This window comes from Drosophila bipectinata, chromosome 3R (genome assembly GCF_030179905.1).
Source record: "Drosophila bipectinata strain 14024-0381.07 chromosome 3R, DbipHiC1v2, whole genome shotgun sequence".
Lineage (NCBI taxonomy): Eukaryota > Metazoa > Arthropoda > Insecta > Diptera > Drosophilidae > Drosophila > Drosophila bipectinata.
Genome location: NC_091739.1, coordinates 11,080,776 through 11,148,683, shown reverse-complemented (window position 1 = coordinate 11,148,683; position 67,908 = coordinate 11,080,776). Strand labels below are relative to the sequence as shown.

The 67,908-nt window shown below is 42.7% G+C and overlaps 10 protein-coding genes across 15 annotated transcripts in view; 4 read left to right on the top strand and 6 right to left on the bottom strand.

The window, feature by feature from the left end:
- Window positions 1-970, top strand: part of myd (stromal cell derived factor mayday) — a 14,772-nt gene extending 13,802 nt beyond the window's left edge. The window contains exons 3-4 of the mRNA XM_017248424.3: window positions 1-545; window positions 611-970. The exon at window positions 1-545 is cut by the window's left edge and continues 140 nt beyond it. Of these exons, the coding sequence (XP_017103913.2) occupies window positions 1-545; window positions 611-685 (620 nt within the window). The 3' untranslated portion in view covers window positions 686-970. The remainder of the gene's footprint in view (window positions 546-610) is intronic.
- Window positions 971-10,572: 9,602 nt separating this feature from the next.
- On the top strand, window positions 10,573-13,665 carry cry (circadian regulator cryptochrome). The gene is made up of 4 exons (XM_017248351.3): window positions 10,573-10,836; window positions 11,486-11,829; window positions 12,324-13,243; window positions 13,303-13,665. The coding sequence occupies exons 1-4, from the start codon at window positions 10,695-10,697 to the stop codon at window positions 13,523-13,525; spliced, it is 1,629 nt and encodes a 542-aa protein (XP_017103840.2). The 5' UTR covers window positions 10,573-10,694; the 3' UTR covers window positions 13,526-13,665.
- A 1,815-nt stretch (window positions 13,666-15,480) lies between these two features.
- On the bottom strand, window positions 15,481-23,959 carry vib (phosphatidylinositol transfer protein vib). Of its 5 annotated transcripts, XR_011443277.1 has the most exons (10): window positions 23,811-23,959; window positions 23,306-23,363; window positions 17,609-17,639; window positions 17,426-17,537; window positions 17,210-17,361; window positions 16,752-16,832; window positions 16,483-16,592; window positions 16,241-16,420; window positions 15,692-16,175; window positions 15,481-15,630 (listed from the first exon to the last, which is right to left on the bottom strand). XR_011443277.1 is itself a non-coding variant. In XM_017248138.3 (9 exons), the coding sequence occupies exons 2-9, from the start codon at window positions 23,320-23,322 to the stop codon at window positions 16,037-16,039; spliced, it is 819 nt and encodes a 272-aa protein (XP_017103627.1). In that variant the 5' UTR covers window positions 23,323-23,363; window positions 23,811-23,959; the 3' UTR covers window positions 15,481-16,036. The 5 variants fall into 5 exon arrangements, 4 of the variants coding, with proteins under 4 accessions (XP_017103627.1, XP_017103624.1, XP_017103625.1 ...); XM_017248138.3 differs by lacking the exon at window positions 16,752-16,832 and adding an exon at window positions 17,013-17,090 and having other exon boundaries at window positions 15,481-16,175; XM_017248135.3 differs by having other exon boundaries at window positions 15,481-16,175.
- A 376-nt stretch (window positions 23,960-24,335) lies between these two features.
- On the bottom strand, window positions 24,336-25,391 carry LOC108129398 (sodium/potassium-transporting ATPase subunit beta-1). Its single transcript, XM_017247376.2, has one exon. The coding sequence runs from the start codon at window positions 25,389-25,391 to the stop codon at window positions 24,336-24,338; it is 1,056 nt and encodes a 351-aa protein (XP_017102865.2).
- A 174-nt stretch (window positions 25,392-25,565) lies between these two features.
- On the bottom strand, window positions 25,566-26,991 carry LOC108129243 (sodium/potassium-transporting ATPase subunit beta-1-like). The gene has a single exon (XM_017247198.3). It carries the CDS (start codon window positions 26,878-26,880, stop codon window positions 25,717-25,719), a length of 1,164 nt encoding a protein of 387 aa, XP_017102687.2. The 5' UTR covers window positions 26,881-26,991; the 3' UTR covers window positions 25,566-25,716.
- Window positions 26,992-27,132: 141 nt separating this feature from the next.
- LOC108129420 (uncharacterized) lies at window positions 27,133-28,155 on the bottom strand. The gene has a single exon (XM_017247402.3). The coding sequence runs from the start codon at window positions 28,114-28,116 to the stop codon at window positions 27,175-27,177; it is 942 nt and encodes a 313-aa protein (XP_017102891.2). The 5' UTR covers window positions 28,117-28,155; the 3' UTR covers window positions 27,133-27,174.
- A 38-nt stretch (window positions 28,156-28,193) lies between these two features.
- Polr2M (RNA polymerase II subunit M) lies at window positions 28,194-30,328 on the top strand. 2 transcript variants are annotated; one of them, XM_017247914.3, is made up of 4 exons: window positions 28,194-28,326; window positions 28,944-29,098; window positions 29,169-29,889; window positions 29,946-30,328. In XM_017247914.3, the coding sequence occupies exons 2-4, from the start codon at window positions 28,953-28,955 to the stop codon at window positions 30,192-30,194; spliced, it is 1,116 nt and encodes a 371-aa protein (XP_017103403.2). In that variant the 5' UTR covers window positions 28,194-28,326; window positions 28,944-28,952; the 3' UTR covers window positions 30,195-30,328. The 2 variants fall into 2 exon arrangements, with proteins under 2 accessions (XP_017103403.2, XP_070137683.1); XM_070281582.1 differs by lacking the exon at window positions 28,194-28,326 and adding an exon at window positions 28,534-28,873.
- unc79 (UNC-79 domain-containing protein) lies at window positions 30,235-45,430 on the bottom strand. The gene is made up of 26 exons (XM_017247907.3): window positions 45,342-45,430; window positions 45,050-45,158; window positions 44,852-44,971; window positions 44,622-44,783; window positions 44,390-44,560; window positions 44,057-44,332; window positions 43,299-43,997; window positions 42,378-43,034; window positions 42,047-42,318; window positions 41,887-41,988; window positions 41,681-41,825; window positions 40,815-40,871; window positions 39,960-40,039; window positions 39,457-39,519; window positions 37,977-38,309; window positions 37,777-37,925; window positions 36,986-37,719; window positions 36,202-36,924; window positions 34,743-35,010; window positions 34,038-34,683; window positions 33,905-33,979; window positions 32,609-33,838; window positions 32,373-32,551; window positions 32,158-32,312; window positions 31,211-32,099; window positions 30,235-31,151 (listed from the first exon to the last, which is right to left on the bottom strand). Exons 2-26 carry the CDS (start codon window positions 45,102-45,104, stop codon window positions 30,326-30,328), a joined length of 9,066 nt encoding a protein of 3,021 aa, XP_017103396.2. The 5' UTR covers window positions 45,105-45,158; window positions 45,342-45,430; the 3' UTR covers window positions 30,235-30,325.
- Window positions 45,431-46,225: 795 nt separating this feature from the next.
- On the bottom strand, window positions 46,226-47,546 carry LOC108129244 (uncharacterized). Its single transcript, XM_017247199.3, has 2 exons — window positions 47,198-47,546; window positions 46,226-47,140 (listed from the first exon to the last, which is right to left on the bottom strand). The coding sequence occupies exons 1-2, from the start codon at window positions 47,436-47,438 to the stop codon at window positions 46,734-46,736; spliced, it is 648 nt and encodes a 215-aa protein (XP_017102688.2). The 5' UTR covers window positions 47,439-47,546; the 3' UTR covers window positions 46,226-46,733.
- Window positions 47,547-56,722: 9,176 nt separating this feature from the next.
- On the top strand, window positions 56,723-58,704 carry LOC108129245 (uncharacterized). The gene is made up of 6 exons (XM_017247200.2): window positions 56,723-57,542; window positions 57,609-57,763; window positions 57,811-57,919; window positions 57,980-58,203; window positions 58,264-58,381; window positions 58,454-58,704. The coding sequence occupies exons 1-6, from the start codon at window positions 56,723-56,725 to the stop codon at window positions 58,702-58,704; spliced, it is 1,677 nt and encodes a 558-aa protein (XP_017102689.2).
- The last annotated feature ends 9,204 nt before the right edge of the window (window positions 58,705-67,908 follow it).

Below are 67,908 nucleotides of genomic sequence, written 5' to 3'. Positions count from 1 at the left end.
GTCTAATTACATGGGACGAGTACCATCATTTCTTCCTGCGGGATCACGGCATGACGGAGGCGGACATCGACGAGCACGACGAGATCAAGCACACGACCCTCAACAGGCGAGCCCGGGAGGACATGATGCGGGACAAGGCTCGGTGGTCGGAGGCGGCAAGAACCGATCTCTTTACTCTGACCATTGACGAATACTTGAGTTTCCGTCATCCAGAGTCCAGTGTCTCCAACCTGCTGGAGCTGGTGGACGACCTGTTGCGGCAGTTCGACCAGGATGGGGATGATCAGCTTACGCTGGAGGAGTTCTCGGATTTAAATGTGGATGACGATGACGATTTGCTGCGCAAATCCCTGATTTCCAAGACGTTGGTGGAGAGGCGGGAGGAGTTCAAGCGGATCATCGACAAGAACCACGACGGCAAGGCCGATCGAGGGGAGCTCCTGAACTACGTGAATCCTAAGACGCCGCGCTACGCTCTCCAGGAGGCGGCCACATTATTCAGTCTTTGCGATGAGAACAAGGACGAACTGCTAACTCTCAAGGAGGTTGGTTTATACATCTTTATAAATTATATATCCATGATTACTATCCTTTAAATTTCCATCCACAGATGACAGACAATGCTGAGATCTTTCTGCAATCCAAAATGATCGACACGGCCAACAGTTTCCATACGGAATTTTAATTTAAATCCCAGCACTTGCCACCTTTTTTTCTCCACCCCTTTTAAGCATTTATAGTGATATTAATTTGTAAGTTGTTGCACCTTATGTATAGTTCATTCAGTAGCCTTTTATTATGGTTTTTAATAAAAATTTTGTAACATCTAGGCTGAGATGTAAGTCGTGAGAACAGAAAATCATTCCCAGTGTGATTTTTCAATAATTAACTCTTAAGAATGCAAAGCAAACAAAAAATTTGACACAAATACTCCGAATAAATATACGTAATTTTATGGAACTCGAAATAATCTATTCTGTTTGTCACTTTTTGGGATCTTGAACGTAGACAGACAGGTAACTGACATTAATTTGGGTAATCAGTGCAGTACGCCTGCCGATTCGTTAAACTCTGATTACAAATGATTGGCCCTCTTAGCAAAGTATGAAATTAAATTCCAGCCGCCTTCGAAATCCTCTTAGGGACCTCTTCCGTTTGAGCTGACAAATCACTCCACATTAAGGATAAGTCCTTGTTCAATTTGTTTGTTTGTTGCTGCCGCTGTGCCCCGATGATAAATACGGCAAAGGACGAATGATAAATAAGTGTCGCTTGCAAAAATTTCCAAGGACTTCACAGCAGACCCTCCTGCTCGACCAAAGCCTGATGAATATCCTTGGGAGGGTATTTTACAAGCAACTGACTTTCTGATGGGTGTTAATACCTCTCTAATCCTCGCTTACCTTCCAAGGGCCGACTAGGAAAATCATTTAAAATGCACGAAAAATTGTGATGGATTAGTTCTGTTGTGTGTATGGAGCTCTAGCAGGATGTATTTTGCTACGTGTCATGTGTGCTCTAGCAAAGAGTTTAGTCTGGATAACATTACGCTATGGGAATAATAATCCCACGTCCAAGTCGCATCTTATGGAAGCCAGACACGCCACCGAAATGTGAGGCGAAAGGAGGATTCTCAGCTCCCAGGGCCACAGCCACCGACAATAGAAAGAAGGGCGGTGGGTAATTGAATCTAATTGTTCGGAAGCGCAGATAATGAGCACGTAAAACGTTCCAAATAACATGGGGGAAGCCAAGGACACACATCTAAGTTAGCCCCCTGAAAGGAAAGCAACTGGATCCGGGCCAAAAACAGAAACGTACGCTCTGCGACATTAAGTAAATAAGCAAACACATCAATTCGGTTAATAAGGTACAGGCGCAGGACATGCAAACAGGACGATGCATATGAGATGAGCTAGGGACAGGCTGATGGAGATAAGATTGAATTGGGATGTTGGGTGTTGAAAGGCAGGCAATAAATGGATGTGTGTGGGTTGATATAAGAGGGTTGTGCTGCCAATTTCTATTATAAATGATCGGTGGATATTCTAGATTTGATTTTCTGTTTAATATTTACTTTCTTAAAGTTTTAAATTTAAGGCCCAATGTGTTTCAGCCATGATGTGTCAGGATCATTTATGACTTTCAAAAAAAGTATATTAAAAATGCTCTTTTATCTTAATGACCTGCTTCTGGCAGGCATATGGCTCTTGCTTAAAAACCCCCAGAAGAACGGCTGAAAATCCTCTTGATTCATGAGTGGCACTCATAAATTGAGTTAGCAGCATGAAACAAATGGCATTGGGCTAACTTAACGAGCCGCAAGAAAGATGCCGCATGCCACAGTCCCCATATGATACAAAAACCAGGGCCATGCCGGTGCCTCCGACCACCGACACGAATCCTGGCAAGAAAATGGAGCAGCCTTGTCTTGTACAAATGTTTTGCATTATTGGAGCATAGCGAAAGGATCTAGGATGGAGAAGGGGAAGGGGCGATAAGGATGAGGAAACTTGAACAGGAAGTGAAGTGGAATGAAACGGATTGGGTAGACTGGAGTCCTAGAGATAGGTTACATATAGGATACACGTAACTTACATTAGTCAGTCACTTGCCAGTGGGAAAATTGCTGAGAATGCCGAAAAATACTTGTAGGCTAGGAAATTGCTATTAGGGAAGTGAGAGGTCCTATACATGCCACGCCACGCCCCTCGACGTCCTCGGTAACGCCCCCCTGAGACGCCTTCGAAAGCGCCTGCATAAATATGCCAAACACATACCGAATATTCTATCTGGCACTGTGTTGTGTTGCCATAAATGCTTCATCTTCAACTCATACATATTAAAATCTGGTAAAATAAACTTCAACAGTTCACAAAGCACAGCACAAAACACAAACATGGTAGCAGGACCCGAAAGGATACGGGTTACACAGCAGAAGGGGTGATCAGAGCGTAGCTCATGCATTTTAAAATTCAGCCATTAGAGAAACCAAGTTATTTTGTATGCAGAATATTATTTGAGTTCTCAGTCCCTCTCGGGTTCCGGGGGTATACTATAGTTGTTTTTTTTATTTTTTTACTTTTGTATTTCCGTATTGTTTTGACATTGCATTTAACATTTTTGCATAGGAAGCATAGTAGAGCCATAAAAACCAGCATGAATGAGAGGGATAGGTGAGTGGGGTTCAAAGCAATTAAATGTTTTTTCTTCAATTTGCTACATAAATCAGATTTAAATGCTAAAGTGCAAATAAACGAGTAAGGACTCCGGAATGGAAGGCACTAGAGAGTTTTTGCCTAAATTGCTGCACAACACATCATTTAACAGGACAGGACACTGTGGGGCTGGAAGCTACAAAGACAACCTCAGGAGTGGGGTTCAAATGCGGTTTTCAGGAATTGGTTTTTCTGTAAAACATTTACTAAAAGGCACTGAAATGATTGGTAGATATAACCCCAATCTATTAAGTTTTTATTAAAATGAAACAATTAAATAAAAGTTATCGAATGATAGCCATTTATGACATTGACAGCACTTTGAATATTCATAAATATTTTCTATGGATATCGTATTGCATCCTCAGAAAACAATTTAAAAATTAATTTCATTTTTATGACAGAAACTTTGAGGACCATTGTTCTAGGTACAACCTGGGCAGGACCAAAAATTATAACAAAAGGTAATTTAGCAGTAACAACATCAAGGCAAACGCTTAACTTACTTGTGTGTGCGGGTGTTCGGGTGTCCTGGCGGTGTCCTGCCGCCGTGTATAAGGAGGAAAACTCATTCACCTACATGATGGGAAGTAAAAAGCAATTTTCGTAACATTTGCATGCCTTAAACTAACACGGACGAATGGAGCGCCAGGATAAGGATGAAGCTCCTGACGCTGGCAGGAAACGAGGATGAAGGCGTCGGGGAAAACACGGCCTACCTTTTCGCTCAACGAGTGGCGATGAGCGGGGATTAAATGAGGGAAGTAAGGGGGGCAGGAAGGTCGGGAAGGGCAGGTAGGGGGCGTCAGGACTGCGAAGGAAGAGAAACTACTGCGTGCGTGTGTCTGCTGATGTTGCTGGTGTAAGTAGAATGGAGTACGTGTTATGCTGAAAATGCAATTTGCCTTCTGTGCGAAATGTACGGAAAATTTATGCAAATTTCTCCCTTGACCCCAGTGTCGCCTGCCCCCTCATCACCCCCAATTCCCCCTCGCTTTACGCTCTTTTTCCCACTTTTTTTTCACTCCTGCCACTCCTGCAACACCGACAGGCGAAAACAGGAAGTGCGACCATTGTTTGGGTGGCAGTGTATGTGTGTGTGTGTGTATGAATGCGTGCTTGTGCATCGATGTGAGTGCTTATGTGTGTCTGTGTGAAGGCGCTAAAATGAAAATATAGTGAAATATGCGAATAGAAGCGCACAGAGGTCGCCCCCGCAGCGTAATAGCTGGAATGAAGACATTATGAAGGATGGCCTGAAAGGTACCCTGTAGAGGACAAAAAAAGGCCATTTCCATGTTAAAGGGCTTAAATATAAGGTAAGAACTTTAATACATTTTTAAATACGTATATTAATGGTAGTATGTGTAAAGATCATAATTAAAAATTAAATTTAGAAACAAAAACTTAAACAAAAAGAGTGTTTTATGTTCTATAAAGTCTTAATTCTTAGTAAGTACTCTAAACATACCTCTTTCCAGGGTGCTTTCATTGCGACGATCCACAAATAAGCCCTGTATGGATGCAACACCAACGCCATCGGGCAACTCGAACAACGACAGGGGCTGCGGCAAAAAAATGTGTTCACAACGTGGTGTAAATTCGCCATCGATAGTTTTGACATTACGTATACGCAGTGTGTGTTCGCGTGTGTGTATTACTCGCATTGTGGCGCCCCCTGAGGCGGCTTTCGGCATGGGGCAGGGCAGGGTAGAGAAAAAGGAAAAAAAATAGAGCCAAAAAAAGTGGGAAATATTGCCAACATGGCAGCGGTGAGTACTAGGAGCCGAACCTGGCAAAAGGACTCAATGTGGGTGCGGGTGTGTGAGTGTGTTGCGGCAAAAAATGAAAAGCCGCCGGTTAGTTCAACAGAGCGCTACTGTGAATGAGTGTGCAAGTGCACTGAGAAAAATACAAAGGATCTTAAATACAATTTGGAGAAATTAGGGAACTTTATAGACTTGTTTAGCAAATAATAATCCTTTTTAATAACAAGTTTGTGAAATATTATTATTTAAGTTATAACTTTCAAAAGTACTTTTTTCCTTGTGCCCTTGTGTGGCGAATTGTTTATATTGCATTGCACGTGCCTTTGACATGCCGATCCCTTGTCCCTGCCCCTATTTATGGGCCATGTGTATGCGCCTGTGTTTTGGCTTTCGGGCAAAGAAGTTGGAGCGTATTAGGCAAACACAAGCCTCCAGCACCGACACACAAACACACATGCTTCACTGCCCCGCTTTAAGGACATTCGAGAGTGTATGGGTGTGAGTCAAGTGCCAGATAAACGACAGCATTTAATGCGACTAAATCTTTTTAACGCCGTATCAAGCCATTTTTCAATCCCGATCTGAGCGCAAAGATTAAGTTGTCTTTAAGTCGGCCAGATGCGAGAGTCCTTCGAAGCGAAGGCAGGACGTTGCACCATGGGTCCTTTTCCTACTTCTGGTAGAGTTATATTTTCCCTTTTTTTATGACTATTATTCACTTTTAATAAAAGAGCTATAGCTTTAAAAACAAAACTTTAAGAGAAAATATTACCAATATCCTTTTTTGAAGCATTATGCCTATATATTGTTCTTTTAATTAAATTGTAAGCTAGAAGCAAATCCGAATTTCTGTTGTTGATTTCCATCCCATTGTCTGTTGTAACCTGGCTGGACCTGGCGCAGGACCTAACTGCTGGACTCCATGTCCGAGCCGAGAAAAGAATGGCATGGAAAATGGAAAAATGAAAAGTTTAATTTGCTGAGCGAATGAAAATTAGTTCAGTTCAGTTAAGTTCAGTTCAAAACAATTATTTGAACTTTTTGAATTGGATGGAAATTCTAGGAGAGGCTGGAAGACTTAAATGAAGCTTGATGAAAGTGGAACTTTGTTTGAAGGAGCATCGCAGCATAAAAAGGCGGAGCAGCAAAGTTTCGTTTACATAATTTACTTTTATGAATGCCCAGGGAGTCACTTTTTCCAACTTGGCGTTTTGCGCCAGGATCTGCAGTCGTATCCTTATCCCTGTCTCGACGACTGGCGGCATTTTTAATCAGAGCGCCTGCCGCTCGCTATCTGTCAGCTTTCGCAGCGGAAACTTGGATAATAATATTCATGCTTGACATCAAATTCATTAAGAGTGATTAATATTTGTTTACTCCAAGCTGGTGTTGTTTTTTCAGTTCTGTTCTGCGGCGAAAGGAACATTTATTAAATGCCTTCCCGAAGGAGAATCTCTATCCGAAAACTTTATCTCCAATGCGACCAAACCGTTGGAAGCAAATTAATTGCTAGCTGAGGATTTACAGATGAGGATTTATCAAGGATATTACCCAATTTCCCGCCAGTTATTTCCAACCAAAGGGGTCACCTTCTAAGCCAGCCGGACAAATGACTCCTGGTCGGGACAACAGACGCGATAATGCGGCTTAATTCCTGGCCGGAACGAGGTGAACGTTATGACGGCCATAAATGTGGCTAAGCCTTCATGATTGGGAGAGTTGTTAAACTTGTTTACGGCGGCATATTGGATGGCCGGTGGATCGGGAAAGTCCTGTGGGGGGTCCTGGCGTCAGGTTGTTCAAAGAACTGGCTTGTTCGCCTGCCCACGTCATTGGCAGTCCCCATTTAATTAACCCTACAAGCTGCAGTACCCGCTCGGCGGTTCAATAAAGCGTAACACCAATAAACTGAAAAAAATAAATCTTTACTTAAAAAGGATTAATATTCTTTATTAAAACTTATGTACAGTACTCTTTAGCCCATGGCCTGGACTTCATTTATAGCTTTACTATTATTTAAGACTCATTTTTCTCAGTGTCCTTGCCATAGTCCTGAACAAACCAGATCTGGTTGGGTAAGGTCCTTGTGCTGGGCCCCAGGATTTTCACAGCCGATTCGCCAGCCGGTTTGACTTCAAAGGTCCCTTCTGCTTTACATAAATATTTATGCGAGTTAATTTGTCGGCATATATGCCAAAGGCTTGGGACACCCAGGACTTCCAGGGGTAGGGAGTCCGAGGAGGCGTGGCCAGAGTCGGGGCCAGCCGGTCGCAATCAATCAGACGTGAAACAATATTTACAATTTGAAAACGACGTAAGGAATTAATACGACTCTGTGTGTACAGTTGACGTCAGTTACCAGGGTTTACTGTGCCACAGTTGGCAGGACGAAGTGGCGGGGAGGTGGTTAGGGCAGAGTCGACGGGTAGTTTTCCTCGCCTGAATGCTTCGTCTGTCCATGATACCCGCAGGTAAACAAACAAATAAGGACGAGGCCCTTCAATCTGCTATCGCTTCAGACCTATCCGCTCCAGACCCCTCACACCACGCCCCACCTCCACAAACAGGCGACTTATCACTCCTTGTTTGCCCGACAGGCGGCGCCTGTTGTTGGCAGCCAGGCTCACCCACACACGCCCCTGCAGACACGCAACCCGTCACTTACATGTCTAGGAGTGTGCGTGCCATCGTCGCTTCAACTAAAAATAAACAATAGTACAAAAAAAGGAACAAATTACAAAAATTCCATATAAAAAGTAAGGGCTACAGTCTAGCATCTGACCTTTACAGCTCTTTAGATTCCAAGGAACTGGAAAAATAAATCACAACTTTTTCTAACTTTTAGTTCCTTATAATAAGACCCTTTTTCGTAATAAATGTTGTGAATCCTTAGTCTAATTGTCCCTGTAGAGTAGTGAAGTCTAGTGCCATACAAAAGCACATAAAATTGCATTTAATATTATTGCCTTTTCACAAGGACTTTCTTTCAATGGGACGCGATGAGGGTGTGTGTGTTCTGTACTATTACTGCCACAAAGGATCCAATGGTGCGTATGATTGACATATTTGATTGTTTAACGTGTATTAGCAAAGTCAGTAAAGCCAAGATCTAACAAATGAAATATAAAGAGAAAAAAATCTGATATTATATACATACATATATAGTAATAGCATCAAACCTTTTTTAAGACTATTTAAGTCTGTAAGCAGAAAACAAAGAACTACTTAAACATTTCCTTTAATTTAGTAGATTCCTCAGTGTTGTTAGTACAATAGAGTAAACTAAATACTTGAAACTGTTTGTCAGGATTAACTTTTCCCAATAACAACAGTTTGGATTGATTACTAAAGAGGAAGCCCTCTGTTCAATGTCCTGCGTGTGCAAATATGAAAGGATTTTGGCATTTGTCAGATTTCTGTCAGGCTTAATGAAATGATTATTCGTTTAAACGTACAAGCATGTTCACCCCGAAGAGCCTTCAAAAGCCTCTCAATATGACATTGTCAGGCAGTTGAAATCACTCAACAAGAAATTCAATTTTATAAATGAAACACAAAAGTGTGATGGATTGCTTTGCAGATTCGATTGTCTGGATATGAAAGGAATGCCCCTTCTTCGTTGAACATAAATTGTTACATGTTGTCTGAATGCTCCTGCTGCTGTTCACATACACATAACTTATCTAAAAATACCCAAGTCCAAAGGAATAGTATATTGTTAGGACCGGCGAGCGTTCCTTTAGCAATCTTCACTAACAAGCTGTAATCTACAGCCCGGCACCCTGACATCCTGGCAGCCTGGCAATCATGTAATGTAGTGGAGGAATCTACACAAACAGACGGGCCCGGTGGGACAGGTGAGGAGGGGCTTCTGCTCCTGCTGCTGATTGCACAAAGGATGCGCCTCAAGTCCTTGGTGACGTGTTGAGCGAAAGAATGAAACAAGCAGCCTGCGCTCGGCATTTGGACGGGAAATCCACAGTGCATCCACTGCACCTGAGATGTCAACTTTCTGGGAGGAAGATAAATCATGTTACATGGTTTTCCCAACAATGTCTGAGCAACTTTCCGTCCGAAAAAGAAAACTCCCAATAAAGTCTTTACAATTGTTGGCGAAATCTTATTGAACGAGTGAGTCCCATCTGCTGAATTCATAATGTTAAACTACATCCTTGCAATTGACAAAAGTTGTGTTATCCTTTGGGCCTTTAACTTTGTACATTTCTGGCAGTTCTTTTAGGTCATAAATGAATGGGAAGCCATGGATACTACCTTATATAATTACTTGCCGTGCTGTAAAGTTTTATTTTCAAAGTTTTATGCATTTATTTCGTCACAAAAGTTGTTATAATAGTGAAGCCAAACATGAAGCTACCTGAAAGTGTAATAATATTTGTTGTTTCATCTTAAAAGTTACCTCATTTGAGGTCTTTTAAGCTTTCCCAATCGATAAAAATAAATGAGTTTTATAAAAGCTAACAAGGCAAACTAAATTCTTTTGTAAAGGATCCTTTATCCTGGTCCTTACCCAGTCCTTTGTTCACTCTCTACCCTTCCTTACTTTTTCCCTTTCCCTGCATCCTACATTCCTGGTCTTCCAGTTCAGAAACTACTACCACATTGCGCTCATCATCGTCGTCATTTGAATTCCTGGCCAGATTGTTGCATTTACTGGATGTTGTACTTGTTGTTTTTGCCAGGACACGTGAAATACCGGGCTTTGCAGTTGACTTTTTTGTTAGTTTCATGGTTTATTGTTGTTGTTTTTGTTACAGGTGCATTTGAAGTTGTTGTTGTGCCTGGTTACCTGGACAACAAGCCACTGGAAACTTTTTTCGATACATGAGCGTAGTATGTTCGAAATGTAGGGTTTTGATTTAAGAATTTTTATTAAAATTGTTGTCAATTAAAATATTAAATTCTTAAAAATACCTGTGGAGTGAAATGTAATATAATGTAGAATCGATCAGACTCCATGCCCCTGTAAAGGTGTCTCCCTTAAAAAGCTCACCCGGCTCTAAAAAGCAACAGTTGTGTTCTATGTGCGCCCCGAAACGCTATCTAACCCCATGTGTGCGAAAGAGAACTAGCCTGAAGCTTGCCTGAAGCTCAGGGGGTGGGCTGGGACTAGGGGGGGCAGCCTGAGTAGAACTGAGTGCAGTTGTGTGCTCAGAATGCAGCCCAGTGCCACACTTATGCGAACCCAAGCACCCGCACACACTCACAAAACTTTGTCGTGGCTCACAAATACACTCGTAGCTTTTGTGTTGACGCACTCGAACGGACAGAGTCGAGTTACCGGTTCCCCCCTTTACCGTTTAAGCACTTGCCAAAAAAATGGCGGAATTAAGTTTAAAAAAAATAAAAGAAATATTGTAAATATTTTAAAGTATTGTATAATAAAATAGATAATATTAATTTAATATATTTTATATAATTTATGCATTGGTATTAATTTTTCCAGTGCATTTCCCACAAGCTTGCTTTTCATACCTCGCTCTCCAGTCACCCCCTTGGCGTATTGTTCGAGCGTTTAGCTGCAGTCGTAGAAAAACGCTTTTCTAGCTCAAATTTCGCATTTATATTCGCATTCGTCAATTAGCAACCGGCGCGAGCGCGTCGCGTGTGTGGAAAATAAATTCCGTGTTTTGGTATTCTTTACAAGTAGAGCCGATCAGCCGGAAAACTTTTCAATAAAATTTTCAAAATGGCTACCCGGGGGGCGAATGTGATTTGGTTTCGGCACGGATTGCGACTCCACGATAATCCTGCCCTGTTGGCAGCACTCGCCGGAAAGGATCAGGGCATAGCCTTGTTACCTATATTTATTTTCGATGGAGAGAGTGCAGGTAATTAATTAATCAATTAAAAGCTGTGGAATATCTAAAAAAAAAAACAAGTTTAAAATGCTATGCAAAGCTAAAAGAGAACCACTGCTCGACTGTAATTTCACACTCGTTCTACGTATGAGCTAATATGTACTTGCGACTTGTTTGGGTTATCAAATATTTCCTCTCTCTCCGACCGCTGCTAAGTCAGCGATTTTCACTCAGTGGGAGGGGTGGGGTGGCGGAAAACCTAATGCAAACCAAACGATGCGTTTTAATGCGATTTGCGGCTGGCGGTTGTACGAATGCGCCAGAGAATTCGCAAAAAGTAGAGATATATACATGTATCTATATAGAAAAGAATCCGCGGAGAGAGTGAGCGGTAGGGAGGTTGGAAAATATAGTAGCTTTTTGTGCAAATGTTGGAAAAGCGCTCTCAGCGAGCGGGAGATAGCGCGGCAATAACTTGACCGATAAGAATCGTTTAGCGGCGAAGAGCGGAAAGCAGTTGGGTTGCAATTGAAATGCAAAACGGCTTAAACTTGCATTTGTGGTTGCAAATGACATGAATTCTTAATGAGAAAAAATAATGAATTATGTATTACTACTTTAAATATTTTTAAACTTAACAATAACTAAAACAGTAAATACCCAACACTTTCCACCCTAGGAACCAAAAACGTTGGCTTCAATAGAATGCGCTTCCTGTTGGACTCCCTCCAGGACATAGATGATCAAATCCAAACTTTAACCGAAGGACGTGGACGACTCCTTGTCTTCGAGGGAGAACCGAAGCATATTTTTCGGCGTCTTCACGAGCGAGTGCATTTGCACAAAATCTGCTTCGAGCAGGACTGTGAGCCGATCTGGAACCACCGGGATGAGACCATCCGATCCCTCTGCGAAGAATTGGGGATTCAGTGTGTGGAGAAGGTGTCCCACACCCTGTGGGACCCACGCATTGTGATTGAGACAAACGGAGGAATTCCTCCTCTCACATACCAAATGTTTTTAGTAAGTACAGAAATAATTTAAAAAAAAAAAAGTTATCATTTTGCCCTTAGCCATGATGCTGATTGATAAAAAATCTGATCACAAATCGTTTAAGGTATTCCGCTCATGAATCGAATATTCTTGGCAAAGATTTAGTCATTGCTTCAGGCCATATTGTCCCTTCCATGCATATTCCCCATTTTAAAGGGGAAAATTTTACAAAAAATCTAAAAATTATTTTGTTCCTGGATTTTGATGTAGGTTGGTGGAGAATCTGTCTACAATTCATTTAAGGTACTCTTCTCAAGAATCGGATGACTATTGGCAAAGATATGGCTTTCGGCGTAAATATTGACCTTTTACGCGTTTCCCCCATTTCTGAAGGTATTTCGCTCAAGAATCGGATGAGTTTTGAACTGAAAATTTAGTGCGTTTACTGGTACCCATTTTTTCCATGATTTCTTCTCTTTATTAAAATATCCCAGCTAATTAATTTAATTAATTAAATCTTGCAGCACACTGTCCAGATAATCGGCTTGCCACCGCGGCCCACCAGCAACGCTCGTCTGGATAATGCCACTTTTGTCCAGCTGGAACCAGAGATTCTGCGCAGTCTTGGTTTCTTGGAGCAGATACCCACTCCGGAACACTTCAATGTCTACGGGGACAACATGGGATTTCTGTCCAAGATTAGGTGGCGTGGCGGTGAGAGGGAAGCTCTGCTGCTGCTGGAGGAGCGTCTGAAGGTGGAGCAGCATGCCTTCGAAAAGGGCTTCTATCTGCCCAACCAGGCTATGCCGAATATCCAGGAAACTCCCAAGTCCATGAGCCCTCACTTGCGGTTTGGGTGCCTTTCGGTGCGTCGCTTCTACTGGAGTGTCCACGATCTCTTCCAGAATGTGCAGCTAAGAGCCTGTGTGCGTGGCGTTCAGATGACGGGCGGAGCCCACATCACTGGCCAGTTGATTTGGCGGGAGTACTTCTACACCATGTCCGTGAACAATCCCAACTACGACCGCATGGAAGGCAACGAAATCTGCCTCAGCATTCCCTGGGCGAAACCAAACGAGACTCAGTTGCAAAAATGGCGCCTGGGCCAGACCGGATTTCCGCTGATCGATGCCGCCATGCGACAGCTCCTGGCCGAGGGTTGGCTCCACCATGTGCTCCGCAACACGGTGGCAACCTTCCTGACCCGAGGCGGCTTGTGGCAGAGCTGGGAACACGGCGTACAACACTTCCTTAGATATCTCTTGGACGCCGACTGGTCGGTTTGTGCCGGAAACTGGATGTGGGTTTCCAGTTCGGCCTTCGAGCGGCTGCTGGACTCCTCGTTGGTGACCTGCCCAGTGGCCCTGGCCAAGCGACTTGACCCGGAAGGTGCCTACATCCGGCAATATGTTCCAGAGTTAAAGAATGTACCCAGGGAGCTTATGTGAGTTATAAAATTTTAATTTCAAAAATTTAATAAAATATCTTATGATTTTCCCACAGCCACGAACCCTGGCGCATGTCTCTGCAGCAGCAGGAGCAGTACGAGTGCCTCATAGGGGTCCATTATCCGGATCGTCTTATCGATCTTACCAAGGCCGTTAAAGGCAACATGCTGGCCATGAAGAGCCTCCGGGACTCCTTGATCACCCCACCGCCTCACTGCAGGCCCTCGAACGAGGAGGAAGTGCGAACCTTTTTCTGGCTGGCTGACTTGACCATTTAAGGAGTAGCCTCCAATCCAAACCTTTGATATCCAACATATTCCTAATACTGTATGCAGTAATATAGTCAGTTACCCCGTGTATATTATATATCATTAATAATGCTTTATTTTCTTCAATTAAAATAATTTCTACAATACAATTTGTATTTGTTTTTATTTGGTTTCGATTTATTTTTTAACAGCTTATAACGTGTTACTCATATATCAATTTTATTCAGCTTACTTTAAAGATAATTTATGGTGTATATGTATATAATTATTATTATCATTTGTATTACGTTATTAAATTATATGTTAATTAACAGCATTAATTAAATAGTTTTTTTTTGCTTTTAGTTGCATTAAATGTTTTTTGTTTTTTACGAGAAAAATTGAACGCGAATTTATTTCAAATATTGAAATTTAATTTAATGACGATCTTTGATACTTCGTTAATTTTTCGTTAAATGAGAATTCACTTTATATCTTATAATTTCTCTAATTGTGGTGTATATTTGGTTTTAATGCCTAGAATTTTGTATTCCGTCTAGATGTGTGCCATATAAAGGGGGATTTTTGGTTGGGGGTGGTACTGGTACTGGGACCTAAAAGGAGTTATTGTTGAAGTTTGAGTCCCTCGACAGTTTGCTACAAATAAAATAAAAGAATATTAACCTCGAAAGATCCGAAGTTTTTCTCACCGCAAGGATGTTTCGAAATTATTGGATCCTTTGATGGCTTTCATAGGCATTCCAAGATCTCGTTGAACTAGTTGAAGTACAATAAATTCGAGTAAACATTTAGAGCGTTTCTTGGCAAAAAATTGGAATGCAAATCGATTTAGTTTTGTGGCAAAAATGTAAATCTCACACATATATAGTATGCGTAGTATTACGATAGCTGAATAAATAAATAATCGAACCAACCAACGAACGAACGAGAACTCACACAGCAAATAACAATTTGACGCAATTTATACATTATATGGAATATCTCGTAACGCATTTTGCTTTTTTATCATTATTATAAATATATATATATGTTTATTTTTTTGTAAAGTACTTCTTGCTTCAAGTGTCTGCCTGCCTGTCTGTATGTACAAGTGTGTATTATGCTGATGTATTCCGAGTGCCAAGTGGATGTGTTTCGGGGCGATTGTGTGTGTTCGAACCGATTGGCTATAAAAATAAAAGCAGCTTGCTGTCCCCATTGAGTATGCCATCAATGCATTTTAAATCCCCTTGATTTCTCCCTTGCTTGCTTGCCCATTACCATCTGATGCTTTAAGCCTATGAGGTTCAATTAAATTCATGTGACTTTAATTTTAATCATTCTGACAATCGGTTATTGCGAAATCGTATGGTGTGTGTAGTATGTGTGCTATAAGACCATGTAAATAGAGCTTCACTAATGATTCAGTTAAAAGCATTTCGTATTTTTGGTTTTCTAGAGGTTATAGATTTAAAATGGACGTTTCATAGATAGATATAGTTTTACATAGATATATATCAACTGTAGGTTCTTCATTTGAGCAGAATATAGCGGCAGATAGTAAAGTTCCCTACAGCAGAGAAGAAGTACAGTGTGTGCCTAAGGTGGTTTAATTGCAGGATTTTCGGTAATTCAGGGTATTGGCAGTTTCCTAGTGTCTTGGCATGCTTCAAATCATTTCAGAATTGGGATTACAGACTTCGAAGTCCAGGCCAGCTCATAAATCATTCAAACTGGCCCTTCAAAGATAACTGTTTGCTCAGCCCAATCCTCAGGCTTGTCGTCTTGGGATCTCAGGCTGTTGCATTGACTTTTCGAAATGCAAATCAAATACAGGCCACAAACGCATAACCAATGAATGCAAATATAGACCTGCCTATGTACATGTCGTATGCCGCTTTCTCCGCAAAAATCACATATTCAAAATGCTCTGAACTCGCCTCACCTCTCGACCTCTCTATCATCGATACATACATACCGGATGCTTGCGTTTAACTTTATACATTAACTGTCATTTGGTTTATTTTCACAATTTACAAAATGCAACTTAAACAATTGGTGTTCTCGGATGCTCAGGATGCACAGATGCGGGGAAAGTGCCATCAACAGTTGTCCTTGTTTTGTTGTGTAGTGTCCTCGTGGGTTTGCAACTACATTTACATACAATGTACGGGGTAAGGAACTTAACTAACTTACTGCGGTTGCAACTGTGTGTACAGTACAGAGGTTCTTTAATTTGTCTGGTGCTATACTAGAACTAAGCTTGTTGTTGCGGTTGTCGTACACTTGGTGTTTGCATTGTTTTTTGTTGTTTGTTTGTTGATGCAGCAGCCGTTACTTCGAATTGCTTTCATTTTGTTTTTGTATTTTTTATCTTGGTGTTAGTTTTTTGTATTTTTTTTAAATTTATTTATGCAATTTTATCTCCATTTCATTAATTTGTTTCTCAGTTTCTTTTTTTTTTACCTTCTAGTTTCGGTTTTGCCTGGTTTTCTTTTTTTTTTACATACACATAGTTTTGTTTACAATTTTCTACTAGATTTAATCGCCGTCCGCACGCATGCCCCGCACCTCGCCCGTCTGCCGCGCCTTGTCCAGCTCCTCCTTCGTCTGGTCCTCGATGGCGCGGATGTCGTCCATTGTCAGACCGTACCAGCGATCAGTTGAACAGAAAACTTGCCTAAAAATGGTTAATAATAAGATAAAATTTTATTTTATATAAAAATACTAATCAATACTAATTACCGATGGAAGTTTGTAAAAAGGCGTCGTTCCGATTTTTGTATAAAGGTCTCTACTCTATTTTGCAGGCCGAACCATTTGAACTCGCACGTGACCAGCTTGTAGCAGGTCATCACAGGATCAACGTGACGTTTCCATTCAGGTCCTACCAGAGGACCACGTCCGGTTTTCTTTGACTGATAGCTGAAAAATATAATATTTGATATTAGTTTTTAAATCAGAACTAGTTATTTAATGGAACCTACGTGGTTGGATCCTCCTCGGGCTTGTAGTCCGCTGGCAAGACCGGATCGTTGGCAATGTCGATGTGTATCACCTCGCGCACTTTTAGCTTGTCTGGCGTCAGCTCGTGCACCTGCAAGACACACACAAGTTTATAAATACTTATTCTTGCCAAAAGAGACACACATTTAAAGCTTTTAACTACAAAAACATGGATCGATGGCAAAATATGGCTACAAAGCATCACAGAGCAGCGGGCGGCAAATAAAAGGACCAAATAAATGACACTTACATTCTCCGTAAAGCCAATATCATTTTCTAAATGGTTCGAATAGACGTCTACTCTAAAATTTTTATTCATATAACCAGGATTCTTGATAGATCAACAAACCAAAACCAAAGCAAGCCAAATAATAATTTTTGATGATGAATTTTGAAATGGAAATCATAGTGCAATCATAGATGGACGAAGAACGTTGGTGAGGAGATTGTGTTATGGAGAGAAAGTAGAAAACACCAGTTAGTTAAATCGTGCTTTAAATACTTCACTTACGTTTTCCGAATCGCCTGCATCACCGACGTGGAGCGTGTCGATGATTATTTTGAAAGCATCTTTCATGAATTTGGGATTCTAAAATAGCAACGTAATCAAAATAATCAGAAATTTAACACTCCATTGCGGTTTGTGGAAACTGCCTTGTCATCCCGCCCTTTTCAGCAAAATGTATTCATTTTTCGGTTCATATTTACCGTGATAATCGTCCGACAATAGGGATAGGCATTCCAAGCTTCCTCGTGGATCTCTAACGAGCCCTTGGGCGCCAGTAGTCTTATGTACGCTGGAACTTTTGATTGCAGATGGTAGATCTTATATGTATATTGACCGGAATTGTATTTGCCACCTGCCGAGGACAGAATAATAAATGTTAATCCGATAACTATTACCTCAACTTGTTACAAACTCACCTAACAAGGGAAAGTTGTCGAAGGGTTCGTTCTTTAACACCTCGATGCCCTCGCCGCCTCCCGTGTTCTCCTTTGATGCCTCGGCCACCGAGAATAATTGTGCGACTTGGTACTATAGGTTGGATATAAAGGTTAAAGTTATTCAGTGGCCTATAGAGCTTCCATTATCCTTTGTGTCCTTACCTCTTCCACAGTCAATGGCAAAGTCACTCGGCTGCAATGAAAAACAAAAACAATAACAGTGTCAGGTCGTTTGTATGCATAATGGCTACACGTTTTTAATTAAGTTTAATATAACAATTTTAATTAAATATCCAGGTTGGATAACAAAAAGCTGTTGATACTCTCAGGTGGGTAGAGATGGTAGAGTTGCAAATATTAACAAAGTAGAATAAATAAAATGTCAACAAGCCTATCGATTTTGGTAGAAAAATATTGCAATTAATTGCAGGTAGAACTTCAGTAAATTAGTTTTCCAGCAAAAGCAAACAGTTGTCTGAAAAACAAATCAGAAACATGACCAGGGTTTGTAGAATAACCTGCTTTTGTTTCCAATAGCTCTATTGTCCTGTCAAGAGTCTTATTTTGTTCACTTTTCAACCAAGTTCTTTTAACTAGGGAACTACATTGTGTCTTTCATTTCAGCCATAAAGTATGCAGCCCTGAATAAAATAAATAAAAGCTATTTTCATGATTAAAATTCCACATTAAACGCAAAAATATTAAATTAAAACCAAAAGTTTACTGTCGTTTTCTGATTTTATTGGAATGCATGTGGGCTTGAGGCTAAAACCATGGCACAACCACCCACTTCCGGCCCACACACTCATCCTCTAATTACCAAAAAAGGTCGCCTGGCAACAACTGGGGGGGTACGCGGCTTGCCACATAATTATGGCAGCCTTGAAACTTGCTCGCATGGCTTGACTTTTGTTGCGGTTTCGGCGACAATTTAATTGCTCGGGACTTGGTTAATAAACCAGTAATGCAGTTAGCCAACAATGGCAGCTTAAAGTTTAAAAAAATATTAAAAAAAAAAAAGGTAAACATCTCTCGCAAATAATGACATATTTGCCAGCAAATAAAATGCTAAATTGCTCCCCGACGGAAGCCTTGGCATGCATTTTCATTCGCGTAAGGTGCGAACTAAAGCTCCTTGGCCATAAAGAACCTAAACCGTGTCCTGGCCCAAGAATGGAATATAACCGGGGCCAGAGAAAACACGACACGACGTCGAGAACAATCAAAAGTGACAAGAAAAGACCGGAGGAGGAGAACGGGAAATGAACTGCTTTGTTTGCGGGGGGGGTAGTCTTGGAGACGCAATTAACCTTTCGGCCTACTGTTGACACTCGTAATGATGTGTTTCCTAATTGCCAACTGACTCGAGCAACTGGTAGGCGTGGTCTGAGTAGTGCGAGACTTTAATGTGCCTTCCTCCGAGTTGGCAAACTATGTATGTGCAAGCTCCTGAAAAGGTTAAAGTTCATAGAGGAGGTGGGAGCTCCCCGTTTTAATGTTTAAATTTGGCTCAGTTTATCCGGGGGATTTCCCCAAAAAACAAGATGAAAGCTAGTTTATGAAGTTATGTTGAACTTGGGTTCATTTTTCAGTAATTAACTTAGAGAACTAAAGTTCAGGTTAAGCTAAGGTGCCTAATTAAATTAATTTAGAATAAAGTACTAATACTGGTAATAACTTAAAGAGAAATTTAATTCTTTAAAAACTGTAAGTCCTCTGTCATCTCAAAAATGGAATAACTTTTCTTTTCAACAAATTTCCACGCAGCATTTGTCGTTTAATCAATTCAAATTGTAAAAGTTTTGCGCAAATAAATGGCCCATAAAAAATTACTACCAGGCCTTTATTTGTGGAGCGTTTTTTTTTTCTTTGAAAAGAAACACACACACAGATTACCAAAAAGTACAGAAAAAGGAATATTATTAGAAGGCGAAAAAAAGGAAGAATAGGCTATCGACTGTATAATACCCCACACTTCCCTTTTCTTAAATCCTTCAATTCTTAAAAAAATATAAGATTCTTCAAATAATATTTTGATGCATACTTTTGGGTGCTTTGGAACAAGACACTGGAATAGGAAAACTGATTGGTCTCTTAAAAAGCCTTGAAAAATCGACTTTTTAGGGAAAATTATCAAATTTTAATAATTTGTATCTATATCCCAATATCTATATCTATCTATCTTTCTGAGTCTTTCTAGTAGAAAGTCAGTCTAGTAGCACAATTTCTCATAGTCTCGAAGACACATTTGTTAAAGATGCGTTAAAATGACGCACAACTAATCCAAGATTTGTATACCTAATGACATATCAAAAGATATATTATCTATAAATTCGCACTAAACCAATATACCCTGAGTAACCACAAGTACCAGGTATAAAGAACAAATCGGAACGTGTTTGTGTGACAAAAGTTCTGCCCCCAAAAGATAAGTTTCCCGAAGAGGGAGGGAGGGAGTACCGCGACGAGTACGCATTGGTCGAAACAACATCTAACTAGGTCAAATATCCCAATGCTAGAGATCAAACGATATAGACGAGTGTCTGAATCAGAGCACACTGCACAGCAATAAAGATATTAAGCAAAAAAAATAAAACAAAAACATAAAAAGAAATCGGCACACACATCGGAGGAGGGTTAAGAGCCAGAAAACAATAACATCATAACAGGGCAGGGGCTGAATATTGAAGAACTCTTAATGAGACCAAAGTTGCCAAAAGAAACCCTCGAGAGCCCTTCTCCTTTAACCCCATTGTGGTGGCGGTTGTTTGCTCTGGCTGGTGGTCCATAATTGAAAACGGAAAGTGATGCGTGGGGGTGGGCGTTACGGCCTAGTGGGACGCCCACTGGGCACTGGGAGCCACTCTGAAGGCTGTGTAATAATTGATTTGCCCGCAATGAAGATGTCACACGTAGGGGGCTTTCAGTGACTCACTGAACTTGGCCCTCATGAAACTGAAGCTATTGGCTCCGACCTCTATAACGTTCGAATTTTATTCATTTGGGCCACACTCTATGCTAATGGAGCTCTAAGGTTAATGGCTCTGAATACAAAAATATACAATTACCTGCATTTATATAGTAAGCACTTTTCAAAAGTGGACATTTTTAAACAAAGTCATAACAAGATATTTAATGAAGCGTACTCACAAAAGCGGCTATTTGGCAATCATTTTTTGAATCAAACCCAAGTACCATAACAAACTCTAGTTATTCCATGAGTATGGCTAGAATTTCAAACTAAAACTATAGGAAAACAAACGAAACCAGACCGCTGCGTGTTATCTTATCGCGGAACATAAAAAAACACAAATGGCGGAACAAAATTGGAGCTCGTGCCATTTCAAAATTGATTGCGAGAGCGTCGTATGGAGAAGGTATCCATCAGATACATATGTGGATGTGCGGATACAAAGTACGCCAATCAGTGGAGGGCACTAAAAGTCACGCTAGCCCAAGTTTATGACGAGTGGTATTGTAAACAAGCTTTGAACTTGAAAACCCTAACCCTAGGCTGAGTTCCTAACTAACTATAACTCTTATCTTAAACTTTTTTCACAGAAATGTGTTGAAATTTAAATGAAATATATTTTTTATGTTTCTAAACAGAGCCACTTACTTTTTAGAGAACTTTGCTTAAAAGTTATAAGCTTAATTATCTTAAATAGCTCATATCATCCCAACCTCATATCATAGAGCTATAAACGCTGCTGAAACAGCGTTGTTGAAACATGAAATCGGTGTTATTTAAACACTTCATTCTAGCCTCGTCAATAAATAAACTGCAGCACTTAAAACCTTAATGTAAACAATTGCAAAAAAAAAAAAAAAATAACTAACCACACAATATCGGATGCAACATGCAAACGGCAGCCGCCTATTGACATCCCTTGCGGCTACCTTTCAGTTGATATTTCCGATGCTTGTGATTCATTTTATGATTTCCACTTGGCCCACTGGCCACCGGCCATTTCAAATTGTTTATCAACCTGCTGCAGCCACGCGTTGCCTCTATTTCCACCTTTATTTCATTTTTCATTTAATGATGAGTGTTGAAAATTTCATCGCCAAATGGTTTACAGCCGCCAGTCGGGAGGAAAATGGAAAAATCTGACCGTAAAAAAAATAAAACATTTTCAAATGGAAAGGCTGTCCGAATTACGGCATTTTTTGAACTATTAAATATTAATACTAGCTTCTGTTTAATGCATCTGTAGCAAATTTTAATATTTTTTCCTTTTACACGAGTTAAGAATTTAATGGAGGCAGTTTGAAATGTTTTTTAAAATAAACATTTTTCTTGGAAATTGCTTATAATAATATATATTATTCGTGAACTTTAATCTTCTTAGAATTATATTTTTTATACTATATTATATTTTTTTAAGATAAACAGACCCAGTAACATTTAATGTTTTTTTTTCGAAAAGCAAGTCAGTGCTCGATTTGAGTCCAATTTAAAAAAAAACGGCTCTAACGATATGTCTTAAAATTTTATACAATTTACTTGGATATATTTCTTAGAAGTGTGAATCAGAAATATATCTCAAAAAATTATTATAATTTTTTCTAGCTATTAAGTCAGCAAAACAAGACCTTTTTTAAGCTTCATTTTCTTCCTTTTTATCAAAAATTAAATTTTTGTCGTTTTATTTATGTATTCTTTGTAAAGAAAATATACATATCCCAAACCGGACATCACCTATTTAATTTTATTTCAAACCCCAACCTTAAACTCTAATCAGAACCCAATATTTATTCATTCTTTGGAAGTAAATCTAGGGCTTTATAGGCCCTTATAGGCTATATTCCTATCAATCAATAATCAGCAAATGACTCTATGGTCGATCGCAGCTCATAATCAGATTGTGAGCAATTGTGTAACGTAGCTGATTAGAGAACTATTAGAACTGATTAGAAAGTAACCATATGTGTGTGTGCGAATTTTCCATTTTTTTTTGGATGAAAACTGAAATTTGCTTGAATTTCCTATCAATTACTGGTCTTTAGCAACAAAATCAATTACTGAGCCAATTTAATTTCAATTTTTCTGTTTTTTTTTTGGCAATTTCCGCCAATAAATGAAGAGTATCACTGCCAAGTGAGAGAAACGTGAGGGATTTGCCAATGCGAGGCTGGTGCTGATTGAGAGGCATTTGTATGACAGAGGGAGGATGCCTCTGGATTCAAAAAAGGATTCAAGCCATATAGTGAGTCAATGGGCAGAGGAGGCTTTACGCAACGACCTTATCGCAGTTTAACAACTTGTTTGATTAAAGTCGGCGAATGGCGACGAAAGAGAGTCGCAGCCGAGCCGCAAAAGCGTGTGACTCACACAGTATGACGACAACAACAATTCCAATTCGGCAACGTGGCGGCGCCATGCGAACCAAAGTAACTGCCTGTAACTGACTAATAATTAAAAAGTCAAACATATACACTAGATATTAACAGTCAAGTTCATCCTAACTAGCTCCAGTATCACGGGCTAACTTTAAGTTCATTACGTCACCGTGGCACATCTGCCAAAATAGCCGTGGGAAAGGGGGAGGGCCCAGAGAGGGAAAACCTTGGCAGTGGAGAGGGGGCTGATAAGAAAACCATACATTTTGTTGCTTTTGCGGAAAATGCCCGCAAACTTAAATTCGAAGGAAAACAACAACAACAAAAACACAGCCAACACGACGCCAAACTTTACCTCGGAGGGAGAGAGAGAGTCCCTCCGACAGGCAAAGAAGCAAGAGAGCGTCTCCGAGAGAGAGAGAGAGAGAGCGTAAAATCGATTTGTCGCAAATAATTTTTTTTTTAATGTTTTCCATTTAAAATAATTAAATTATTATTTTTTTTTGGGATACTCACAATTCTTTGATCTGCATTTTTTCCGAATATTTAGCTTTTCTTCTTCCTCCTTGAGTTGCTGTGTTGGAGAGAGGGGAAGTGAGGGTAAGTACAGAATTAGATTTTATTTGAATTTAGAAGCTTTGGCTTTGGTTTTTTTTGGCAAAATTTTCATTTCCATACATATAATGCACTTGCACTCGACGCCTAACCTTGGCACGCACTTCTATATTTAATTTATATATATTTTTTTAAGGTGGGCGGTGGTGCTGATGGGGGGGGTCACCATTCACACTCGCACTTTTGTTTATCAAACGACTTTATCGGCCACCAATTCAGCGGCTTTTAGTTGCAAACTTTAAATCAACTTTTATTTTTTTACTCCGATTGTCGGCAAAAAACTCGAGTCATATGCACACGCACACACACCCACAGGCACACGGACACAGTCTTCGGCTGACACCAGCCAGAGAACCAAGTGATTTCCTTGATTTACCGCAAATTTATCAATTAAGCAATGACGTACAACTGGGGAGACCGCTTTGCCAGATGTCGAATACGTTTGGCGCTTACAAATAGGCGGCAGTAATATTAGCAATGAGTTTTTGTTGTTAAGTTACTGCGTGTCGGAGCCCAAATTTTGATTCGATGTCAGTCCAAAACATCGATTCCCGTTGGTAGAGGGCGGTCATATTTAGAGATGAGCAAACTATCGATTGCATCGCCAGCCCTGGCGATATGTTCGTTGGGTTACTAGTATTTTTTTAAGCTTTATTCTCAGTATTTTTTTAAATTTTATTTTAGAAAAATTAAATAAGTATCAGATGGATTTTGTAGTATTTATTCAAAAGTTGCTGTCCAAATAAGCCGGGGTTTCCTTAATCAATTTTGAATTGCTCCTAGAAAAACTAAAATTCAAAGTACGAAAGTACGAAATTTTTTCGTTATCACAAGAAATCGAGTCCGTTAGAAAAAGTAACTATTAATTTTGATTGCACCTCTTTGATCCGAATTTTGATTGACTCTTTAGGATTCATTCTTAGAGAAAAGGTTATACACTGGGAGGCTCCTTTGGTGGGCCATCGTGGGGATTCCCTACCGAAGGTTCCAGCGGTGGCAAGGGAGGTACATCCACTTCTCCTTCTACCATTGGTAGAGCTTGCTTGTCCAATAAATCGTTAATCTCGGGTCGCTCAACGGGTTTAGTGCCAGGATCGGGCTTGTAAGGAGGAACGGTGGTTCGCCAGGTATCAGCTTCGTGTTTCTCGCCGGTCTTTGTAAGCATTTCAATTGAGAATTTGACATGACCCACACCATTGAACTCGTGGTTGATCGGAATGTTTTTTGCCCAAGCCGTGCACCTAATGAAAGTTTTTGAATTTGGTTTCAATTCATTCAGCTGGACGGCAACTATTCTAGCAGTACCCTTCATTTCACCGGTAACAGTGTAGTACGGCCCAGGGATATATTCAATTTTAGGACTTGGCCCTTGGATGACCTTACACGTGAGCCAGATCTTAGGGGCGCCGCCATATTTTCTTATAAGATCCGACAGCTCTTCGGGAGCTTTAACGGGCAGACTGCCGGGAGTGTCATACGTATCCGGAATGAAACCCATCACATAGTTCAGTTTAACGAATAAACAGGGCTTGCCCGACGGATATCCCCACAACTTGTCGTTATTGCATTCTTCGAAATAGTCCTCGGCGTTGTCTTTGAGTTTGGACATGTGATCGTCGATACTGTCTGCCAGCGGATAAACGTCCGACATTAAGTGCTGGTAGTACGAAATAGTGGTCTCGTTAGTGGGAAACACGGATAAGCCTGGCGCACCCTTGAACCAGCGTGGTCTGTCTTTAAACATGAAGATACTTGATATAATTGTCCGCCATATAAAGTAAAACCCGTATAGGAACAAATAGAAGACCAAAAAGTACAAGAAAATCCGGATCCAGGCCCAAGCCGTCCTTCCAAACAGGCTCTTCTTTTCCAGATCGAGAACTTTTCTCGACCAAGGCATGTCCCTCTTGCTCCGAACAGTGTTTTCACTTCGGAACTGCTTGGTCACCTTGTAAGACCCAGCGGGGACCATAACATCTTCCGGCATCTTTGGGATTCAATGATGATGAAGGGGAAAAGGTATGAATTTGTACTAAAACAATGAATGTATTCCTTATACTCCTCTAGAATGAAATATAACTCAATGAAGGGATTCGTGGATTTATTTTTCATTTAAAATATAATTTTAGAAGTACAATTCATACAACTTTTTAATTTGGAAGATGAAAATCTAAACATATGCAGGAGTACAAAAGGACGGGAATCAAATAAAAAACCTTCTGACAAGGTAAAACTCCACAAAGTAACATTATGAAACATAGCATCGGAATTTTACCTGGTCAGGGGGTCTTTTACTTTGAATAAAAGAGTGATCAACTGGGAGGTTCCGTCGGTGGAAGGTCATCAGGAGCACTTAGCGGTGTCTCTTTGGGGGGTACGCTTGGCACATCACCCAATCCCTCAGGTTGCTCTAAATCAGGAAGGAGTTTTTGTCTTTGGGCTTCCTGAGGGTCAGGCAGCGATGGCTCCGTAAGGGGTAGGCTTGGCACATTAGCCCCTCCTTCCGGCGGCTCTAATTCCGGGCGAGGTATATCCGGTAGATCAAAGTTGGGCTGGAAGTCCTCCAGGCGTTCCGGTTTTAGTCCTTTTGGAGGAGCGGTCTCCTCGGTGATGGGTTCCACAGGATCCAATAGCGGCTTACTGACTTCATGCATTAAAATCGAGAACTTGACGTGACCCTTGCCATTGAACTGTAGGTCAACGGGAATATTTCGAGCCCAGGCTTTGCAGGTAATGAAAACTTCCGTATTCGGTGCCAACTCATTTAGTTGGACTGCAATGACCCTCTGTGTGCCCTTCATTGGATGCGCAACGGTGTAGTACGGACCCGGGATGTATTCAATTTTGGGAGAGGGACCCTGGGTCGTTTTGCACGTGAGCCAGATCCTGTTTACTCCGCCAAATTTTTGCACGTGCTCCTCCAGCTCCGTCGGAGCATTTTTGGGCAGCTCGTTGACGGTTTCGTAAGTGCTTGCCGTAAAGCCGTACACATAGTTCAGTTTAATAAAAAAACAGGGCTTGCCCGCCGCAAAGCCCCACAACTCGTCGTCGTTGCAATAACTAAAATATTCCACAGCATCGTCCTTAAGCTTGTGCAGCATATCATCGATTTTGTTCGCCAGGGGAACAATGTCAGACATCAGGTTACTGTAGTACGAAACAGTGGTCTGGTTGGTGGGAAACACTGACATCCCCGGAGCATTCTTCAGCCAGCGCGGCCTGTCTTTCTCAAGGATCACGAAGTGGAAGAGCGTGTACCAGAAACTTAGGATTATAGCGATCAAACCATAGAGGAACATGTAGTATCCGATTATTCGGCACCAAGCCCAGGCCGTTCTACCAAACACCTTCTTTTGGTCCAGATCGAGAATTTTCTTTTGCCATGGCATGTCCTTATCCCGCCGCCTGTAAATCTCATTCCGGAACTGCTTCTTGAGCCGGTACGCCCCAGCAGCGACCATCTTATCCTCGGGCATCTTTGCGTTTCGTTGGGTTAATAGAGAAGTGGATGTTTGTATATTTGTTTGTATGTTGTATTGTAGGTGTACACAATGTTTCAGAATGTTTTCTGAGAATGAAACCTATCTCGATGATAACTCTATTATTCCTATATCTCTATCATTTAAAATTAAAATTTAAACGTATTATAAACCATTTTGTATACCACTACCGGGTGGATGCCATTGGATGTATTAGTTATAATTTTTTTAAAGATTTATTTACATAAATTATGTACATTTCAACAATTAAAATTAATCATGGTACCAATGTCACGTTTCCAGGCCGTCCAGGTAGTCGGGTTCTGTGGTTGCTGGCACTGGGGCAGTGATATGCATCATAAACTTGGCCGAGCCCACATCTAGCGGGATATTCTTGGCCCAAACCTGGCAGAGAATGAAGATGTCAATGTTGTTGGGAAGGTTTTTAAACTGAACTCCGATCAAGCGCCTCAGCCCCGGATTCTCGAAATGTTGTCCGCTTTCATTTTCCGAGGATACATTGAGAAAGACATTACCCCGGGTGAAGAGGGCGTCAGCATCAAAATATCGAAAGGGTACATATTCGATACTGACGGTTAGATTCTCCGGAGACGTCACCTCGCAAGCCACCCAGATGCGGTTCAGTCTGTCCTCGGTGGCCAGTTGCACTATGTAGTCGTATAGCTCGTCCGGGGCTTCATCGGGCAGGGTTATTCCGTCGTTGTAGGTGACCGCCTCGAAGTCTAGGGCCTGGGTGAGCTTTATGAGGATGCAGGGTTTGCCGGTTGCATATCCATAGCTGTCGTCTAGGTTGCAGGGAAGCATTCGCGTGGCACCATGGATGCCATAGGGCCTAACTAGGCTGGACATTTGCCTTCGGAAAGCACCCAGCTCCTTAGGACGGTTTTCGGACCAAAGGATGTGCTTCACATCGCCAACGTAGTAGCCGGGAGCCGTGCAGACTCCGGGCATTTTCAGCTCTCCGGGCTTTTCCGAGGGAATGTGAAAGTGTATCACCAGAAACGCCATTCCGGCGGTAAAAAATCCCAGAACCACAAAGAACACAATCAAGTACAGTGTTAGATAGGCTATACGCCACATACTGCACTCTAAGGGGGGATTACTGGTCCGCTTGGATCGCTGGAAAATGTAATCCTGAATTCGTTGATCCCGCCGGCGACGGAGGCGCCCAACTTCATAGCGACCAGAGTAGATTATCGCATCGTTTGGCATGTTTGTGTAAAATGTTTGAAAGCTTTTCGAATGCTGTTTTGTTTATATTTATTATTATATTTTTAATTTTATTTTTTTTTACTTCCGCTCCTGGCTACTACTCCATTACTCCACTACTACTCCTGGCTTTTCCGAGGAAACGCGGAAGTGCATCACCAGTACCGCCATTCCGGCGGTAAAAAGTCCCAAAACTATTAAGAACACAATAAGGTACAGTACTAGCTTGGTTATGCGGCACATGGGGGACACTACACCGTTTTTTTTACAACCTAGCTTGTTATAAAATGTTTGAAAGATGTTCCACTGATGTTTAGTTTTAATGTACAGCATGATACAATTATATAATTGTATCATGATGTACAGGTGTTATTCTTAAAATTGTATGTTTCCTATTTTGTAAAGATATATTTTCAACCTAAGCATGCATTCTTTGGAAAACTTCAATGAATTTAATCTATAATAGCTGCTTAAGCTAAAAAAAGTAATATTTATATAAAATTTTGATTGCGCGCCAAAAATATCGAAATTGAAATTGGTCATCGATATTCATTCTTCGATAACTTCTTAATTTTTGAAAAAACCGAGAACCAGAACGCATTTTGTAAATGAAATTGGTTTTTGACCGAACAAACGTAACGAAAGTTATAAAGTTTTTTAAAAAAGGGAGTGGAAGATTCCCAAAAAAGATATTCCGAATTCAGGGACAAAAAAATATCATTCAAGAATAGTTCAAACGAGTGGCAGCCTCAAAAAAAAGGTGCAAGTCTGGCAACTTTTAGCCAAATCTGGCCAGCTTGAAACTTATTTATTTACCAATTTTGAAATAGCTAGCAAAAATGAGCGAAAATCTTGTTGCTCCTCCGTTAAGCCGTATTCCTGGCACTAGCCAGGTAAAGGAGCAGCACAGCAAGGATCTAAAGACACTAACCTATGTGCAGTTGTTGGAGATGCGGGATCGTCAGGCGACCTTTCTTACCTTCAAGTGAGTTTTTTCCCCTAACCTGTGGAGTTTTCCCGCTTTTGAAACTGATTTTGCCGCTTTTTATTGCCAGAAAGCGCTTGCAGCAGTTGCCCGATAAAGGAAAACGCCTCCAGGAGTCCTACGATAAGTTGCTGGACGAGATCAGGAAACGCGATGAAGTGGAGCAAGCTACTCGACTTCTTAGTGGCCTAAACATTGCGGAGAAAGGAAAGGTGGCTCTGAGCAATCTAGAGTGGAATGGCAGAACAGCAGATGAGGGTGCCCATGTGGACGACATCCTAGACAGCGACGACGAGTTGGAGATGGATCCACTAAAGATTATTGCCCAGGGCACCATGCACGAGAAAAAGGTTCAGGTGATTCCTCCTTCTGCCAGTCTCATAACGGCAGAAGATCTGGCAGAGATTGAGGACTTTAAAAAGCCAACAGATTCACCAGATTCAGCATTACACGATCACAGCGACACCAGCTCTCTTCCCGCAGAGATAATTGAGGTAGATGCTAGTCTAGTAGCCGCCAAATTGAGTAAAGAGGAACCTCTTGAACAACATGCCCGGTATTTAATTGACAAAACAGAAGTCCATGTTAATCCTTCGACCAGGGAAAAGTTTAGACCATTTCGTACTACGGTCTCAAATGTTCATGATCCCGATAAGGAGCGCATGCGAAAAAAGGGCAAACACTGGGAGGTCACGGCAGCAACTCCACCGCTCATTCAACATAAGGAGGTGCAGTTAGTACCACTCGCGGAATCGGCTAGTCTCCAACTGGACTACATGCAAAGGATTAAGGTAGGGATCAATAAATTTTTAAGCATGAGCTGATTTTAAATACAATTCCTTTGCAGGAGCTACGCATTCAGCAGGCTGAGCAGCGTCTAGCTAAGCAAATAGAAACAAGAAAAGCCTCAGGACTTAGCCTTCCAGAAGAAACAATACTTAAAACCAAGGAATCGTTCCGCAACTACCGAAATCCTAAAACGGATTTCCTAATCGAGGGCAGACAAAAAGTCAGCGAGGAGCATGAAGTCCACGACCCCTCAATCCTGGATCGAGGATCTGCCGCTAGTGGCATCCATTACACAGTTTACGAGTAACCTCAAAGCAGAGATTGTGTTAGAATCCAACTCCGGTTCATTGTTTCAAACAAATTGTGAAATATTTATTCGTATAAGCAACAATTACTATTAAGACTGCATTAAACTATTGCATGGTGCATGTTTACAATTTAGATAGAGTAGAACTGCGTGGCTGTGGAAGCCTGGAGCTCAATTTGTCCCATTTTGAACTGGAGACGTTGAAGCCACTTCAGTAAAGCCTCCGACTTAAAGGCCTGCTGCTCCTCGTAATCTGGGGCGTAGTCCCTTACGTTCTGCAGGCGGACATGCAGAGTGTCCGAAAGTTGGGTCTGCGAGGATAGCACTGGACTCCACATGGGCAGTAGCTTGCCCAGAACCGTTGAATTGGTGTCCTTCAGGGCCTCAAGCAGACTAAGGAAGTGTAGATTCACCATTTCGGAAAGCTTGGAGTTGGCACTCTGGGTCTGGAAATCCACGGGGGTCTGCGGCTGGTCCTTATTGGCCGTTGGCTTGGCATGGGACACCAGCTGCAAAATGCAGGGTGTGACCTTGGCCCAGAACTCGAACAGCACACCTAGCGTGCTGCCCTCTGAATTGTTATTCGTGTTGTGGGACATCTGCTCAAGGTAGACTGTCCACAATTGGCACAGGGTAAAGGCGTGGAATAGCGAGGACATGTGCAGCACGGAAGTCTTGGACTGTTCCGCAAAGCCAGCGAAGATGACCTGTATGTGGTCGGCGATGTGGCAGGATGCCTCTTGTGGTACGGGCTGAGAGTAGGTTACTCCCTGGTGCTGGTAGTGGACGCTGGCTGCGGGAATGGGTCCCTGACCAGGTGCCGGAATCGGAGGCATTGGGGTGGGAATTGTGTGTGTCTCCTGGCGTCGTTGCATTAGAGCCATGTGGGTAAGTGAGCCGAGAAGCAGCCAGGATAGCAACCGCATGTGTCCGACGCATTCAGTGAACTCTTTGGGTCTGGGAATAGATTATATTTTAAGAAATCAAAGGATACCATTGAGTCTTCCTTAACTTACCCTTGTTGGAGAGAAGAGGGAGCATTATTCAGCCAGGGAAGATATCGGGCCACGGCTTTGTTGTCTCGGGAGTTTCCACGGGACATCTCCAGGGCCAGATACTGGGCCACAGCCCCCTTAAGTACTCCGCCCAGGGTATCCTCGCCAAGACCGTTGCTCGTCTGACCGTTCTTGATCTTGCTGAGAGTGTGGAAATCGGCCAGGAAATCGATCACATCATTGATGTACTGCCTCAAGCAGTCGGCGGCATTGGTGGTCAGAAGAGGAGCCGCATCTGGCAGACCTGGAGCAGCTCCAGGTGGCAAAGTTCCGCCAGCGTCAAGCAGAACAAATCCAATAATTGTGAGCAGATTATGGTCCGGAATGTTCGTCTTGAACTTGAGGGCCTGAACGAACTCGAAGATCATCTGCCGGCAGAGGAGGTTCTTATCCCTATCCTTGCTGAAGGAGCGAGTGTTGAGGGTGCAGAGTTCGTAAAGAGTCTGGTACTCCAGATTAGTGTGTTGCACGCAATAGGCCATGATCTTGGAATAGGGATCTAAAAGGGTTTTGGGTACACAGTTGAGCCGCAAAGTTGCCGCAATGATGTCCAGCATGTACTCTGCGTTGCTTAGACTTGGCATGATCACAATGACCTGTCGGAGTAGCGATTCCATGGCCTGCATCGCCTGGGACCAGACCGCCAAGCCTACACCAGCCTCGGCCGGAACGCATTGGAGGTTCAGGTACTCGGCCATGTTACGGAAAATGACCGGAAGTTGGTCAATAGGCAGGGCCTTCTTGGAGATGAGGGACTCGCAGACCATGTAAATGGGACTGGTGACGTTAAGATCCTGGAAATCCTGCAAAGCTTTAGCAATGCTGCGGAAGTGGTTGTGTCGGATTTTCACTGAAAGATAAGGATTAATGTTGAGCTTCCAGTGCAAACGACTCTGCCTTCCACTTACTCTTCATTTGGGTTTGGAACACCTGCAAGAAGATGCCATTGGGAGCTAGTTGGTGGAGTACGCAGCGGAAGAACTGCAGGGCAACTGCCTGGGCACTGCTCGCCAATGGAGGGCCATTCTCACCCTGCCAGGCGTGAGTGCAGCTCAAGCAGATTCTAGGATTAACATGAAAGATGTAGTCTTGGTTATCTGTTACTTTTAGATGATTTTCTTACCGGGATGTCATGGTCAAAATCTCGGGTAGGAAAGGGGCTGCCATTGCCGGTTCGCGATGAATAAAAGTTCCTAGGATCACTATGAATATGCCAATCTCTTCATCGGTGTACTCCTCGATATGGGCACCACAGTCCGAGCAGCGCTCCACGATGGTGTAATCACCAACCCGACGGGAGCTCTGAAAAAGGCACTTACTATAATTAGAACTACAACGTAATGTTTTTCAATAACTCACTCCTCGAGGAGCATGGGGAGTGGCATGTGGTCCATGGCCATTGCTAGCTTCGATTTCGCCCTCATCCATCTCGTCATCAGGCTCAGGATCCACGGGTTGGAATGGTGGCGGTGGCCATGACCCTGCGAAACGTGACCGGATGTCCGGAATAGCGTTGGTGTCCACATTGAAGGGAGCCAGTTTCTGGCGAGGTCTCTTGATGCTGTTGCTGGTTGTCAGTCCACCAGCTCCTCCGGACCCACCAGCAGTTTGCTTCAGCTCCTGCTGGACGTTCTTCAAGATGGAGGTGTGCAAGTCAGCTGGCGGCTGGGAAGGAAGCTGTGCATTGGGATTGGGTGGCGACTCCAACGCTACTTGCTTAATCAAGCGGCGTGGAGAGTTGGTCCGGCTGCTGGGAGTAGCGTCATCCTTGGTGCTCTCCGACACGTCCAGACTGTCCTGTTTGAGATGGCTGATGTCCGGCAGATTCAGGCCATCCCTTACCCGTTCCACCAAGGTGACCACCGTGTCCTGGGTGCCAATGGGAAGCAGGCGCTCCGGTGTGGGTATCTCCAAGGCAGCAATACTCTTTGGAGGCGGTAGGCTCTTCATACCCTCGTCTACCTCGTCCCGGGGATTTGGCATCACACTCATTTTGGAGAGAGGAGATTCCGGAGAGCCATAATTCTTGTCTACGCGCTTTAGGGACTTGGTTTGGGTCTTCTTTTGTCGAGAATCATCTGCCGAGGAGCTAGAGTTTCCAGCGCTGCATTCCACTATAGTCTTGTGGCGACCAATAGGCTTGGAGCCTGGAGCCTGTCCGGGAGCAGCAGCAAGAGCACCGCTATCGTTGGCACCGGTACCATTAGCGGATCGGCTTCCACTGCCACTACCGCTGCTGGATCCATCAACTGGCTTCCTTTCTCCTCCTGTTGGCAAGTCCTGGAGGGCACCCAGTGCCTTCAGGTGATTCGTGGCGATGGCGGCAAACATCTTCGAGGTGGAGGCAGCCGCGTTCTCCAGGGACTTGTTGCGGACGGTCACCGCCCGGTGCACATCGACTGGCGGACTTATGATCGCCGTCTCGGTAGTCTCAGCACCCACTAGAGGGGTCACAATCATGCGCACTCCTTCCTGGAGACTGTGTCTGGTGTGGGTAGTTACCTCACTGCTGGTGGTGGCCTTGATCTTTGTGGTATATGTATCCCCCACTTTGGTGGTGATCATGGATTTGTGCGATTTTGTCGATTTCTTGAGTAAAAAAATATAAAAGTATATTAGGGAATAGGGATACTGTGATTTAAGGAATGGCGTTACCTCTTCTGTGTATTCCAAAGTGCGTCGAGTGCGGGGCATGACATCCTCGAAGTGAATGGTGTCGTCAAAAGAACCCTAAAAAGAATTAAATTAAATTAAATTTAATCTTAAAATATCTAATAGTTTTTCTTACCGGAGCGCTACTGCCATGCAAAGTACTGTCTGAAAGATCGCTTTCTGGAATGGCTACCAGTTCCGACTCCGTCTCATCCGCGTCAAGACTGGAGTCGTTGTACTTCCTGAAGGCATGCTGAAGTTTGGGAGTGAAGGCCACATTCTGGCCTTTGCTCTTGGAGGCGGCACTGGTGCCCTCCGAAGGGAACATCGGGCTGGCCGGAGGACTGGCCTCTTTGTCGTCCGGGTCAGTACCAAGAGATGGCTGACTTACATCCCGGGATCTGGCAGCTCCACCCACACCCTGAATATCCAGAATGGTGGTTGTGGGAATACGACGACACTGATGGAAGTGACCACGCAAGCTGTTCATGATCATCCGGATGGCAGAGATTACATAGCCACTGAGAGGTGGTTGGGTGTACGAGTACTTGTAGAGCACCACCAGCAGGGTGAAGAGCCAGTTGCGGCGGGGGTATTGTTCCAGGTGCCATAACGAGTAGTTGAAGACGATGTTCTGATAGGATTCGCCAGAAGTACTGGTCGGATTCGGGGCATAAAGGATAATCTGCATAACCGAGGGCAGGATTAGCCCACCAATCAAGTGGTTTTGATCCAGGACTTGTGGCAAATTGGCCAGGAAGGCATTGAATACGGCCGACACTCTGGAAAGAAGTGAAGGTATCATAGATCTTTCATAGATCTTTTATTTTCGGAAACATACCTTAGAGATTCCGGTGTGGTGTGGAAGGTCTTGTCGATCTGATTATGTCCAAGTAGAAGGAATAGATGCTTCAAAACAATGTTCTGGGTCTTGGTCACTGGCTTGTCCTCCGAGGGAAAGGCCTGATCCGTGCGGGACATGAACTGCATGAGCATGAAGACTAGCAAGTGAATGGTCTCCCGATCGGACTCCTCCAGTTCCGTGATCCTTGAGAGCAAGCCAATCAGATTCTCATCGTTCAAGCCGCCTAACGAATGGATGTGACCATCTATATATAGGATCGATATTATATGGTATTATTAGTAATGATTTGAGGTAGGATCAGGAATCTGCTTGGATGGGAATGGGGAAAAAACACCAATATCTTTTTAATTTTTGTTCGGTCTCAGCCACATGCCAATTTCACAATAAGATTGATTTTTGTATATGTAGATTGAAAATGTTTTGCGGTTTGTATAATATACAGGGAATGTCTCTGTTGAGTAAAATTTATTTTCGAAATTGGAGGTTACACTTGTCGAGGGAAGACAGAGAAAGATGGGGAACAAGAGAGAGATAGAAAGAAATAGAGAGGGTGATAGAGTCATCCGCGATAAAGATAATGATCATACATACCAGTTCGAGGGGAACACACTTAAATGACATTGTATATGAGAAGCAAAGTTATACACACAGCTGAATAATACGGACATTACACACAATATATACATATTTTATATAAAATTTATTATAATTTTCTTTGACTTTATTAAATAAAAAATGCATGAAAAATGATTATTTTAGTATGAAAAGTATAGCATGCTTTTGTGATCCATGTGATGGACGTGCCACTTAAAAATCGTTTCAAAATGGTGATTTGTTGTGTTAAATATTGTTTAAAATATAAATAATTCAATTAAAATGCAAATTGAAAAATAAAATGTTTCTTATAACAAATCAATATTGCTTGCTAAAAAATTATAACCAGTTTGTGGCTAATTATTGCTAAATAATAATATTAGTATAAGTATAGAAACTATGTTACTTGTCTGTTATATGGTTTGTATTATTAAAAAGCCAAAGTTGTATATCATTTCTCCGGGATTCGCTGATCTTGACGATAATGTAGATTTGGTTTTAACACTGATATCAAGCCAAAGCAACACCGACAATGGGCAAGCTAACATTAATGGCTAAACTATTCTCAAGGAATCCTCTACGAATTCAAAAATATATTTTTGAAAATAATTGGATTATTGCAAGACCATTTTGCTCTTAATTATTGCAAATATCCTTGAAACTGGAATAAATATTTGAAAAACTTTCGATTCTTTGCAAGTAGTTTACACATCATGTTGATCGCCAAAAAACACCGATCATCAGACACCATCGAGGGGAGGGGATACACAGAAACCAAAGACACAACAAAAAATTATATAATAAGAAATGTAACTCGGGACACACATGCTCTAGCACCTACCTGGATTCGCCGAGCTGCCGGTGGCCGCCGCACCCGCGCCCTGCGAATGCGACAGGTGGGTTGCGGCATCGCAAGTGCAGTGCAGGGGGAAAGCCAGAGCCGAGGGGCTGGGACTAGGGGCCGGCACGGTGGCTGGCTGCGTGGGCAGCAGGTTGGGTGCCGACGGATGCTTTTGGAAGTGGGAGTGAAAAGAGTGTTGGGGCGGGGGATTCGCCGAGTTGGATCCTCCCGATGCCTCCTGGATGAACGATGACCCTGAAGCTGCTGAAGCTGCTGCGGCGGCGGCATCGGCGGCTACCTGGGAGCGGAGCAGCGTCTCCGCCTCCTGCAGCGTGGGCATCGGACTATGGTGACTGGGCGGCACGCAGTGCACCAGGTATTGGTGGCTCTGACTGTGGCCCGAGCCCAGACTGGTTGTGGTTGCTACATGTGCACTACTACCGGCATGGTGATGCGGGTGATGGTGGGGGTGAGGGTGAGGGTGTGGATGCGGGTACGGGTGGTGGTGGTGATAGGGAAAGGCCGTGTGCGACGGTTGGTGAACTGGACAAGGTGGCGGCTTGGGACGTGAGGAGCCCGCTGCCGTAGGATTCGCCGACTGGCTGCTGCCAGAGGCCCCCCCACTACTACTGCCCAGGAACTGACCCAGTCCGAAGCGTGATGTCTTCCTCTTGAGGATCGGCGCCGACACCTGCCGACTGTATATCTTCTCCTTCTCGGGAACTGAAAAACGAAAACAACAAATTCCAGTACTGGTAAACTTCTCTGCAAGTGGGATACTCACTAAACTTGCTGTCCTGGCGCGGTGCCATGCTGGCAGGGGCGGACATGGTCCGCTTGTAGGGCCACTTTGTGCCAAAGGAGGCGCTCAGGGTTTTGGCCATGCAGCCGCTCGTGTCGGACTGGCTGAGAGCTTCCCGGGCCTTCTGGATCTTGGCGGACAGGGCCTCACTGCCGTTGTCCGAGTTACGGAGATCCCTTAAGTAGGAGATGTCGCCGCACTTTTCCAGGTTGATCTGGGCCTCCACGAAGAGGGTGTCGAAGCGGTTAAGGAAGAACTCCCAGCCGAGCATCTTTCGGTCAGAGAGGGAGTTGTGGAGCTGGTAGACGGATTGCAGGACCACCGGCCGGTCCACGATGAACAGATCGAACTGCGACTCCAGGCAGAAGAGCAGCGACCGAATTGCCGTGTCATGAATAGTTCCGATGTATAGGGTAGCCCGCTGCGCCACGTACACATTGATGTCGTCCATGCTGGCGATCAAGTGACAGAAGGCGGTGGCCAGGGCCGTCTGCAGGCCCACCTCGGAGCGCAGCGGGGTGGAGTCCATGAAACGGGTAATCACGGTGACTCGCTCCACTGCCGTGAACCGGACGCGCCAGTCCGTGTCGTGGAAGGCCTCCTGCACCACGCGCCAAAAGACGTCCGAGCCGAGCGGCAGCGTGATGCAGTGCAGCAGCAGTGGCACGCCCACCTGACAGATGTGAGAGTGCTCCGCGTTGCATAGCTCCCAGAGGCTAAAAATAAGATGATTCCTATAGTCTGAAACTGGATTAAGGAGTTTTATGTCCTACTTCTTGATCAATAAGTTCTCCTGGCACCAGATGAAGAAGCCACGTTGCTCTTTGGCTGCCTTGGCCAGAGCATCTCCATGGAGGGCCATTGTATTGAGGCACTGCAGGACATAGTACAGGATCTCCGGCTTTTTAATAGTTGGGATTTCCTAAAAGGCAAGTAAAGGTGAGAAGTGTTTCTAAAAGTCTGACTTCCCTACCGTCAAAAGCTGATGAATATACTGAAGCGGCTGTGGTAGCGTATCCAGGGTGAACTTGAACTTGCCCACGGAGGTGTGCCAGAAGTCGTCGCTGTCCTCCTCCTCCTCGTCCTCCTCGGAGCCGCTTCCGTTCTCGCCACCGCCTCCGCCGCCACAGGCTCCCGTGCCATTGGCGCCGTTCTCACCCATGACCGATGCCTTGGTGACGCTGACATTGGCGCTGCCGACGTCCGCATCGGACAGGGTTATAGAGCGGGCTATGGCCCGGTCTGTGGGCAGAATGGAGGCCAGGTCGAGCTGCTCTGAAACAGTTTCTACCGTCGCCGTCATGATCTGCATAAGACAAGGGGGGCGGCATTAGAGCGAGTCTGGACCGTGGGTGTGGGAAACAGAGTTACATCGTATATATACACGGGTTGGAACATATTTTGGTGTGAACGGTATTATTTTACATTCCTTAGATAAAACATTTAGACAAATGCAATGGTCGGGGCACTGACAATTCGCTTACACTCACATATCCGGTTGAAAAGTCAGTTAATATACATAAAAATGGCATATAACACACGTAAAATATTGCATAAATTTGTTACATTTTCTGTGCAGTTCTGTGAGTAATATTAACAACGATTTTATTCATCGGTGGTTGGGTGAATCATAAATAGTAACTGGTGACAGTGCTGAACATTGAACATGCTTCTCAACAATGATCCAAAAATTTTAAATAAAAAAATCTGTTATGTGGAAATTATTAAGGAACGCAATATTTACATGTTGATAAGAATATAGAAATGAATAAAATTTACATATATAAAATTTGTTTTTAGAGTTTTTTCTCTTTATACGATAAATTGTAATTTATTTTCACACACATACAAGATACTTTGACACACAGCAGTTTTAACAAAGTAAGTAAATAAAACTAGAAAATTAAAGAGGACTAGTTGTAAGATGGAACGATCTAAAGCTTATAATTTAAGTAATTTCGTCTGTGTGGATTTTCTCTATCAGAAAATTGTCCTCATGTCGGAGACTTCATTTTTTTGTCTAGAAAAATATTGAAGTAAAGAATATATGGATTTTATTTTAAGAATTCATTGAATATATCTTGAACCTAGGTTTCTCTAAGGCTAGTTATCAAAACGCTCCACTAAATGGCTTAATAAGTCCTAAGAATCTTCGTTATTATTAAAAACAAATTATGTAAAGATTTAAATTTTATTAAAAAAATATGTAAAATAAACAGGAAAAACACTCTGTACATTTATTTACACTTATCACGACGAGTAAAATTTTAAGATTGGACAAAAGTACAAAAAAGTATAAGCGGGTTAAACGAACTTTACAAATGTCGAATTATTGGGGGGTTTTTAATGGGGGAAAACCAAAAAACTAATATCGAAAACAAACTTGTATAGCTTTTTTTTGGTAGAATTGTTTGTCTTTGTTGGGTATTTCTTTTTAAGAATGCACAAAGTACCTCGTTTGTGGCGTGAACTTTTCTCAATTCATTACTATCAACTGAATGCCCATTTTCGTTATTCTATAAAAAATATACGAAGAAACAAAAACTTTTGTATAATCGTAGGACAATTATCGATTTTCAATTTTTGAAAATGAAAACTTTCAATTGGAATTTGTGTTAATTAAAGTAAAAACAAACAAAACAGCTTGTGTGTGTTTATAAAATGAAACAACTCGAATGCTCACTTCAACTTAGTGTTGCTTGTTGCTGTAATTAGTTTGAATATTTATAGCAAATATTTAAAATATATATAGATATATGTAAATATGAGGTGTTTCAATATACCTACAGTCAACGTATAATAATTGAATTTTATTTCTTTTCTTTTTTTTGTTTTTATATAAGATTATTTTTTTGGCAATGTGTAAAGAACTTTCAAATTCGAGTTTGGTCGTCAATAAATGGGTGACAACTAAAGATAAAATGTGGGGGTCTATGCTTATGATCGAAATACATACGGAACAGACGTGGGGCATGTGGACGAGCACTCCGCCCACGGAGTGGGGTTCGGGTTGGGGCACGGCCACCGGCACAGGACCTTTGCAAAGAGAGTAAAATACCAGGATTAGTACAGGAGTTACACAACGGGGAAGTCGAGTCCAGCTAAAATGAAGTTTTAGGTCAACATACAACTGATTCGCATTCAATAATCGATCATGCAGCCAAGTACATACACAAAAAAAAAAAGTCCCAAAAGAAATAGGATGTCATTGTAAGTATCTCATGCAGGATCAACAAGTGTGTTTGGGTTTAACTTCACTGCCAATCGGGGTCTAAGCGAATCATATGTCCCATATTACCAATTTCGGGGAACTGCCTACCGAGGAACGAAAGATCACTTGAAAAAAAGATATGTGTGGTATGCAGTATTATCTCGAAAAGGTGTGTGTGTGTTTAAGAAAGACTTTAACCGAACCGAACCGAAAGGAAAAAAATCGATCTAGTTTGGCAAACTGGAACTGAACTCTCTAGGGGGACTGTAATATTACTACTTGGGTCAGCTAAAGGTAAAAGCTTTGGTTACGCTAGTCATTCACTAGATAGAGGGGGTTCTGTGTGTTCTGGTGTTGAGAGAGTGTTGGATCTGGCGAAACTATAGTTTGTATTTTTTTTTTCAGTGTGAGTGGGGGAATCTGTTGTTCGTGTAGAGTGGAGAGTTAATAAAAGATTGTAGTTTATTCGGTTGAGTAACGAAATGTTTCAACAAATGCTTGATAATGTAATGTTAATTGTAATTTGTATTTTTGATTTTTTTTTTTTGTTTTTGGTTTTTAGTTTTGTAACGAATGAAAAATTTGCTGTTGGTGCATCACCTGCCATTATAATAATTTTTCCATCGTCTGAAAAGAATTGATCTAGCTTAAAGATATCTGATAATGATTGATAGATTCAAATTGAGTTTGGTATTAGTTTTCATGAGTAGTAGACATTGGTATTTTGTTGATTAAATTTGGCATATTGGCATTTTTGGCATTTTGGCAGATACGGGAAGTTTTCGAGTGTGTCAGAGACGCGAAATATTTATAGGGTGCGAGCGATAGAGACAGCGTTTAGTTACAGATATTATAGTTTTGTACAGGCAGACGCGCAGTAGAATTTGTTAGAGATAGAGAGAGAGAAACAAATATACATATTTAGGTAGAGAGATAGTAGATAGACAAATAGTTATGGTTTGAAAATATAAGTACAGTGGATGAGCTTAATGGGAAATGGTTTAGCGCGAGTGATCGGTTTAGATGGCTGTTAGTTCATACACATCTGGGTTTAGTCTCTGGGAATTAGTTTAGTTTCGGGGGGCAAGAAGGTACTTTACAAGGCATAGCAGTGCAGGTATCTAGTTGTAGGTTGTAACAACGTTCGGTTTGCGCTTTAACGTGGGTTTTTAGTCTAAGGCGGGCTTTTCAAATGGCCACTTCTCTTTCCACGCCACTCGCCCGCAAACTCTTTTTTATACAAAGTTATATGTATTTAATGTCCAGGCTCAAGTACTCTCTACAATTAGCTACTTTTTGGTGAAGTTTCACTGCTTTACTGTTACGGTGGTTAGTTTATTTATAAGTGGGTGGTTTTCGGGATAGAAACTGGGGCGGGTCTTTATAGACAGTTTATGTTACAACCGGGTTTTATCATCTCGTGGCCACCAAATAAAATGAAAAGGTTTCAGAAAGTCTGGGTATACCTGCAAAGCCTCCAAGGGGTCCCAGGGGAATGGGTAGCGGTGCCATGGATAGGGAAACGTCTCTATCGCGAGTCTTCTCTTTGTCGGATTCTGGCGGGGACTTTCGCGAGGATTTCTCCTCTTCAATAATGTCCTCAATGGGTACCTGCAAAAAGTGAAGTTTAACTGTTGATCTCTTTCTTGTAAATGTTCTAAAGATTTCCTACATCAGGGGGTCTGACGGGATTCAGTGGAGCCATGAACTGAACCAGCTTGGTGGAGAGTTGATGCCACATAATAGATGCCTCGCAATAAGCGCATTCTGCGACCTATGAAAACGTATCAATATATAACATCTATACAGGATTTTCTCAAGAACCTACTCACCTTCAGGGCACATACGTGACTACTGAGACCCACTCGAGCTGCCGTCACCATGCACTTGATGAGACGCGAAACATTCTCACAGACGCTCGTATGGATGCCCATGTGCTGCTCCACGTCCTGCAGCTCCATCTGCTTTAGAAGGATGTCCAGCATAAGGATGCAGCAGGTGAGATTATGCTCGGCATCCGTTGAGAACTCCGTGTGGCGATTGGTGGGGGCCTCATCATCAGAAATAGCAGAGGTGTTGCCAGAATCATCTTCCACAACGGGCGCTGAGAGACATAGAAATCTTGTAGATATACTTTTAAAATTCACTCCAATAGTAACTTACAAATGGAGCTGCGTCTGGGAGGATTAGCCATGTCCGCCTTGGTCTCCTTGCTCTCCTTGCAAGGAGTTTTCGGGGCTTTTGTCTGCGACTGAGCATCCTTCTCCCTCATCAACTCGTGTTGGATGCCATACTTCATAATGCGCACCCCGTCACCGAACATGGCGAAAAGCTGGACCAGCGGAATGAGGATCTCCAGCTTGGTGAGGATCTGTAGCCAGTGAAGGGCCTGCTGCTGCACCTTGGCCGTCGTCTTCTCGAACCGTATGGCTACAAAGTTGTACATGGTCTTGGCATCAAAACCAAGTGGCGACATCTCTGGATCGAGTATCTTGCTTAGCACGATCTTCAATTCGTTCAGCTCCTTCTCGGCCACGTCGTTGGTGATGGCTTCCATCCAGTGTGGCATCACATAGTCCCAGATCTCCGAGGTGATCACCTCGTATGGCACCAGGCAAATCAAACGTTGGAGGCCCTCCTTGAGGTGACTGGTCCTGGAGGCCAGTGTCTCCCAGTGGCCACCAACTCGGGCATACTCCGGGGGATGGGGGAGCAGACAGGAGATGAAGACGTTGTAGTGGATGCGGCAAATGTCCTTTAGCCAGTTGCACACGTGATCAACCTTTAGCTTCTCTATGGTGCTCTCTACTTGACCAGCAGCTGAAATTTTAAATGAGTTTTGAATGCAAGTATGAAAAAGTGTAGCCTACTTTAAGGGGAAAACATGGCGTAAGAGTAATATTTGAGGACAACATGGCGGATGAGTAATATTTCAGATCAATATGGCGGATGGGAGATCATAATTTCGGGTAACATGGCGGATGAGTAACATTGAAGAGCAAAAAGGCTGGCAATATGGGGTATGTGTGGTATGGCTTTTTTAATATTACGCATACGCCATGTTGTTTGAAACTCATCCCTTACCATCGTACGAATAGGCGGTGACATGGAACCAATGGAACAGCATGCTGAGGATCCTGCCCAGGACTTCCACGGGAGTGTCGGCATTGGGCGTGCAACGTCCTACGAGTAGCCAGATGCCGTATCGGCCCAAACGCTGGCGTTCTTCCAGAGAAATATTGTCGGCCGTGAGAGAAGAGCCATTTTTCTTGGACTCTGAGGACGAAGACTCCTTGCCAGGCTCAAAATTCAAAGGCTTGGCCTCACGCAGTAGGCTGACGACTGACTCCACCATGTGCATCTGCATCTCGGGGTCCATTTGCCAGGCGGGCTGTAGGCTGCGATGGACGACGTGGTCGCCACCTCGCCGCGAATTGTGCCTATTGCTGTGACACTGGCTGCAGTAGCGGATCGGATGGTTTCCATTGAAGCTGGCGCATTCCGTGGAGAAGCAGATGGAGAAGGCGGACTTTTCGTTGGAGCGGCAGTTCTTGTTCTCGCAGACCATGGAAACCTGCTGCATGGGGTGCAGGATGTCGCCGAACTCCAGGTTGGCGTGTTCGCGATGAATCTCGTTGGCGCATTCGATGCAGAGATAGAGGGGCGGCGGACAGTCGGGGGCGTAGGTAATGCTGATGCTATGATCATAGCAGACCTTGGCCGCCTCTGCGTTGCCGGCATTGGGGCAGTGCTCCCGCTGGCAGGTAAAGGGCACAAGGTCATCTAAATAGAGAGAGAATAGTAAAATCTGGAATCTATGCAAAGATAAAAGTAAAACTTACTAGTTAATTTAGAGAGCAGCACTTTGCGATCAAAGAGATTGGCGTCGAAAGCGGGCCAGTAGTAGAAGAGCAGTTTGGCGGCCGAGGAGCGTGAGACAGCCGTGCCATAGGCCACAACGCAAAGGATGTCCTTGACCACGTTGTGTTTGAGAGTCATGAGACACTCCAGCAACTGGCAGTGATGTGCTGGGTTGTTGGAGTACTGCAGGACCATCATTATAACTGAGGAGACAGACTGGCAGGCCTGGCACTCCTGCTCATCGGAGCTCCGTCGTGCTAAGAGAGATATATTTATAATTTTAAAGGAAGATCCAAATCATAATATTATCTTACTTATGGTAAATGGTAGTATATAGTAGCATAGAGCATTGACAATGTCCTGGTGTAAGGCTGGTGGTAGCACAGATATAGTAGAGCTGACTAGATAGGGTAGATTATCGATAAGATCCTTGTCTAGGAAGGGTAGGATGCAGCTGAGGCACTGCAAGAGGGCTTTCCCGAAAACTAAACAAAATATATAAAATTTATTATTTAATATGGGGTTGGTGAGAGTAAAAGAACCTACCGATTTGTCCATACTGGATGCAAGGTGCCACATCGATGAGCATAGTAAGAGCGTTATAGAGGTTGCCATATTCAAGATTGGGATAGGCAGACATGCGAGTGGGATCCTCGAGGGGATCGCGTATAAGTTCGTGCGGTGAGGTGCGCACATCCTTTAGGACAGCTGTGGGAAAAATATTTCAAAATATTTTATATGTATATATATAAAATATGTATGTTATATATTTATACTTAGTAGAGTTTGAGAAAAGTATTTGATATTGTTAGCAATATCGACGCCAGAGGGCGCAGGTAAGACGTTGTGCAATAGGCGTACATGGTATTCATGAAGGGCTCTCAATTTTGCCTGAACTGTAAATACAAAGAAAGAGAAAGATAGATATAGAGGGTAAAAAGGACCTCAATTTGAGACTTCTGGGGACAACTTACAGGCGGCAGCACGAGTGCCCATGTTGATGAGTTGCACCTTAAAGCTGCCAGTCATTATATCAGACAAATCCTTTGCATTGTCGAAACTGCTGCCGAGGGACTTCGCATTCTGTAATTTTTATAAAAAATATTCCATAAATAGAATCACACCCATTATTACGTAATGTCCTGCCCTTCAAGATGCTACTGAAAGTAAAAGTAGCTTAAACACACGAAACTTCATAGATAACTAAAAAGTTTCATAAACCCCATAAACTTCACACTCTAAGAATAATATTTGGAATAAACTTACCTCGAAATTGGTTAGTTTTTTCAATAAATTTGCAATTTTTTACGGGTTTTACAGCAGGCCACGTCCACGAAGAAAAATCTCTATAACTAAACTGCGTTTTTCGTGTGTATCTGTACAGGGAATACGGCTATCTGTTGGATGCCCTCTGACCCCACGAATTTTGGGGAGCCTTACTCCGAATGATTATAGAAGTTTTCAAAGCGGTTTGGACCTTATAAGACTTTCAAGGTGTTTTTTCGCTGAAATTGCACAATTTTATTGAATAAATTCGTTTAAATGTAGAGGAATTTCTGCAAACTGAAGTTGGAGGGTGGGGACTTGACCCACTTTTGCCACCCACCCTCGCCAGCAGCCCTGAGAACAGCTGTCCCGAAGTAGGACATGCGCATATCGCGTGTTTATCTCCGATTTGCCGCACTTCCCAACAAGTGTTTGTTTTGGTCTAGTCGGTCTAGGAGGTAAATATTTACAATCCACAGCCTGGATGGGAGTTTGCGCAGATTACACGCAATGTTTGTAAATTTACTCAGCTGATACTGTCGATGCGCAACTGGTATCCTTTGGAGAGTTACCAAGATTTTATGTAGACATCAACAAAATTATAAAATCAGCTGTGAATCAGGAGCGACTACAATTAAATATTCATTACCAAATCCTTGGGGTTGGGAAATTCTAAGGCTTCCTTGGAAAAAGAAAAGGAGAACATTTTCGTAAGGCTTTCTGGCTAATGCCGAACCTTTTAACCCCTTGCGTTGGCAACCAAAACTCTTTCTGGAAATCGAAACCCTATTTTAACAACTGATTTAACTGAACTCTCTGACCCAACTGGCAGTCCAAAACGGATGGGTTTACCAAAAAAAGCAAAGGATTAAACACGAAACTAGTCAAGTAAGTGTGGGTTTTACATTTATTGAGCTCAGTTTAATGGTGTTACAATTTGTGTATTTTAAAGCGGAAATGTGGTTACCATCTAATGGGGAAATACCTTGAATCCTATGCCTCAGAAACATATTGTTGTGGTGGTGCAGTCAGTGTAATTAAATCCCTTAATGGGTTATATGGTGTTGTAAGATATCTCAATGATACTGATTGATATAAGTGGGAGACTGTGTCTCGCTTTCGATCCAAAACGGATCAGTTTGCCAAAAAGGCTATCACGAATTTCGTCAAGTGCGTGTGAGCATGCGTATATATTTAAGAGCAGCTGAAAATTAATTATTATTAACGGATTTGTGTAATTTAAATCGGAAACGTGGTTATCGAAGTGGAGAAACATCTTGAATCCCCTTTTGCCCTACAAAACTATGATTTGTCATGTTTTGTGTTGTGTCTTGGTGTAAGTATTGGGTTAGAGAACGGGTGAAATGGTGGTCCGAAGACATCTTAAATATACTAATTGGCAAGTGCGGGAGACGGCAACTCGGTTTCGGTTGCAGGATCTGCGGTGGAGGTCAATCCGGCCTCTAATGAGTCCTGAAGCTCCTCGGCCGTCTCTTTGGGGGTCTTTGGCTTGGGATCGGTAGAGGTCTCCTCCATGTTACCTTCCTTAAGATCAGTGTTCGATTGAGAACGGGAATCCTGCAACTGCACCGGCTGTAGCTCATGGAGTTCCTCCTCTTCGGTGGCACCCAGACCCGATTGCTGAGCTCCTGAGCCCGCGTCTTGGCGATTTTTCTGGCGATGGAACAGTAGCTTCCAGTAGCTGGAAATGGATGCCTTGATTGTGGGCTTCACATTCGGAATGGGTTTCTCCCGCTGGGTAATGGGGTTTTCCATGCTGTTTGATGGCTCGGCCACATCTGGGAGGAAAATGGTAATGCTTCTATCCGTCAAAATATTATAGCCTGAGATCTTACCTTTTTGTGCTGTCTTATTGCGTGAAAAGAATCGAGTCAAGGTCTTCGGCTTGCTGTCTTCCTTGGCGTTGTCCTCGTCGGAGGCATCGCTTTCGTCATCAGCCTGGTCCCGCATGAGCGGCTTCTTGCTGACCTTGAAGAAGCGCTTTAGGGAGTTGGACTTCGAGGGCTGGGAAGTCTCGGACGGGGCCGCTGGTAGGGCCTGCGGCTCTTCTAGTGGTATATCCTCTAGATTGGACATCGTGTCCTGCTTTGCCCACGAAAATTTTAAATTGTATATTTTAGAAATATATTTTACGAAATATATAAAGTGCCTTGTTAGTTAACGAAGTGCACAAGGCAAATTGCAAGGAAATTCATGGCTTGCTAGGAACGAGGTGTTTGAAGTATGAAAACGATAACTTTGTTAGAAAAATATGTCAGGTAACACTTTAATTATAATATATTCGTTATTGTCGGGTTTTATTGTAATACTTAAGAAAACAAAATGTATGCTATTGTACTTTTTTTCTGGCCTTTTTTTTGCAGCAATTTGGTATCGTTCGGTTAACATGTGTTAACAACGACATCGAAACAGGTTTCAATTGATACGATTTTGATTTCATTTTCTCTCGTTTCTCCCCACAATCAAACTCTTTCCCCGGCCAGGACAAAGCCAAACAGAAGCCTGAAATACAGAAAAAGAAAACTGATATAAAAGCTTGAAGCAATTCATTCAATATGTGCAATACCCCTTGTTATGCTGCTGCCCCATTGTTTCAAATGTTCGATCGATTTCCCTTGTCCGCTGTCCGCCGGCCGGTGTCCGTTGTCCGGCTTCTGGTGCACTGCCACGGTACGGAGCTCCGTTTGTGAGTCGGGGCCACCAACAAAGTCGTTTCGAAAATCAATTGAAGAACTGGTGGCGATTCCTGCTGTCGACACTGCGCCATCCCACTACGGTGTAGCTCCAGCCGTCCAGCCATCCAACCATCCGGCGAAGGCCGTTAATTTATGTAGTTATGTGCCGTCTGCCGGTTGCCAGGACACCCAAAACAATGGACAATTTCTGGTCCAGTTGCAGCATGCGAGGGTTTTGTTTGAGGCTTTTGTTCGAGGAAGGTGTTGAAATTCCGCATAAAAGAAATATGTAATTTCATATCAATATCAGGGGTAAACGATGTGAAAAATTAAAGCTTATTGCTGGTTATATTACTTTTGATTAATTTTTAAGGCTTTGTAACTCGTTTCTATTCCATTCTTGAAAAATATACTTTACATTTTAATTTAAAGACCCTCTACTCTCCATTAATCTTGCACCAAAAAAGTTGATGGCATAACTCCCCCTGGCTGACAACGAGGAGACATCAATAAATCATCAACAATAAAACCATAAGGGAAATGAACAAGGATAATGCCAGGGCAATCCTTTTGCCAGTCAGCAGCTGCTCGCCCACACCGCTGCAAAGTGTGAAAATGTCAGTGCCAAAGGGGAGTTGCGGCCCAACTGAAAGTGGGGTGGGCGCCACATAATGGCCAAAACGGAAATGTTGTTTGCAGCCAATTCATTGCCAACACACACAGACAGAGGAGGAGAGAGAGCGGCAAACAACAAGCGGCAAAAACATAAACACCCCCTGCAGGCTTACGCAGCCACAACAGCAACATTCCCCGGACACAATGGCAACGGAGGCAGCAACAGAAGCTGCAACTGCAACTGCAGACCGCAAAATGTGTTGCCACAGCCCTTGGGGCTATACAAACGGAGATGGAGTTGGAGATGGTGCAGGAGCTGGAGCTGGAGCTGGAACCTGGAGTTGGATGGAAACTCATAAGTCGGTCTGCCAGACAAATCCTCAGAGCAAGTGCATTCATTCATTGGCAATAACAATCAAACTGCTGTTGGCAGTCCAGCCCTTTCCTTTGTGGCACAGACCCTCCTTTCCCCGCTGCCATTTGCTCATTTCTTGTTGCGCATTTGCAATGCCATTCAACTTGTTTGTATTGCTGCAACATCATCTTGCAACACCAACAGAAATTTTAACACTCGCAAAAAAACAGGAACATCAAAATAGGGACTTGATAGTATCTCCTTTTTGGGAAACTTTGAAAAACTATTAGTAAGGCATGTCTTTGTTAAACAATTATATTTTAGTTCTGTCCTTCTATTTGAAATGTATAAGTCCAATAAATCCATACCCATTGATCGTAAAGAATTACCTATTTTTTCTTGGTACACCATCGCCAACCACAACAATTTCGTGCTGTTGACTTTAATATTTCGGTTTTGGGTCTGCGTTTATTATCCCCCCGGAAACCTGGAAACGTGATGATAGATACCGGGAAATATCTGCTGCATGTGGGAAAGGTAAACCTTAACCAGTCACTCAGCCATAAATCGTAGAATTTCCCCCTCACTCCATCATCGGGTTCTCAAGTTCAATTTGGCACTTCTGCGATGTCCGCCTGCTGTTCGGTTTTATAGATTTACAATATTTACATAGTTGCCACAGCTCGGAGCAGATAAGGCAGCGATAAAGAGTTCAATCGCATCGGTTTATTGCTCTTTTCTTTAAACAAATAATATTGTGTAATGATAATAATAATCCACGCCAGCGAGTGTTTGTGTAATCGTTGTGTAATCATTGATTAAATAGTTTGCATTTACGACTTGACACTTTCACTTTATCGCCTGGACGGGCCAGGTAGAAGTCGATTGCTCTGGATGGATGGTACATGAAGCATAAACAAGTCCTTAAACGGGAGAATCTTCTTGCCACAATAAGTCACAACATGGCCATGAAGTTAATCAATAATGCAAGTGGCAATAAATCGGAACCGTTGCAGGCGCCACTCCTCGCCGATAGCCAGATATCGACTGATGGCTATCAAAGGCGCCAGCGGCGGCAAAAGCAGAATGTCAACAGTTTAATAAATAAAATCAGTCAGCAGTATCGTGCCAGCCAGATGGGTCTCCAGATCAGGCGCGCGACTGCAATTAAAACGAAAAAAAAGATCTCTCATACAAAAAAAAAAAAGTACAAAAAAGGGGCAAAGTCAAAGCCCAAGTGCGGCCAAGATCGACTGGGAGATCAGTCAGATGTTGGTCGTGTGTGTTGCTGATGTTGCTGCTGTCGTCGTGTGCGACAGGAGCTGATTGTCGCTGGTCCCAGATCAGAATCAGCGTCGACACATGCGATATTTGAGTCCCATTCTGGTCTGAAAATTATGATCGATTTATTATGCGACAACAAACGACGGCAACAGCACTCGCGACTCCGAATCAGGAACATGCCAACGACAGGTTTTGGCTCCGGATTCGGGTTCTTTGGTCTGTAGAATATTCGCAAGACATTGATTTTCGCCAGGTAATGAGGCAACTCATTAATCATTTTTTCGTTGAGCTCTGGCTGGGGGATTATGTTGCTGTTGCAAGCCAGTGTGTGCCTGCAACAGTTGCTGCTGCCGCTGCCTCTGACGGAATGTTGGCAACATGTTGAGCATGCAGCTGCAGCTTCTCGATTCAGACTTCAGTCTTCAGCCTTCAGACTTCAGCCTTCTCTCTGCCTCTTCCGTCCATACACACCATATATCCTTTTGGCCGCTGTCTTCTCTTGTTCTTCGCTTGATTTTGTTAACCTTTTGACCATTTGAAGTTATTTTTGTATGCTTTACTGCCAATTTGGTGGTCATTGGCCATTCACTTGACTTGCGCCTGTTGCTTGTCCGTTGTCTCTTGGCTGTCTCTTGGCTGTGCCTGTTGCTGTTGCTGTTTTTGTTGTTATTGTGGTTGCTCTTTTGGCACACAACGCACCATGTCTGACAGTTTGGCCGATTGCCTGGCCCCTGATGCTGACTCTGTTGTTGTTGCCTTGATATTGCTGCCGTAGCTGTTGCTGTTGCTGTTGTCTGTACAGCGGTCGCGGTCATCTCCTGGCTTGTGGCACACACTTGTGATGCGCCTCGAAAAGGAGTACAGGCAGTTGACTGATGCGGTCTGGTAGATTCCCTGGATGCACTGCAATCGGAAGCTATATTCCCCAAGATATAAGGTTCTTAAGAACCAAAATTATACTATTATTACCACTTTGTACAAATTTTATAAATTTTACTAATAATATTTCTTAAAAGGAGATCTCCTGACCACCTGGGTGTCACTTTTCTTGCCACCACTTACCTGCACTTGTCGCACACAGTCGGCCAAGTTGTAAACGCCTGTCGTTGCGGTCGTTTGGGGGCCATTAGCCTTCGCCTTCGCCTTCGGCTTCGGGCCAAAGACACAACATACACGCACTCGCACTCGCACAAATCCCGAAATTCTGGCAAAATTTCTTCATTTCAAACAGCGAACTTGCAACATGACCAGCCACACTGGGCCCGCGTGCAGTTGTTGGCAATTATTTATAGTTTCTGATGTATTCAATTTATTATGCAGATGGTTAGAAAGTTGCTAAATACTTGATGTACGACTCTAACATATTGGGTGTAATATTTTCTCAGCCAGCGAAGGAAGTTCGAGGGAAATCCATTCCGTCGGAGATGAGTATATTAGTCATGCATGAGTACCAGGAGGAAAAAATTTTTGTTTTCAATAGATTTACGAGCTTCTCACGATTATCTGCGACCACACTAGCTCCACACTGATTTACGGCCAGAAGAGTTGAGCCATCTTTGCAGTCCGGAGGTAATTCGTCCAAATCGATCCGTGGTGTTAAAGACAACGTTCGCTATCAAAGTCCTCTTAAAGTTCATCACACTGGGACGGCAATTAATTACGGGTACTCTCAGAAAAACTGTAGACTTGGCCAGAAGAGAGCTAAGCCAGAAGTCAGTAATTAAACATAAATAACCAAGACAACTTAATTTTGAAGGTTGGCCAAATCGACCGATCGACATGCAATTCGCCATGCATTAAAGTTTAAAGGCCAGAAGCAAAAAAAAACCAAGAAAATTCCACAATAGCAGAAGCCAAAGGAGATAAAAAACATTTTCTAATTTATTAATATGTTTAAGTTGGAAAAAAATCTATTTGGCAAACAAGCTCGACTGACAGCTAACATAGATCGCCGTGGCTGGCGGAGGCCATTAGAAAGCGATTAGATAGCGATACAGATACAGATACTCGATCCCCCGACCGGCCAACATATGTTGCCCCTTCGTCGCTGCGGCCGAAACAATGTCAGCCAGTTGCGGCCAAACAATGGCAGCTAAACATGGCAAGTTAACAGTTTAATTTTCCAGGAGACAAACAAAAAATGCCGCTACATGCTATCGTACGATATGCGGATACTTAATGTATCCGCCAGATACGTAACATATTGTAGAAAAAAGGCCCGCAACGAAAATAAAATACCGCTCTCAATCTCAGGACCAAACAAAAGCAGAGTCCGCCGAAAAAAAAACTAAAATTGAAAAAAAGCCCAACTGCAGTTATCGCTCATTATGGATCGTGATCAATGGCGTGGAGTATGGAGTGTGTGGCTATGTGGAACCCCCGAAAAAAAGAGTCCAGCCACCGAGTGGAACCGCAAGATAAACGCACTCCGGAGACCCCCAGAAAACAAAGGCTTCAGCTCCTTCTTCAGGTCCAGGTCAGACCAACAAGTGTTGCTGCAACCAAAAAGTATAAAAAATAAAACCAAGAAACTGAAAAGGCAGCGGTAACAATCAAGCCAAGCTTCCGCCTGGCATCCTTTTTCGGTCCTAATTTTGCATGCCCTGCTTCGAAAAAAAGACTCCAGTCTGAACGAAATAACCAAACGACCCAAGGCTAAAAGACCGTTGAAGATTAGCCCAAAATATCGGTAATGGCCAAGGAACGCTTATAGTACCCCAATTTTTTCTTCAATCAAATTAAATGGCGGAAAATTAGCTAAGTGGATTAATTTAATATACGCCATTTAATAATATACTGCAAGTTATAAACCAATGACGTTTTAGGACACATTTTATTGAACATTTAAAGTTTTAAGACCTTATAAGATATGTAAGTATATCTGTAATATATTATAAGTTATTCACCCTTGAAGAGATAAAGAGGTACTTCCATTGCCAAACCTTGATGCATTTGTATTATGGTAATAAACCATTTAATTAGCGCACCATTTATGGTCATAAGTTACCTTACTGGCCCTGCCGCAACCTCCTTGTCCTTCCACTCCCCCTGGACGATCCAGGTCCTCATTCACATCTCCATCGTGGTGCGTGCAGCGTATCTGAAGTCAAGGAAGGAAAAAAGTATCCGACACAGCTGCGGTTAAGGCGGCATTTTGGCTAAGACCGCAAAAACTTAAATCGGCAATACATAAAAAAAAAATTCAGTAACCACAAATGTTTTCTGCAATTTCTTGTGTTTTGGTTTTGAACGTTTCGATTTAGATTGGCCATGATACAGATACAGATACAGTATCTGGCATACACTTTCGTTGCTCTTGGCCTTTTTGTTTTTGTTCGACACTAAATGACATTGAAATGAATAGGTTTTTTCTTTGATTTGAAGATTTTTTAACAAAATTAGTGTCGTATTGCTTGAGTTGGTATATGGGAGGAGGTTCTTGAGGTTTTTGTTTTAAAGTTAGTAGGCCATTGACCTGTCTAAGATATTGTTGCAATATTTTTCAAGAACTTAATTTACTAGTAGTCAATTTTCTGTAAGATGTAAGCCTACTTTTTGAGGTTGTTATATCTTTCCCCTCATGCCCCGTTCTGAGTTCTAACCACCAAAGCCTAAGTAGTTTTCTATGTCAGCTGCTCACATTAGCCACCCGATTTGGCGGGTCTATAACCATTTTCCATATTCATACTTAAGCCCATACGCACAACTTCTCAGCTGTCATTTGGGAACAATGATAATTTCCAAACCGAATACTGGCTGCCAACCTCCCAAGCCTCCTCCCAAAAAACTAAAAGGAATAATACTCGAATGAGTAAAAAAGGAAACATTTTTGGTTTTACCGTTAGCCGGCTATAACCCATCAATTATATTGTAATGATGTCTGGCTGGTGCTTCTGCAACAGCCACAGCAACAGCAGAAGAGCATCAAGCTTTAGCTGCTTCTGCCGATTTGGTTGCAACAGTCGCATCTTCAGAGATCTTCAGAGAAGAGGCATGAGCAGGAATGGCAACCGGCAACATGCTCATTATCAAAGTCATCATTAGAATGTGGTCAGTGTCCCAAACTCCCGGATTCCCGGACTTCCATTCGAGTTGAAGAAAAAGGAAAACTACTTATAGCACTGATGGGAATCGCGGCCGTCGAATCCACGCAGCTTCCACTAGACTGACACTAGTCCCTGGTTTAGGGGCTGCACTGAAAACAATAATATTTCGAAGGGCAGGATTATAATATTAATACTATAGGATTTATTAAATTCTAGATATCTTCATTTTCTTCAGTGGATTCTTGGAGACTTCTTAGCCTTTGTAGCATTTGCATTCGAGTGTCCACTAAACGTCAATTAAGTGGACTTTAACCACTAGTCGCGATGGTCAGGCAGTTTGATTTGTTCACCACTCCACCTTCTGTTAACCTGGCCCATACCGCGCTCATGGCCCCCACCTTTTCAGAAGCCTCTTTCGCTCCAGCTGCGATTTCCACTTTGCCCAAGTACAAATACATAACATAACATAACATGAAGTAATAGCTATAACCATATTGTGTACACAAGCCGGAGAGGAGTCTTCTAGGCGGGGCGTCATCATCTGCATGTGTGTGCCTCCTCCAGTGGCTTTCATAGTGGTTTTGGTGGTAACAGTGCTGGTGGTGGTGGCGGTGGCGGCTCCCTTTGTCATTTTGGCATGACGCATGCGTAACGTTCGATTTGATTCAATTAATGGACGGGAATTGTCTGTACGTGTGGTTTGATTGGGTTGGGTTCTCTTCGATTTGGTTTTGGTTTTTGGTTTCCGAAGACGAGGCAGACTGCGAGGCAGACTTTGATGATCCGTCTGGCTGTCCGGCTCATGTGAATCGGAGTCTCAGATGGATTCGGAGATGCTGCAGAAGCTCGAGTGCTCTGCAAACAGAAAAAGTAAGCTCAGGGAGTCTGCAAGTGGTTCTATACCAAGAAGCCTCTGTTTTTCTTGCCATCAAGTGGCAAGTATCTGTTTATGTGAAAAATCCCTAATCACTGATATTAATTTTCATATTAAAAGGAAGTATAAACTTGGATTTTTAATGATTTAAAATTTATGTAAGCATCTGTGATCCATTAACTCATGCTCGTATGCTAACTACTTGGAAGCTTTGACCGCGATCGTGATTAATTGCCATTTTATTTCGAATACGTTGAGCATCAATCACGAAATTCCATATACGCCCCACAGCCAACCCCCTACATCCTCCTACCCGGGCACTCATTAAAAGTAACCACTCATAATGATAATCTTTAAAACTAAACGCCCGCATTGTCGCGTCTAAATGTATCTGCATCGAATTATTTTTTCCGACTGGCTCTTCATATTCTGCAGTCAGCCAGACAGTCGGATGGGAGAGACTGTGAGGTTTTATTTGTCAAGTGCGCAATTATTTATGGTTATCTATTTTTTTGCAAACGCCAACGTCAAACGACAGCAGCTGGGAGTTGCTAGTTGCTAGAGTTACTAGTTACTGACTGTTGTTGTCGGTGTATAATAATACCAATTGCAACCATTGCTGTGGCTGTTCGTTGCAACGACAATTAACAATTTTTAACCTTGTTGTGCATGATGCATGATCATCTCGTGATCCGCTGATGGCGATGATGACGATGCTGCAGATGCTGGCGCTGGTGCTGGTGCATTAAAAAACTGCTAAATGTTTTCGATTTCTGTCTCGAGATACATTTGCATAGCTCACGTCGAGTGCTCTTCGATTTCGCAATTAAAACGATTTCAATTTGAAGTGTTTGCGTTTGCTGCGAAAATCTTCACATCAACTGCGACATCATCGACCGCATTTGCATAATCGATTGGTGATTGCAACTGCTGTCGTTAGGCATTATTAATTATGAAAGTTTTATTCCGCTTTCAGTGATGGCCAGGCATATACGATATGAATTTATGGATTGTTGTGGCCATTCGATATTCTCGTTAGCATTTACCTGATTTCATAAGCCTATCACACTGATGGGCTTGCAACAGTTGCTGCTGCTGGTGGTGGTGCTGCTGCTGCAGCTACTGATGAAGTGTGCATTTTGCAAGTGTTTTCCATACTCTTTTTATGGCTCTGCGGCACTCAGGCCTTTTAATTTCTCATTTAAAATTAACACAAATTCCCTGAGAGCTTACAGAAATACCAAACATAACATTTACCCTGTTACCCACAGCAACATGCAGCAGCAACAGAAAAATCACAAGCGGCAGCAACATCACAAGTGCAATCAGAGTAGCGTGACTTTGTTGTTTGATTGTTGCTGCAAAAGTGAAGGTTGAAAAAGCTGGAAAGGCGACAATTAATGCTCTAATAAAGCCAAAGAAAGATGCTACGCGGACAGCAGCAACATTGGCAGAAATTGCTGTGGCAACTGCAACATCTGCCACAGTTGCTGCGCGAAGTTCCGTTAATAATGTTGTCACAGCGTTGCGATGCGTTGATAAGCGCTTTCGTTTTAACGCTTTATTATGTGGGCGTGGTCGCAGTGGCCGATTCCGACTTTGTGACAATGGCCGATCTGCGGAGGAGTAGGCGTGGCCAGTCGCATTCCTTGCGTCCCGGTGGCATGTCAGCGGACGGAGTTGGATTCCAGTACACGATGCGCTATCAGCCGGGATTCCACCTTCACAATGTAGCGCAACAACAGGCGGAAGATGGGATGAACGGAGGAGGAGGTGGAGGAGAGATGCCCCCTGAGATGACAGAGGCGCCTATGCCGATGCCCACACCTGCCACCCCTGCACCGGAGCCCGGACCCCTGGATCCGGATGAACCCGAGCCCACTATTCCAATGAGACCCACATCCTCACCCACAGAGGCTCCTCCATCTCCGCCAGCCACGGACATGATGATGATGATGCCCACGCCCAGTAGCTCCCCTGGAATGATGTCCAGTCCAAGCTCCAGGCCCCCGATGAGACCTTCCGTGCCAACACCACCCTCCAGTACCAAGACTCCGGGGATGCGACCTCATCGGCCACCTCTGAAAAACCTCCTTTTCGGATCGCCCATCGAGGCCAACCTCATCTTGAAGAAACCCAATGCGCCACGATCCAAGGGAAAGGGCTTCCTCAGCCTGTTCGAGGTGATCAAGTTTCCTAACACCAAGTGCAGCGTCTCCATGGGCGACATTCGTAGCATGGAGGGGGTTTGCTATCATGAGTTCGAGTGCAAGAGTCTCGGAGGGATCCCCACCGAAAGCTGTGCCGAGGGCGTGGGTGTCTGCTGTGTGTGTGAGTGAAAGTTCTGGAAATCCTACCATCTATTCCTTTAATATTAATAGTAATGTTTCCCTCCAGTTGTCAATGGTTGCGGCGATGTCACCAGCCAACAAATCCTTTACTTCGAGAGTCCCAACTATCCGCAAGCGGTTCGCGAAATGATGATATGCGTCTTGATCATAAATGTGAAAAAGGGAGTGGAGCAACTGCGTCTGGATTTCCAAATGTTTGAGGTGAGAAAGTATCTGATCTTACTATTTTAATAACACTTTCACTTCAGCTAAGTCGACCCACCAATGGAGATTGTATGGATGATCAATTTATTGTGTCGGGTCATAATTCAAACTTCCAAATACCTGTTCTATGTGGAATCAACACAGGCCAACATAGTAAGTTATACTTATGGCATTAAGCCCTCCTATTTGACTAAAAGTTTTATATTTTTCCAGTTTATATACATGTAGGGGATTCCAATGAGAGTAAGGTGTATCTTTCGGTTTTTGTCAAGGTCTCTGGGGGTGGCCGTTCATTTAACATTAAAGTCTCCCAGCTGGAAGACAATCTGGCTCCCAACAACTGCTTGCAATATTTTACCGAATCCGAGGGCATTGTCAAGTCCTTTAATTACGACACAGATGGATCCATTGTGGACAATCGGGAAGCTACTTATTTTGTAAGTTTTTAGTAATCCTTTTCCAAGAAATATCTACATAAGAGGCTTGTTTATTTTAAGAACAATCTAAACTACGCCATTTGCCTATCGCGTTTGAAAAATGTCTGCAGCGTGAGCTACAATACCGAACAATTAGGTGGCGACCAACCGGATTTTCAGATTGTTAACAAAGATGAAGGTACAACCAATTCTATAACTAATTTTGACCCAATTCCCAACTTATATGTTTCTGATTTTCATGCTTTGACAGCCGAGAACGATCTGATCTCCGATGGGCAGGCGGGAGCTGGCATCTTCAACTGTCCGGATGACTTTATAGCCATCAACTCGGTGCCGTTGTGCGGGGAGCGGTTCAACGATGGACGAGAGACCGACGACTTCACCATGCACGCCACCGTGAGGGACACCGCCGCAGGACCCATAATCCTGCCCTTTCGCACCGATGCCGAGTATGTGGGTCGTGGCTTCAGACTCCTTTACAGGCAGGAGTTGTGTGTCTAGATCACAATATGCATCAAAATAAAATAATTTATTTATTGTATGTATTGTAGATATTTTTCTCAGTGGTTGTGTGAAATATTTCACGCTGTTGTTGGTCATCTGCAGGGCATTTTCAGATGGGAACTCTGAATTGCACTGTAATGTTTGCCTTTGTGGGAACGACAGTTTCCGTCCCCAGTACTCTGCGGCTGCCCCCGTGCTAATGTGTTTGATGTGATTCGGTGGATTTCGGTGGTTTTGGTGGATTTGGTGGCTTAGTTTTGGCGCCGCCCACCCACCGACGGGGCGGTACGAACTGGCGGGTTCGTAGTTCACATGGAAAGGCATCCCATCCGCCCGACTATTGGCGTTGGTGTTTGTTGACAGGTTTATTTCAAATTTTCACGTCTCGCCTCGGAAAGAGATAGACTCGAACTATGACGAAATCCATAACTCGCCGCATCGCCGTTCGCTCGATTCGCGGTCTCTATGCTTAAATTTGTAATAAATTTGATTTTTTCCTTTCGATTGCGATGCGGATGGATTTGTCCCTCCCCCACTGTTCGTTTCGCGATGTTTTACTCTTTTTTTTTCTATCATAGATTTTTTACCATGGATTCGTTTGCTGGCGCTGCTGCATGATAAAGTCACAATTAACCCACGCCTTTTTCGTAGCGGTACTCTTACATACATTTGCATATCATTTTGATTGTTTGGATTCGGGCTGAACTCTCGATGCCGTCGCTGACATGGCGATGACTAAAAGTGTGCACCGTCGCCATCAAAAGAGTCAGCACTCCAGCGCCAGCCTTAGTACCAGCCCGGCAACAACAACTAGACCAAAGCAATCATGAAAACGACAACAAAAATTACTTCTTGGCCAACAATAGAAAGACGGCTAGAAGAAGAGGTAAAAAATGGCATATTGCATGGCATGCTTCACGTTTCAAGTTTGTCATCAAATGGTGGTCTTTTTTTTGGGGATACCTTGGACAACTTTATGTTGGATTTCCATGACACTGGAGGATATTAATATAAACATTCAATAATAACAAAGTTTATAAAATCTGAATGGTTATTTTATTAAAAGTTAACTTTAAGTAAGGGAAAATATGAATATAAATATATCAAAAGTTCTAAACACTACACTAAACACTTCAAATTAGGAGATTGTCCATACGTAGCCTAAAATTTATACAATAAAATAACAAAGATATATTCCAAAATATATTCTAATTCTTAAATGTACTTCCTTAAATATAATATATATATTTTTAGTACTAAAAATTCAAGAAAATATTATTAGTTTCTAACACACTGTACCTTGGAGCCAAGCAACGCTAGCATAAATAAATAAAACCGTAAAGTAAAGTTAAGAAAAAAAATGTATAAAATAAAAATCCCTTCAGGGCGTAACGTGCACTACATTAGAAATTGAAAATCCACCGACACCGAAACCGTCACCGCCAACAAAAATCCAAATCTCCGACAGCAACGATGACGACGACGACTAGGAGACCGACGAGGACGAAAGACGACATCGACATCCACATCGACATCACCATCGAAAGACAACATGAGAATCTTTTTGTGGCATGGCAGAGCGAATAACAAAAAGCGCCGTTTGATGGAAATTAGGAAACTGAAATTCATTTTTGAGGTTTGGTTTGGTTTTGGCTCTTATTTTTGTTGGGGGTGTGGGAACCACAGGGAAATGTTGGCTAGCAAGCGTGCTTGGCAACGCCTTTTGTCACAGTTGCATTATTTTTTTTGTATATTTTTTTAGAGTGTACCGCAAGCATTTGCATAATTTAATCAATTCGGAATGAGACAAAAGGTGAAAACTGTGCAGCTATAACAGCTAATACTGCGGAGCATTATAGGTAAATAGGCAGTGAGAGGTCTGAGAAATCGGCAAACACTTTGTCGTGGCTTAATTGCCAAAAAGAGGAAAAAAACAAAGCACTACGGCAAGCCAGGCTCCATCCAATTCATTCATTCGAGGAATACCTCGAATACGGCATCCCAGAGATAGCAATCACCATTGCTATCGCGGAACAGATCAATGCGGAGAGTGGGTCTGTGGTGAGGCAGACCTTACCGCGAAGATTGCCAGATTGAACCGACAAAATATTGGCAAAAATGCCAATAAATTTTTGACAAGACATTATACAAATGCTAACTTTATTAAACGGCTCTCGGCCGGACCACCACTTGGGCTTGTTAATTGCCGATTTATCGATGGAAACAAAAAAAAATATAAAGAGGGAAAAACTGAAAGAAATAAAATGCAATCGGCATGCGCCAAGCAAACTTGAATAAAGCGATCAACTCGGATGCTTTTCTTATCGCTGGGAGTCTATCTAATGAGCCAGGTCTTTTTTGCCTGCGTCTGCAATTAATTCACCAGCCGAGCAGTCAGTCGATCATTTGGCCAGTCCAACCGGGCTTAATGGTTATGTAAACGGCATGAGGTCCTGTTCGGGTTCACAAGGAGTCTCCCAGTCGATCGCTTAGGGGTCATAAAATGTTGCTCAGATCGTAACTCAAACTAATTAGTCATTGGCTGGATTAATGGCATGTCAATCTGGAAATCAGGATTCCTCGATTTCTCTTTTTTTCGATCGTTGTAAGGCTTTAATTAATCAAATAATACTTAAGGCTATTTATGGAAAAGTGATTTGCAATAATGGGATTTACCCTGCCCTTTTTGAAAGCCAACACTAAAATGAAAATTGAAATAGAGTTCAACCTGGATGACCTAACCATTCAGCAAGCCCATTTCAGACTTTGCAGCAAACATTTGCTCAAACACTTGACCTCTGACCTGCTTTGGCAAAGACAAAAAGCGACAATTATCTTGGTCGAGATTCGCAATGGATTATTAGATGGGCACCCACTCGGAGCTTTGAAGACTCGCCCCAGTGCCGAAGGAAGGAAGGTAGTAACCGAAGTGACACCAACACATCAACTGAGCGTTTTATGATTCACGCTTGCATTAAAATCCCATCTTGCAGTTACTTGGCCAACAGGGAGGGGTTTGCTTTGCGGGAAGGTGGGGGGAGGGGAGTCAGAACGGCCTAAACAACGGACTTGGACTTGGAGTCGCGCAACTTCACGCCGTAATTAAACTGTCTTCGGTTGTGTAGTACAAGCGTTCAAGCATTCAGCCGTCCAAAATCCATCCCATTGCCATTTTAGTTTATTTTTTGTTTTTTTGTTTTTTGTCCAACACCCCACACACTCGCCGGGTGTGTGTGTGTGTCGTTTTTCACACTATTTTCTACTAATTTAACGATTTTGTTCGACTCAACGACACCACCTCCATTCCCCCACTTTTTTTTTGTTGAGCTGCGATTTTATTGCCGCACTTTTAGCACATCCCGCCGTTCCGTTTACACGTGTAAAAATGCTAAGTGCCAGCTGCCGCTAAACGTACAGTGGAAATTGGCACATGGGAGATTTTTCTCAGTTTCAGTTCGCTAAATGTTTGCCCAGCACACGGAAAGGGGCAGGGCATTGTTTTATGCTTGAATTAATGCGAAAATTAAAGTCCAGGCGAGGCCTGACAGGTGACGAATGTCAAATGGAATCTTTGAGTTAAGAATTTCATATTTTTGAAAGAAAAGTCTTCAACTTTGAAGATCGATCCGTGCTTTAATGGCTAGCTCATCTTCCCGCTGGTTAATCGCAAAACATGGCTTTCGAAGAACATTCATCAAAATATCAACACCCGGCCGAAAAAGGAGCTCTAGCCTTTCGAAATTTGCTGGCTTCCCATTTTGGTGAATATGTTGCATGTAAAACATTCAACCGAAGATAACAAGGGGCAGCAGGCAGGCATCCAATGTGTGTCCAGAAGATGGAAATTAAATGGGTTGCAAGTGGTGAGTGAGGGGAACAGACCATGCCAGAATGTGCATAAATCGCGTGAAAAATGTGAAAGAAGAAACAACATTTTGACACCGAAAAAAAAAACAATATATGAGGAAAACTCAGCACAGCGCTGACTAGATGATGATTATGAATATGAAAAATTAATGATAGTCACAGCATGGCAACGGTTGCACGCACACGGGATGCCAAATACCCAAAAATACAGCAAAAGACGTAAAAAAAAAGTAAGAGGGGCACGATGTAAATAGGCAGATTAAGCATACGCAACGTTGGCCGAGCCAAGTGGAGGCAAGCCTTGTCAGCGTCAATTTTCCGGGGCTTATCCGTTAGTTACACACACTCACAAATGCTCAACGGCTTTCCACTCTCGGCATTTTTAATTTTTATTACCATTTGCCTGATTTTTGCATTCAGTTATGGCTCTTACTTTGCATTGCCACATTCTCCCCACAAATCTCTCTGCACTTCAGCTGCGTGCATTTTTCAGGGGCTCAGTAGCCGGGTCACACTAAAGCTAAACTTTCTTTCTTTATTTCTAGTTTTCCTCTTTAATTTTCCCTCGCCCCTGACTCGTTGTCGTCCTGGGCCTCAGCCTCAGCCTCGGGCCTAATCGCCTCATCTTCCGCCATTCGCTGCCGGCCAGTCCAAGTATCTCCAAGTTAGTGCCAAGTATCTGAGAGTGCGGCTCCAAGTGTCACAGTCCCAGAGTCTTTTTCCATCTCTGCCTGTGTCTCTGTCTCGATTCTCCGGGGAGATGCGTGTGCCGTTTCTCACCTGGCATCTCTCACATTCAGAGTCGCGATTAACGCCAGGCCGGGTTGCGTTTAATTGCCGCACTTTTATTTAATTCTTCTGCGGATTTACTCTGTCTTCGCCAAGGTTCAATTTTCCGCTTGTTGCCTTGCACTTAGTTGCAGTTGCAATTGCATTCTGCAGATTATGCAACGCCACAGCTTAAAGGCCACTAATTAAGAATTGGCAATTAAGTTGCGGATATGATAAGCCTTTTGGGCAGACGGGGTTAAATGGATGTTGACTTATTTAGGAGTACATTTGAGATTAAACAGCCTCTATTTAAAGCATTTTAATAAAACTAGTATTAAATATTATTAGTCAAAAAAAGCAATATAGAGTATATCGAGCAATATATAGTTCTATCTTTTAAGGTATTCCGCTCAGAAATCGGATGAAAATTGTAAAAGTTATAGTCATCCAACGAGTCCATATTGGCCCTTCCACCCATTCTCTATCTTTTTGAAGGGGGTCCCAGAGAAAATTTACCAAAAAATTGAAAAAATAATTTGTTTCTAGATTTTGATCCAAATTAATAGAGAATCGACCCACAAATCTTTTAAGGTATTCCGTTTGGGAATCGGATGAAAACTGGAAAAGTTATAGTCTTCCAAGTGGGCCATATTGGCCCCTCCACCCATTCTCCATGTTTCTGAAAGGAGTCCTCCAGAAAATTTGACTTAAAATTAAAAAAAATAATTTGTTTCTAGATTTTAATGCAAATTAATAGAGAATCGATCCACAAATCTTTTAAGGTATTCCGTTTGGGAATCGGATGAAAATTGTAAAAGTTATAGTCTTCCAAGTGGGCCATATTGGCCCTTCCACCCATTCTCCATCTTTTTGAAGGGAGTCCTCCAGAAAATTTGACTTAAAATTTAAAAAAAATATTTTGTTTCTAGATTTTGATGCAAAATAATAGAGAATCGATCTACAAATCTTTTAAGGTATTCCATTTGGGAACCGGATAAAAATTGTAAAAGTTATCCACCCTATATAAAGCTATCCACCCTTCCACCTATTCTTCATTTTTGCTAACAATTTGTAAGGCCAATTGTAAAACCTATCCATATTTTCGTCGGTTACATTTTCCCTGATTGTCTCACATTGAAAATATTCTAGGTATTGATTTCATTATGTTTATTTTAAAACTTGATTGCTTAATTAAATTGTGCATCTTTTATTACCAATTCAAATTGCAAATGAAAGCTAATTACTGAAAATTTGAATATACCACTCCCACAAATGTGAATCCCTTCAGATCTTTATTACTTGATTATTCACGACCCTCGCAAATGAATAAAGATTAAGTTACCTTTTAATTTATTCAATTCCCTTTTATTGGAGACTCAAATAATGTGATCGTTTAGTGCATCGAATGCATGACACATTCCGGAATAAAGGGTTCTGGCTCTCATTACGTAAGCCGTTTGTTCTAGCCATTTTCAGAGTCGTTTGTGTTTCGTTCCGTTGACGTAGAGTACTTAAAGCCAACTTGTTAGCTGGGAGACTTGGGGCCGGGATGAAAAAGTGCGCAAATCTTAACAAACGACAGCGTCATCTGCTGCGCCTTGAGTTGTTACCAGAGCTTGTTGTTGCCGTATAGTCATCGTTGTCGTGGTTAGCGACGCTCGTAAAACATGTTTTTTCAATTAAAAAATCTACGAAATGCATCACAGTACCCGCAGCAGCCCAACATCACCAGACACCACTGCAATAGCAACTGGGAGCTCTAGTCGCTGAAGGCACATTACATGTAGCTCTAGCCCGATTCCTACTCCCCAAGTCCATGACTCTAAGCCTCCACTTAGTCAGCCAGCGAGCCCTAGAGTCGGCTCCACCTCCTCCTCCTCCAGAATCTTCGCCAGATAATGACGATCGGCGATGGCGAGGTGAGCGTGTGACTTTATGTGGCAATTGTTAATATGACAAATTAATTTGTTACCCGGATTTGCCTTGCACCTTAATGTTTTGTGCATTTGGTTCTGTATATGGATAGGGTGTATTAAGCTATCTTAGCCGGGCCAAGGTAATTGCTAATGGCCCCAGGCAATGGCCTTGGTCAGCAGAGATGGTGGATACATTTTCTAACTCCTTTTTCGTTTGGTACTAAATACCTGAGAGCCTTAGAGAGTAAATACTGCATGAATTACCAGTTCAGTAATATCAAACTAGCATAATAAACAATGAAACAATTAAGGGGTTATATACAGTTGTGATATATGAAAAAATCGATTTTTTTTTTATTGCATATTCTTTAAGTATATTCTATTGGGTGTACTCCCACAAAAATTGATAACGATCGGAGCATTAGATCCGAAGCTGTAGCTATTTATAGCACACTATCTGCATATAAAACTTGAACAAACTTGAAACTTTAAACGCGATTATCTCAGAATCTTTTTTTTGAACAATTACCTTTGCGGTGGACACGATTACTAAAAAACTACTAATCCGATCAACACCAAATTTTGACCACATATTTATTATGATATTAGCTAGTCCGTGAACGAGGGATTTTCCATTTTTTTGAAAACTCCCTTTTTAAAGCACAAAAAACGAAAATCTTATACCTTGAAAAAGTAAATTTTTTGTTTAAAACGTCGCCATTTTTTTTTTAATCAAAATTTTAAAAAATCCCTCGTTCACGGACTAGATAATACAATATACTAACTAAACTTTTTTGAATTTTGGATTTCGGATGAACCGTTTTCGAGAAATCATGTCCACCGCAAGACACCATCGAAAAAAGACGATTCGGGAATTCGGCTATAACATTTTTGTTATGTAATATCTTTTTATGAAAAAATTTAATTAAGTACCCAGAAACATGTACTAAACAACGTCGGTAAAATATTTTTCATAAATATTTTCTATGGTGTCAAAAAAAAATCGATAAAAATCCATATTTTTGCGCGGTACAACTGTATATAACCCCTTAAAGACTGTCAAAATATGTCATCCAGGAGATCATAAAAACCACTACTGCAAAGTCCACGCCAACGCAAAAAAGTGCAGAAGCTGCTGGTGCACTGTAATAAATTTTCTTTGTGGAAAGACGCGTGTGGCAATCATTTTTGTGGAGAAACCAAGCCAAAACAATGCGGGTAGAGCCCAGGAGGGAGTGGTGTGGAGGCCACAAAAGCTGTGCGCCCACAACAAAGGAAAAGCATTGGCCACAGGAACCTGAAGCCAGGGCTCCAAGTGACGGTGCCACCAATTGCTTTCAATCAAACACAAACTCTGTCATCGATCATTCGGGAACGTTTCGGTTTTGAATCCATGACTGACTGACAGAACGACAGAAGTCTATCCTTTGGGGCCAATAAAGCAAAAGCCGCTCCTGGGCCAGGCCTGAAACCAATACTAATGCTACACTTGTACAATTTCTATAAGATTTAATAACATTGCCTAAACTTTCCTTGAAAATTTATTAAATTATGGCAAATAAGTCCCTTTAAAAATAATTACAGATAGATTTGAATTCAAAATTAAATATGCAAGATTATTAAAAATGTTTGTTTAAGTGCAAAACCCAGCCAGGTCCCTTGCAGAGACCCCAGAAGATGCAGCGTGATGACAATTTGATTTGCATGCAATGCAAGTGCAATTATTATGGCAAAAGGTGACCAGCTTTCGTCGATGCCCGATGGTCACCCCCGGTCGATGGATGTGGCTCCGATCCAATCCACTAACCTGCTCCCTCCAGACCCGACAATCTTCACTCCCCCGTTGCCATCCGCGAAGTGGCTATTTTGCATAAATGTCATTATTGTTGCCGCTGTGGCACAGCAACAGTCAGGAGGCAGGAGGCAAGCGGCAGGAGTCGGAATCGAGAGTCAAGAGTCGAGAGTCTGGACCGGACACTATCTCAAACTGATTGACAGTTGAATTGAAAAGTTTGGCGACATTTCTCCTTATTTGATTTGTTGTTGCCGCTCTCTCGTCCTGTGCAAGATATGCAAAAATTGCGGAAAATATTTCTGCAATAACAGCAGCACCAGCCGGGTACCTGTGTACTTTTAACGCTTTACAATTTCTTACACTCTTTTCATGTTCGGATATGTGTATGGATGTGGTTCATAACTCTTTATTTTTATTTTTTTGGGACAAGATACATGACATCCTGCCAGAGTCATGTTTATTTTTCACATTTTGGTTAATTAATGCTGCAAGTGCTGGAAGCGTGGAAACGATTTCCGTGAATTATTAGAGAAATATTCAAATTGTGCACTCCATTAACCCCGCAAATGGTCGTGCCTCTAAGATCCTCCCAGTCCCCAATCCCATCCAGTCCTGCCCCGCGGAGAAACTTTGACAAATGGCCCAAGGCTTATCAACATGCTTAGCAACATTCTAACGGTGGTCGCAGACGCAGACGCAATGCAACATTATTGACAAATATGACAACAAAGCCTGACACACACGCCACACACACACGCCACAGTGGGGCAAGTCGGGGGCGGGCCGGGGCGAGGGTTGAGGCAACACTCCTTGTTGGCCGCAAATGAAATGAGTTGACATGCATCGACAGTT

What these genes read in the sequence shown, in the direction of transcription:
- cry (XM_017248351.3), top strand. Translation starts at nt 10,695, where the DNA reads ATGGCTACCCGGGGGGCGAATGTGATTTGGTTTCGGCACGGATTGCGA. An exon ending in TCACATACCAAATGTTTTTA is followed by an intron (nt 11,830 to 12,323) that starts GTAAGTACAGAA and finishes TAAATCTTGCAG; the next exon opens with CACACTGTCCAGATAATCGG. An exon ending in AATGTACCCAGGGAGCTTAT is followed by an intron (nt 13,244 to 13,302) that starts GTGAGTTATAAA and finishes ATTTTCCCACAG; the next exon opens with CCACGAACCCTGGCGCATGT.
- vib (XM_017248135.3), bottom strand. An exon ending in ATTGTCGGACGATTATCACG is followed by an intron (nt 16,833 to 17,209) that starts GTAAATATGAAC and finishes TGATCTATCAAG; the next exon opens with AATCCTGGTTATATGAATAA. An exon ending in CTTTTTACAAACTTCCATCG is followed by an intron (nt 16,176 to 16,240) that starts GTAATTAGTATT and finishes AACCATTTTTAG; the next exon opens with GCAAGTTTTCTGTTCAACTG.
- LOC108129398 (XM_017247376.2), bottom strand. Translation starts at nt 25,391, where the DNA reads ATGCCGGAAGATGTTATGGTCCCCGCTGGGTCTTACAAGGTGACCAAG.
- LOC108129243 (XM_017247198.3), bottom strand. Translation starts at nt 26,880, where the DNA reads ATGCCCGAGGATAAGATGGTCGCTGCTGGGGCGTACCGGCTCAAGAAG.
- LOC108129420 (XM_017247402.3), bottom strand. Translation starts at nt 28,116, where the DNA reads ATGCCAAACGATGCGATAATCTACTCTGGTCGCTATGAAGTTGGGCGC.
- Polr2M (XM_017247914.3), top strand. Translation starts at nt 28,953, where the DNA reads ATGAGCGAAAATCTTGTTGCTCCTCCGTTAAGCCGTATTCCTGGCACT. An exon ending in GCGACCTTTCTTACCTTCAA is followed by an intron (nt 29,099 to 29,168) that starts GTGAGTTTTTTC and finishes TTTTATTGCCAG; the next exon opens with AAAGCGCTTGCAGCAGTTGC. An exon ending in ACTACATGCAAAGGATTAAG is followed by an intron (nt 29,890 to 29,945) that starts GTAGGGATCAAT and finishes ATTCCTTTGCAG; the next exon opens with GAGCTACGCATTCAGCAGGC.
- unc79 (XM_017247907.3), bottom strand. Translation starts at nt 45,104, where the DNA reads ATGACTGGCAGCTTTAAGGTGCAACTCATCAACATGGGCACTCGTGCT. An exon ending in ACATGCCCCACGTCTGTTCC is followed by an intron (nt 39,520 to 39,959) that starts GTATGTATTTCG and finishes TATTTTTTATAG; the next exon opens with AATAACGAAAATGGGCATTC. An exon ending in CTTTGGAATACACAGAAGAG is followed by an intron (nt 33,839 to 33,904) that starts GTAACGCCATTC and finishes TTTTTACTCAAG; the next exon opens with AAATCGACAAAATCGCACAA.
- LOC108129244 (XM_017247199.3), bottom strand. Translation starts at nt 47,438, where the DNA reads ATGTCCAATCTAGAGGATATACCACTAGAAGAGCCGCAGGCCCTACCA. An exon ending in CAATAAGACAGCACAAAAAG is followed by an intron (nt 47,141 to 47,197) that starts GTAAGATCTCAG and finishes TTTTCCTCCCAG; the next exon opens with ATGTGGCCGAGCCATCAAAC.
- LOC108129245 (XM_017247200.2), top strand. Translation starts at nt 56,723, where the DNA reads ATGTTGTCACAGCGTTGCGATGCGTTGATAAGCGCTTTCGTTTTAACG. An exon ending in CGTGGGTGTCTGCTGTGTGT is followed by an intron (nt 57,543 to 57,608) that starts GTGAGTGAAAGT and finishes GTTTCCCTCCAG; the next exon opens with TTGTCAATGGTTGCGGCGAT. An exon ending in TGGATTTCCAAATGTTTGAG is followed by an intron (nt 57,764 to 57,810) that starts GTGAGAAAGTAT and finishes CTTTCACTTCAG; the next exon opens with CTAAGTCGACCCACCAATGG.